The sequence below is a fragment of the Pseudophryne corroboree genome, chromosome 6 (genome assembly GCF_028390025.1).
Source record: "Pseudophryne corroboree isolate aPseCor3 chromosome 6, aPseCor3.hap2, whole genome shotgun sequence".
Lineage (NCBI taxonomy): Eukaryota > Metazoa > Chordata > Amphibia > Anura > Myobatrachidae > Pseudophryne > Pseudophryne corroboree.
The window spans coordinates 545644550-545716638 of record NC_086449.1 but is presented as its reverse complement, the minus strand read 5'-3'; the positions used below and the strand labels follow the sequence as shown (position 1 = coordinate 545716638).

General features: G+C 42.4%; 1 protein-coding gene across 1 annotated transcript; it reads right to left on the bottom strand.

The window, feature by feature from the left end:
• Nucleotides 1-25481: 25481 nt before the first annotated feature.
• RASSF9 (Ras association domain family member 9) lies at nt 25482-70333 on the bottom strand. The gene is made up of 4 exons (XM_063930012.1): nt 70268-70333; nt 70047-70180; nt 67595-67720; nt 25482-27573 (listed from the first exon to the last, which is right to left on the bottom strand). Exons 1-4 carry the CDS (start codon nt 70331-70333, stop codon nt 26358-26360), a joined length of 1542 nt encoding a protein of 513 aa, XP_063786082.1. The 3' UTR covers nt 25482-26357.
• Nucleotides 70334-72089: the final 1756 nt, after the last annotated feature.

Genomic DNA, 72089 nt, shown 5'->3' with positions numbered 1-72089 from the left:
TTTTATCTTTGCTGATTCTTGTGTATTGTGTATATCCCTAGGCACAAGAATACTATCACTACCAGGGTCAGATTGGGATGGAAAACCATCCCAGGAAATTTATGGAAGCAGCCCTAATGTGGGTGCTGTCTGATGAGGGGTGGGGTCTGTTGAGTGGGACGGGATCCTTCCTCATAGGACCTGATTGTAGACCTTCATTGCGTCTTTTGCTGCAATTGTGTTTTGAGACCAGGGGTAGATTGGGAACTAAAAGTGGCCTGACATGGGCTGCACAAGAGGTATAACATAACAAGTAGCCATGGCAGCATCACTGGATGGCAGAGGTGCTGTACTGCAGAAACAGAATAACAGAATGAATAAGGACAATGCAGTGTACTGAGTGCGGTGGGCTACCTGTCATGTGGGGGGGGGGGGGCACATGACAACACACAAAACAGGCCCCACAGACACATTGGCCAACCAGGAATCTACCTGGTGAGTCCTACGGCCAATCCACCCCTGATCACTACTCACTACCCCCATAATCTGTTTTCATGCATCAATTTGTTTCTTGTTGACCATTCCTAAACTCCTGCCCTCCATGCTTCAGATCTCTGCCCCATGTCATGGTTAGACCGCTAGTGTGCTTTTTATTGAGCTTGTCTTCTCTGCTATCCGTCTTCATATATCTTGATCATGTATTGACTTTTATCAAAGAAAAGAGAGGTTGAAGAATGTTCCAAGCAACTGTACATTTTTTGTGAGCATAATGACCCAGAACAGTATTTACCCTGCAGAGAAACAATATAACAAACCAAAATCTGACTCTCTCTGCACATGTTATATCTGCCCCACCTGCAGTGCACATGGTTTTGCCCATTAGCGGAAGATTTTGCTTTGGCACTCAACCTTGAATTAGGCATTTTATCTCTAAGTGTGCCCCTGTATAATTTGTGTTAAACAGCCTATTAGTCTGTCCATTGAGAAATGTATTTGATGACCTAATTGCTAAATTGTTCTAATTGCAACATTTGGTTGATTAAATACAATTTGTTTTTCTTTGACCACTTGGAAACATTGTATACCCTGTCAGAGGGAGAAGTGGTGAGTAACAAGCCTGTTTTGCACAACTGGTGCTTACTTGTTTGACAACTGTGATTTATCATTGTTCTTTGTCTCCAGTTACCACAGACTATTTAAACTTTAGGGAGGTCTTCTCAACAGAATAAGTATATTATATGTTCTGCTTAGCATTAAATGATTCAAATGAGTGCTTATTTCGGAGGATATTTAATGCTGTAATTATCTTCAGTTACGGAATCAGATCACAATATTCACATTATTTTTCTTTATAAAGTGAATAATCTCACCTATTATGTTTAATTATTGTTATAACTAATGAGAGACTACTTTTATATCTAATTATTTCTGCTTATGCGAGTCTGTTTATACTTTTAAATAATTTTGAATAAAAGTAATGTTTTATAGGTAAAAGCATGCCCCCAAAAAGGATTGTTCTCTCTTGTATCCTCCCTAGTCTATAAGGAAAGCTAAATCTTTACTTAATATTTTTATATAGCCAAGTGTAGAAGATTACTAATTACTAATGTACAATTTAAAAACAACTTAAAACTTACCGTAAAGCAACAACAAACCTACCCAAATAGTAGACCCGCCTGTGTCTGGCAAGTTTGAGTGAAGCACTCCACAGGTCATTATGATCTGTGCAGGCTTCGTTAGGGTTAAAACTGTTTAAATAATTACATGTTAAAAAGCCTTAAAAATAGGGGAAAGCCCACACTGTCGCGCTCCTCCCTATTTTTCAATACAAGCCAAAGCTCAAAAATCTAGAGTTGGTTATGGATTTAGGGGGGTGAGACTCCAGCTTTCAGTTGTGATGGGACAGGTCAAAACCAACGGACTTTAGAGCAGGCTTAAAACAACTACCATTGACAAGGTTTCAATAAAAGCTGATTTTTCAAAACCTGCCTAAAAAGCAACTTACATATGCTTTACTCACTGCCAAGTATCTTAACAAGTTTGTGGTCACACACCATTGTGACTTTTTCAAATGGTGTCCTTTGTATTGTATACAGTTTCATAATACCAGTTGACATTGTTCAGATTTTAGTGGCTCACAGACTTTTCTGTAAAGTTTATATCTTAATATTGACTGTTACTGTTATCTCATTTCAGAAACTGCATAGTTGACTAGTGTCTTGGCATTGACTTCAGTATTAATCTCCTTAAAGATTTGTTCTTTCACTGAAGGGGTCAGCTGCCTTGGGGTATTGTATAGCCTCTCCATGGCTTGTGTAACAAGGATGTCAAGCTCCATGACACTGAAATGTCTTTTTTGGCTAAGGACCTACATAGCTCAGGAGTGTACAGATATGGCTTGGTTCTGGAAACTCATTGTCATTTGACCCTCTTTACATCTTCAATGTTGTTTTTGTTGAGTCACACTTCTTCTAATAAAGACATCCCCTTAAGCAAAAGTCTAGCGCTGGATGGGTTTTCTCCTATGTACTACAAAACAATCCAGTCTACACTAAATCTTATTCTCTTTTGAGCATTTAATGCAGTTTCATAGGTAAATACCTTTCCTGATCAGTCCCATAATGTTCACTTATCAGTCATTCTGAATGAGGGCAAGGGCCCAACTGTTTCTTCTACTTACCACCCCATTTCCCTGCTAAATGTGGATGTAAAATGATTCACTAAAGTCGTAACTAACTGCCTCAAGTCCCTCCTACTGACATTGGTGCTTCATGAGAGGGGTTCTGAAGAAAATGGGCTTGGGTACTTGCTGTCTCCGTAGGTGGTATGGCTGCCCTGACATCATACACAAATACATTCCATTTCCCCTCCCTCAGCTGGAGATGTTCATGTTTAAAGGGCTCTTTATTTAATATTTCATGGTATTGTCCTCTTATTACCCCTTTGTGGACTACAATTCTAACATTGACTTCAGAGATTTTTGGCTATCTTGTGCAATACGATCCTGTTTTTTCTTCTCTTAAACTCTGCTATTCCATTAGCCAGGTATAAACGTCATTGCTCAAACACATTAATAATGCTGCTAGAGCAGTTTTAAAGGTTCACTGGTGCTCAGACAGATATTCAGAGATGGTGACTTTGTATACCTGCATAGATTTTAAATCTTCTCCATCCTATCTGTCCCTACTGACCAATCCCTGAGTTTTTGTTTACAGCTTTGGAATCTGGCTTTCTCCTTCAGCTGTTGTGCTGGAATGTGGCAATATCTTCAGATTCTGCTCCCTGGTGGTAGTCCTCTCCTGATTTACATAATTTGTCTGCCAGTCCAAGATCTCCATCCCTCCTTCCAACATTTTCTCTTTCTCTGGTTTACCTCTTCTCCATTTCTATTTCCTCTTTTTATATTTTAGATATATTTTTCTTTCTTTGTGCGTAGTTGCAGAATTATGTGCTGTTAAACTGAGGGCATTTGTACTTTGAATTGGTTATTTTTTGCGTAGATACAGAATTATGTGCTGTTAAATTGAGGGCATTTGGTTACTTTTCTGAAATCCCTCCTGTTTTTGTTTCTTTCGCTCTATCGTCTTTATCTTAATTTATTGTGTAAGTCATGAAAACTTTAAAAAAAAATGGAGATCAAACCTTACTGCTTTGTAAGTATATGCCACAGTATTATCAAATTAATTGAAATAGCCTTGTGAGAAACAATTTCTGTTTATTTGATTTATAAGTTATATTGGAGAATGATTAGAACCAGTGGTGGATTTAACCTATAGGCTGCAGGATTGCAGCTCCCCCAGTAAAATCCGCCACCTCAGCTCAGTGATCCAGATGCAGTCCGTGACTGCACTGGCTACACTGTGACTGCCAGTGATTTCCTAGTGGAAATCCTACCTGCAAGTAACCGTCAGGAGTCAGGACAGGTGTTCCTCCCTCCAGGCCTGTCAGACCCGGCTGCAATTAGCATAGATCTGGCTTCCTGTAGGACACCACTCCCTGCTTTTTAGCCCTAGCCATTTTCTATGGACTGCAGCCGATGCAGTCTATAGAAGCCGGGGCTTTGGACATGAGCATTACTGCTGCCGGTCCCTGCACCTGTCAGCTACATTGTGCAGGTGACGGGACATGGCTGGTGGTGGGAGCAGGCAGCAGGGACAAGGTGGCAGAGACCAAGCATCACAGTCAGCAGCATCCCCCCTCCTCTATCCAAGTAGGATTCGCCACTGATTAGAACTAATTTTATATCTATCAATTTAGATTATTTTTTATTGTAAGTGCAGAGTCTCATAACATTTGTAATACATTTTATATTTAGTTTGTTGTTTCCCAAACTTAATTCAGATTTCTAATTTTGGACCTCATTTAGAGTTGGATATATGTCCCTATAGATTGTAATCTTGCAAGCAGGGCCTTCCTACCTCTATATCTGTCTGTTATTACACAGTTTGTCTTGTCACTGTTGTTTCCAATTGTATAGTGCAATGGAATATGCTGTACTATATAAGAAACTGTAAATAAATAATAAATATGTCCATTTGTGGGGAATAAATGTAAGCATATGAATATATAATAATTTACAGAAATACCAAAATATTACCATATTTAGACATCAGTGTATTGAAGGTTTGCGTCCCCTGGAAAAGTGACCTTCGAGGAATCAGTGGGCAGATTCTGTGTTGCATACACCGCCGATATTGGATGCAGTTTAACAATGTTTTTCTATTGCACATTCTGATTGTTAGAACACAAGCTGCAATACTGGTTTCAGCGCACGGTGTCTGAACTGTATTGGGGATTTCTGGGATGCAGCATCTTATGGAAGTGTAATGGGAGTGTTGCAGAGATGTCTCTGACATTGGTTATGTACAAAGATGCTTCTATACTCACATTAGAGGCCTCACGCAAATGGAGAATCTGCACCTAGCATTGAGCTTGTGCAAGAACTCACGGTGTGACCGATAGTGGAAAGTAAAAATGCAGCAAGCAGCATTTGAGTATCTAAATACGTTGAAAGTGGGCATCTCAGTCCATGCACATTCAGATGCACAGATGTACCAGGAAAGGGCTGTGTAGAGGCATTAGCATAAAATCACAGTTGCGACTGTGGCAAAAGATGAGAACATAGATGCAGATGCAGGGGACTCGGAATCAGGCCCAGCAAATATACAGTGTACAATTCTAAATTAGGCATTATTGGGATGGTATCTATTTTACAGGTGTGCAAAACTGCCTTTGCCTACCAAAGATGGTAGACTTAAATGATGCAAGATGACTGTTATTGTGAATCTATGTACTGTGAAAATAAATAATGAGAGATAGTGTAAAGGTTGCAGTAAATTAAACAAAACAATTAAGAGATATATATTGCATTCTGACTTTATTCATTTACTTTTCTAGACAAGGGTTTTATAAATATGGTTTGCATCTAGCTTTGCATTTATTCATTTTTCAGTCTTATCCATGGTATGAATAATATATTCTGTTCCTGTCAAAGTCATCCAGTTTTCTTCTAGTGTTGCAGAATAAATTGTTACTATGGTTCATTATGTTCTCTGCGTCTGCTTTGCTATTCTGTAAAATCTGTTATCATTGATATTTTGGAATTAGACAATATAATGTAAGATGAGCTCTTGTGTTTTCTATGTGATCTAATAGATCTGTTATTTAACCAATAGTAATGTACTGACACTATTCTATCTATCTATCTATCTATCTATCTATCTATCTATCTATCTATCTATCTATCCTCTATAGATCCTCAAATGTACACAGATTTTATAGATGTATCTTCAACAGTAATATATGAGAAAATATTGAATAAGATGTATTTTTTAACGTACGAGATATTCAGTGTATGTCTCTCCTATGAGAATCATGTTTCATTTCCACCCTGCTGATCTATTGTGCCTCTTTATATCTTTTTCAGTGTCTGTTCTTGTTTCAGCTCTTTCATTCTTAGCTTCTCTTTAGTTTGTTGAGGCAATTTAGAACAAGAGTAAAGAAATTTGTGACCCTGCTGCTCTGTTAAGGAAAGGAAGAAGTCTTATCTCCAATAAAAGCATGTTACACAAAGTCATTTATCAAACATTCATTAGTTAAATGTTGAGCAGCGCTCCAGAAAACAGGAATAAAAGCAACAATGGAAGGAACTTATTAAAAGAAAGTTGAAAAAGATAAAATAGAAGCACAACATGAATGAGACATCTGATATAGCAAAAGACTGAATTTCATAGTAACATTTGAAATGTCAAATGTGACATTCATTTTTGAAAGATAATATTTTTGATTAACAACATTAAGAAGATTTTAAGTAAACAATGTCATGTATTTTGGTTTCTATTAATTTTGATTAGAGATGAGCGGGTTCGGTTCCTCGGAATCCGAACCCCCCCAAACTTCACCCATTTTACAAGGTTCCGAGGCAGACTCGAATCTTCCCGCCTTGCTCGGTTAACCCGAGCACGCCCGAACGTCATCATCCCGCTGTCGTATTCTCGCGAGATTCGTATTCTATATAAGGAGCCGCGCGTCGCTGCCATTTTCACTCGTGCATTGGAGATGATAGGGAGAGGACGTGCAGCGTTCTCTCAGTTGTGTTCAGTGTGCTGCAAATATCTGTGCTCAGTGTGCTGCAAATATCTGTGCTCAGTGTGCTTGCAAATATCTGTGCTCAGTGTGCTGAAAATATCTACGTTCTCTGCCTGAAAAACGCTCCATATCTGTGCTCAGTGTGCTGCAAATATCTGTGCTCAGTGTGCTTTATTGTGGGGACTGGGGACCACCAGTATTATATAGTAGGAGGACAGTGCAGAGTTTTGCTGACCAGTGACCACCAGTATTATACGTTCTATGCCTGAAAAAAGCTCCATATCTGTGCTGCATTGTAGTATATAGTAGGAGGACAGTGCAGAATTTTGCTGACCAGTGACCACCAGTATTATATCAGTACGGTACAGTAGTCCACTGCTCTACCTACCTCTGTGTCGTCAAGTATACTATCCATCCATACCTGTGGTGCACTTTAGTTGTTGTGCACAGTATATATAGTTGGGGGACAGAGAATCATTTTGCTGACCACCAGTATATAATATTTAGCAGTACGGTACAGTAGGCCACTGCTCTACCTACCTCTGTGTCGTCAAGTATACTATCCACCCATACCTGTGGTGCATTTTAGTTGTTGTGCGCAGTAGTAGGAGGACAGTGCATAATTTTGCTGACCACCAGTATATAATATATAGCAGTACGGTACAGTGGGCCACTGCTCTACCTACCTCTGTGTCGTCAAGTTTACTATCCATCCATACCTGTGGTGCATTTTAGTTGTGCGCAGCATATATAGTAGGAGTACAGTGCACAATTTTGCTGACCACCAGTATATAATATATGGCAGTACGGTATAGTAGGCCACTGCTCTACCTACCTCTGTGTCGTCAAGTATACTATCCATCCATACCTGTGGTGCATTTTAGTTGTTTTCCCAGTAGTAGGAGTACAGTGCATAATTTTGCTGACCACCAGTATATAATATATAGCAGTACGGAACAGTAGGCCACTGCTCTACCTACCTCTGTGTCATCAAGTATACTATCCATCCATACCTGTGGTGCATTTTAGTTGTGCGCAGTATATATAGTAGGAGTACAGTGCATAATTTTGCTGACCACCAGTATATAATATATAGCAGTACGGTACAGTAGGCCACTGTTCTACCTACCTCTGTGTCATCAAGAATACTATCCATCCATACCTGTGGTGCATTTTAGTTGTTGTGCGCAGTAGTAGGAGGACAGTGCATAATTTTGCTGACCACCAGTATATAATATATAGCAGTACGGTACAGTAGGCCACTTCTCTACCTACCTCTGTGTCGTCAAGTATACTATCCATCCATACCTGTGGTGCATTTTAGTTGTGCGCAGTATATATAGTAGGAGTACAGTGCATCATTTTGCTGACCACCAGTATATAATATATATCAGTATGGTACAGTAGGCCACTGCTCTACCTACCTCTGTGTCGTCAAGTATACTATCCATCCATACCTGTGGTGCATTTTAGTTGTGCGCAGTATATATAGTAGGAGTACAGTGTATAATTTTGCTGAATGCCAGTATATAATATATAGCAGTAAAGTACAGTAGGCCACTGCTCTACCTACCTCTGTGTCATCAAGTATACTATCCATCCATACCTGTGGTGCATTTTAGTTGTTGTGCGCAGTATATATAGTAGGAGTACAGTGCATATTTTGCTGACCACCAGTATATAATATATAGCAGTACGGTACAGTAGTCCACTTCTCTACCTACCTCTGTGTCGTCAAGTATACTATCCATCCATACCTGTGGTGCATTTTAGTTGTGCGCAGTATATATAGTAGGAGTACAGTGCATAATTTTGCTGACCACCAGTATATAATATATAGCAGTACGGTACAGTAGGACACTGCTCTACCTACCTCTGTATCGTCAAGTATACTATCCATCCATACCTGTGGTGCATTTTAGTTGTGCACAGTATATATAGTAGGAGTACAGTGCATAATTTTGCTGACCACCAGTATGTAATATATAGCAGTACGGTACAGTAGGCCACTGCTCTACCTACCTCTGTGTCATCAAGTTTACTATCCATCCATACCTGTGGTGCATTTTAGTTGTTGTGCGCAGTAGTAGGAGGACAGTGCATAATTTTGCTGACCACCAGCATATAATATATTGCAGTACGGTACAGTAGGCCATTGTTCTACCTACCTCTGTGTCATCAAGTATACTATCCATCCATACCTGTGGTGCATTTTAGTTGTGCACAGTATATATAGTAGGAGTACAGTGCATAATTTTGCTGACCACCAGTATATAATATATAGCAGTACGGTACAGTAGTCCACTGCTCTACCTACCTCTGTGTCATCAAGTATACTATCCATCCATACCTGTGGTGCATTTTAGTTGTGCGCAGTATATATAGTAGGAGTACAGTGCATAATTTTGCTGACCACCAGTATATAATATATAGCAGTACGGTACAGTAGTCCACTGCTGTACCTACCTTTGTGTCATCAAGTTTACTATCCATCCTTACCTGTGGTGCATTTTAGGTGTGCGCAGTATATAGTAGGAGGACAGTGCATAATTTTGCTGACCACCAGTATATAATATATAGCAGTAAAGTACAGTAGGCCACTGCTCTACCTACCTCTGTGTCATCAAGTATACTATCCATCCATACCTGTGGTGCATTTTAGTTGTGCGCAGTATATATAGTAGGAGTACAGTGCATAATTTTGCTGACCACCAGTGTATAATATATAGCAGTACGGTACAGTAGTCCACTGCTCTACCTACCTATGTGTCATCAAGTATACTATCCATCCATACATGTGGTGCATTTTAGTAGTGCGCAGTATATATAGTAGGAGTACAGTGCCTAATTTTTTTGACCACCAGTATATAATATATAGCAGTACGGTAAAGTAGGCCACTGCTCTACCTACCTCTGTATCGTCAAGTATACTATCCATCCATACCTGTGGTGCATTTTAGTTGTGCGCAGTATATATAGTAGGAGTACAGTGCATAATTTTGCTGACCACCAGTATATAATATATAGCAGTACGGTACAGTAGGCCACTGCTCTACCTACCTCTGTGTCATCAAGTATACTATCCATCCATACCTGTGGTGCATTTTAGTTGTTGTGCACAGTAGTAGGAGGACAGTGCATAATTTTGCTTACCACCAGTATATAATATATAGCAGTACGGTACAGTAGGCCACTGTTCTACCTACCTCTGTGTCGTCAAGTATACTATCCATCCATACCTGTGGTGCATTTTAGTTGTGCAAAGTATATATAGTAGGAGTACAGTGCATAATTTTGCTGACCACCAGTATATAATATATAGCAGTACGGTACAGTAGGCCACTGCTCTACCTACCTCTGTGTCATCAAGTATACTATCCATCCATACCTGTGGTGCATTTTAGTTGTTGTGCACAGTAGTAGGAGGACAGTGCATAATTTTGCTGACCACCAGTATATAATATATAGCAGTACGGTACAGTAGGCCACTGTTCTACCTACCTCTGTGTCGTCAAGTATACTATCCATCCATACCTGTGGTGCATTTTAGTTGTGCACAGTATATATAGTAGGAGTACAGTGCATAATTTTGATGACCACCAGTATATAATATATAGCAGTACGGTACAGTAGTCCACTGCTCTACCTGCCTCTGTGTCATCAAGTATACTATCCATCCATACCTGTGGTGCATTTTAGCTGTGCGCAGTATATATAGAAGGAGGACAGTGCATAATTTTGCTGACCACCAGTATATAATATATAGCAGTACGGTACAGTGGGCCACTGCTCTACCTACCTCTGTGTCGTCAAGTATACTATCCATCCATACCTGTGGTGCATTTTAGTTGTTGTGCGCAGTATATATAGTAGGAGTACAGTGCATAATTTTGCTGACCACCAGTATATAATATATAGCAGTACGGTACAGTAGTCCACTTCTCTACCTACCTCTGTGTCATCAAGTATACTATCCATCCATACCTGTGGTGCATTTTAGTTGTGCGCAGTATATATAGTAGGAGTACAGTGCATTATTTTGCTGACCACCAGTATATAATATATAGCAGTACAGTACAGTAGGCCACTGCTCTACCTACCTCTGTATCGTCAAGTATACTATCCATCCATACCTGTGGTGCATTTTAGTTGTGCACAGTATATATAGTAGGAGTACAGTGCATAATTTTGCTGACCACCAGTATGTAATATATAGCAGTACGGTACAGTAGGCCACTGCTCTACCTACCTCTGTGTCATCAAGTTTACTATCCATCCATACCTGTGGTGCATTTTAGTTGTTGTGCGCAGTAGTAGGAGGACAGTGCATAATTTTGCTGACCACCAGCATATAATATATTGCAGTACGGTACAGTAGGCCATTGTTCTACCTACCTCTGTGTCGTCAAGTATACTATCCATCCATACCTGTGGTGCATTTTAGTTGTGCACAGTATATATAGTAGGAGTACAGTGCATAATTTTGCTGACCACCAGTATATAATATATAGCAGTATGGTACAGTAGTCCACTGCTCTACCTACCTCTGTGTCATCAAGTATACTATCCATCCATACCTGTGGTGCATTTTAGTTGTGCGCAGTATATATAGTAGGAGTACAGTGCATAATTTTGCTGACCACCAGTGTATAATATATAGCAGTACGGTACAGTAGTCCACTGCTCTACCTACCTATGTGTCATCAAGTATACTATCCATCCATACATGTGGTGCATTTTAGTAGTGCGCAGTATATATAGTAGGAGTACAGTGCCTAATTTTTTTGACCACCAGTATATAATATATAGCAGTACGGTAAAGTAGGCCACTGCTCTACCTACCTCTGTATCGTCAAGTATACTATCCATCCATACCTGTGGTGCATTTTAGTTGTGCGCAGTATATATAGTAGGAGTACAGTGCATAATTTTGCTAACCACCAGTATATAATATATAGCAGTACGGTACAGTAGGCCACTGCTCTACCTACCTCTGTGTCATCAAGTATACTATCCATCCATACCTGTGGTGCATTTTAGTTGTTGTGCACAGTAGTAGGAGGACAGTGCATAATTTTGCTTACCACCAGTATATAATATATAGCAGTACGGTACAGTAGGCCACTGTTCTACCTACCTCTGTGTCGTCAAGTATACTATCCATCCATACCTGTGGTGCATTTTAGTTGTGCAAAGTATATATAGTAGGAGTACAGTGCATAATTTTGCTGACCACCAGTATATAATATATAGCAGTACGGTACAGTAGGCCACTGCTCTACCTACCTCTGTGTCATCAAGTATACTATCCATCCATACCTGTGGTGCATTTTAGTTGTTGTGCACAGTAGTAGGAGGACAGTGCATAATTTTGCTGACCACCAGTATATAATATATAGCAGTACGGTACAGTAGGCCACTGTTCTACCTACCTCTGTGTCGTCAAGTATACTATCCATCCATACCTGTGGTGCATTTTAGTTGTGCACAGTATATATAGTAGGAGTACAGTGCATAATTTTGATGACCACCAGTATATAATATATAGCAGTACGGTACAGTAGTCCACTGCTCTACCTGCCTCTGTGTCATCAAGTATACTATCCATCCATACCTGTGGTGCATTTTAGCTGTGCGCAGTATATATAGAAGGAGGACAGTGCATAATTTTGCTGACCACCAGTATATAATATATAGCAGTACGGTACAGTGGGCCACTGCTCTACCTACCTCTGTGTCGTCAAGTATACTATCCATCCATACCTGTGGTGCATTTTAGTTGTTGTGCGCAGTATATATAGTAGGAGTACAGTGCATAATTTTGCTGACCACCAGTATATAATATATAGCAGTACGGTACAGTAGTCCACTTCTCTACCTACCTCTGTGTCATCAAGTATACTATCCATCCATACCTGTGGTGCATTTTAGTTGTGCGCAGTATATATAGTAGGAGTACAGTGCATTATTTTGCTGACCACCAGTATATAATATATAGCAGTACAGTACAGTAGGCCACTGCTCTACCTACCTCTGTATCGTCAAGTATACTATCCATCCATACCTGTGGTGCATTTTAGTTGTGCACAGTATATATAGTAGGAGTACAGTGCATAATTTTGCTGACCACCAGTATGTAATATATAGCAGTACGGTACAGTAGGCCACTGCTCTACCTACCTCTGTGTCATCAAGTTTACTATCCATCCATACCTGTGGTGCATTTTAGTTGTTGTGCGCAGTAGTAGGAGGACAGTGCATAATTTTGCTGACCACCAGCATATAATATATTGCAGTACGGTACAGTAGGCCATTGTTCTACCTACCTCTGTGTCGTCAAGTATACTATCCATCCATACCTGTGGTGCATTTTAGTTGTGCACAGTATATATAGTAGGAGTACAGTGCATAATTTTGCTGACCACCAGTATATAATATATAGCAGTATGGTACAGTAGTCCACTGCTCTACCTACCTCTGTGTCATCAAGTATACTATCCATCCATACCTGTGGTGCATTTTAGTTGTGCGCAGTATATATAGTAGGAGTACAGTGCATAATTTTGCTGACCACCAGTATATAATATATAGCAGTATGGTACAGTAGTCCACTGCTGTACCTACCTTTGTGTCATCAAGTTTACTATCCATCCTTACCTGTGGTGCATTTTAGTTGTGCGCAGTATATATAGTAGGAGTACAGTGCATAATTTTGCTGACCACCAGTATATAATATATAGCAGTACGGTACAGTAGGCCACTGTTCTACCTACCTCTGTGTCATCAAGAGTACTATCCATCCATACCTGTGGTGCATTTTAGTTGTTGTGCGCAGTAGTAGGAGGACAGTGCATAATTTTGCTGACCACCAGTATATAATATATAGCAGTACGGTACAGTAGGCCACTGCTCTACCTACCTCTGTGTCGTCAAGTATACTATCCATCCATACCTGTGGTGCATTTTAGTTGTGCACAGTATATATAGTAGGAGTACAGTGCATCATTTTGCTGACCACCAGTATATAATATATATCAGTATGGTACAGTAGGCCACTGCTCTACCTACCTCTGTGTCGTCAAGTATACTATCCATCCATACCTGTGGTGCATTTTAGTTGTGCGCAGTATATATAGTAGGAGTACAGTGTATAATTTTGCTGACCGCCAGTATATAATATATAGCAGTAAAGTACAGTAGGCCACTGCTCTACCTACCTCTGTGTCATCAAGTATACTATCCATCCATACCTGTGGTGCATTTTAGTTGTTGTGCACAGTAGTAGGAGGACAGTGCATAATTTTGCTGACCACCAGTATATAATATATAGCAGTACGGTACAGTAGGCCACTGTTCTACCTACATCTGTGTCGTCAAGTATACTATCCATCCATACCTGTGGTGCATTTTAGTTGTGCACAGTATATATAGTAGGAGTACAGTGCATAATTTTGATGACCACCAGTATATAATATATAGCAGTACGGTACAGTAGTCCACTGCTCTACCTGCCTCTGTGTCATCAAGTATACTATCCATCCATACCTGTGGTGCATTTTAGCTGTGCGCAGTATATATAGAAGGAGGACAGTGCATAATTTTGCTGACCACCAGTATATAATATATAGCAGTACGGAACAGTAGGCCACTGCTCTACCTACCTCTGTGTCATCAAGTATACTATCCATCCATACCTGTGGTGCATTTTAGTTGTGCGCAGTATATATAGTAGGAGTACAGTGCATAATTTTGCTGACCACCAGTATATAATATATAGCAGTACGGTATAGTAGGCCACTGTTCTACCTACCTCTGTGTCATCAAGAATACTATCCATCCATACCTGTGGTGCATTTTAGTTGTTGTGCGCAGTAGTAGGAGGACAGTGCATAATTTTGCTGACCACCAGTATATAATATATAGCAGTACGGTACAGTAGGCCACTGCTCTACCTACCTCTGTGTCGTCAAGTATACTATCCATCCATACCTGTGGTGCATTTTAGTTGTGCGCAGTATATATAGTAGGAGTACAGTGCATCATTTTGCTGACCACCAGTATATAATATATATCAGTATGGTACAGTAGGCCCCTGCTCTACCTACCTCTGTGTCGTCAAGTATACTATCCATCCATACCTGTGGTGCATTTTAGTTGTGCGCAGTATATATAGTAGGAGTACAGTGTATAATTTTGCTGACCGCCAGTATATAATATATAGCAGTAAAGTACAGTAGGCCACTGCTCTACCTACCTCTGTGTCATAAAGTATACTATCCATCCATACCTGTGGTGCATTTTAGTTGTTGTGCGCAGTATATATAGTAGGAGTACAGTGCATAATTTTGCTGACCACCAGTATATAATATATAGCAGTACGGTACAGTAGTCCACTTCTCTACCTACCTCTGTGTCATCAAGTATACTATCCATCCATACCTGTGGTGCATTTTAGTTGTGCGCAGTATATATAGTAGGAGTACAGTGCATAATTTTGCTGACCACCAGTATATAATATATAGCAGTACGGTACAGTAGTCCACTTCTCTACCTACCTCTGTGTCATCAAGTATACTATCCATCCATACCTGTGGTGCATTTTAGTTGTGCGCAGTATATATAGTAGGAGTACAGTGCATTATTTTGCTGACAACCAGTATATAATATATAGCAGTACAGTACAGTAGTCCACTGCTCTACCTACCTCTGTGTCATCAAGTTTACTATCCATCCATACCTGTGGTGCATTTTAGTGTTTGTGCGCAGTAGTAGGAGGACAGTGCATAATTTTGCTGACCACCAGCATATAATTTATTGCAGTACGGTACAGTAGGCCATTGTTCTACCTACCTCTGTGTCGTCAAGTATACTATCCATCCATACCTGTGGTGCATTTTAGTTGTGCACAGTATATATAGTAGGAGTACAGTGCATAATTTTGCTGACCACCAGTATATAATATATAGCAGTACGGTACAGTAGTCCACTGCTCTACCTACCTCTGTGTCATCAAGTATACTATCCATCCATACCTGTGGTGCATTTTAGTTGTGCGCAGTATATATAGTAGGAGTACAGTGCATAATTTTGCTGACCACCAGTATATAATATATAGCAGTACGGTACAGTAGTCCACTGCTGTACCTACCTTTGTGTCATCAAGTTTACTATCCATCCTTACCTGTGGTGCATTTTAGGTGTGCGCTGTATATAGTAGGAGGACAGTGCATAATTTTGCTGACCACCAGTATATAATATATAGCAGTAAAGTACAGTAGGCCACTGCTCTACCTACCTCTGTGTCATCAAGTATACTATCCATCCATACCTGTGGTGCATTTTAGTTGTGCGCAGTATATATAGTAGGAGTACAGTGCATAATTTTGCTGACCACCAGTGTATAATATATAGCAGTACAGTACAGTAGTCCACTGCTCTACCTACCTCTGTGTCGTCAAGTATACTATCCATCCATACCTGTGGTGCATTTTAGTAGTGCGCAGTATATATAGTAGGAGTACAGTGCATAATTTTTCTGACCACCAGTATATAATATATAGCAGTACGGTACAGTAGGCCACTGCTCTACCTACCTCTGTATCGTCAAGTATACTATCCATCCATACCTGTGGTGCATTTTAGTTGTGCGCAGTATATATAGTAGGAGTACAGTGCATAATTTTGCTGACCACCAGTATATAATATATAGCAGTACGGTACAGTAGGCCACTGTTCTACCTACCTCTGTGTCATCAAGAATACTATCCATCCATACCTGTGGTGCATTTTAGTTGTTGTGCGCAGTAGTAGGAGGACAGTGCATAATTTTGCTGACCACCAGTATATAATATATAGCAGTACGGTACAGTAGGCCACTGCTCTACCTACCTCTGTGTCGTCAAGTATACTATCCATCCATACCTGTGGTGCATTTTAGTTGTGCGCAGTATATATAGTAGGAGTACAGTGCATCATTTTGCTGACCACCAGTATATAATATATATCAGTATGGTACAGTAGGCCACTGCTCTACCTACCTCTATGTCGTCAAGTATACTATCCATCCATACCTGTGGTGCATTTTAGTTGTGCGCAGTATATATAGTAGGAGTACAGTGTATAATTTTGCTGACCGCCAGTATATAATATATAGCAGTAAAGTACAGTAGGCCACTGCTCTACCTACCTCTGTGTCATCAAGTATACTATCCATCCATACCTGTGGTGCATTTTAGTTGTGCGCAGTATATATAGTAGGAGTACAGTGCATAATTTTGCTGACCACCAGTATATAATATATAGCAGTACGGTACAGTAGGCCACTGCTCTACCTACCTCTGTATCGTCAAGTATACTATCCATCCATACCTGTGGTGCATTTTAGTTGTGCACAGTATATATAGTAGGAGTACAGTGCATAATTTTGCTGACCACCAGTATGTAATATATAGCAGTACGGTACAGTAGGCCACTGCTCTACCTACCTCTGTGTCATCAAGTTTACTATCCATCCATACCTGTGGTGCATTTTAGTTGTTGTGCGCAGTAGTAGGAGGACAGTGCATAATTTTGCTGACCACCAGCATATAATATATTGCAGTACGGTACAGTAGACCATTGTTCTACCTACCTCTGTGTCGTCAAGTATACTATCCATCCATACCTGTGGTGCATTTTAGTTGTGCACAGTATATATAGTAGGAGTACAGTGCATAATTTTGCTGACCACCAGTATATAATATATAGCATTACGGTACAGTAGTCCACTGCTCTACCTACCTCTGTGTCATCAAGTATACTATCCATCCATACCTGTGGTGCATTTTAGTTGTGCGCAGTATATATAGTAGGAGTACAGTGCATAATTTTGCTGACCACCAGTATATAATATATAGCAGTACGGTACAGTAGTCCACTGCTCTACCTACCTTTGTGTCATCAAGTTTACTATCCATCCTTACCTGTGGTGCATTTTAGGTGTGCGCTGTATATAGTAGGAGGACAGTGCATAATTTTGCTGACCACCAGTATATAATATATAGCAGTAAAGTACAGGAGGCCACTGCTCTACCTACCTCTGTGTCATCAAGTATACTATCCATCCATACCTGTGGTGCATTTTAGTTGTGCGCAGTATATATAGTAGGAGTACAGTGCATAATTTTGCTGACCACCAGTGTATAATATATAGCAGTACGGTACAGTAGTCCACTGCTCTACCTACCTCTGTGTCGTCAAGTATACTATCCATCCATACCTGTGGTGCATTTTAGTAGTGCGCAGTATATATAGTAGGAGTACAGTGCATAATTTTTCTGACCACCAGTATATAATATATAGCAGTACGGTACAGTAGGCCACTGCTCTACCTACCTCTGTATCGTCAAGTATACTATCCATCCATACCTGTGGTGCATTTTAGTTGTGCGCAGTATATATAGTAGGAGTACAGTGCATAATTTTGCTGACCACCAGTATATAATATATAGCAGTACGGTACAGTAGGCAACTGCTCTACCTACCTCTGTGTCATCAAGTATACTATCCATCCATACCTGTGGTGCATTTTAGTTGTTGTGCACAGTAGTAGGAGGACAGTGCATAATTTTGCTGACCACCAGTATATAATATATAGCAGTACGGTACAGTAGGCCACTGTTCTACCTACCTCTGTGTCGTCAAGTATACTATCCATCCATACCTGTGGTGCATTTTAGTTGTGCACAGTATATATAGTAGGAGTACAGTGCATAATTTTGCTGACCACCAGTATATAATATATAGCAGTACGGTACAGTAGGCCACTGCTCTACCTACCTCTGTGTCATCAAGTATACTATCCATCCATACCTGTGGTGCATTTCAGTTGTTGTGCACAGTAGTAGGAGGACAGTGCATAATTTTGCTGACCACCAGTATATAATATATAGCAGTACGGTACAGTAGGCCACTGTTCTACCTACCTCTGTGTCGTCAAGTATACTATCCATCAATACCTGTGGTGCATTTTAGTTGTGCACAGTATATATTGTAGGAGTACAGTGCATAATTTTGCTGACCACCAGTATATAATATATAGCAGTACGGTACAGTAGTCCACTGCTCTACCTACCTCTGTGTCATCAAGTATACTATCCATCCATACCTGTGGTGCATTTTAGTTGTGCGCAGTATATATAGTAGGAGGACAGTGCATAATTTTGCTGACCACCAGTATATAATATATATAGCAGTACGGTACAGTAGGCCACTGTTCTACCTACCTCTGTGTCGTCAAGTATACTATCCATCCATACCTGTGGTGCATTTTAGTTGTTCACAGTATATATAGTAGGAGTACAGTGCATAATTTTACTGACCACCAGTATATAATATATAGCAGTACGGTACAGTAGGCCATTGCTATTGATATATTACTGGCATATAATTCCACACATTAAAAAATGGAGAACAAAAATGTGGATGGTAAAATAGGGAAAGATTAAGATCCACTTCCACCTCGTGCTGAATGTCATAGTAGAGAGCATGTAAAATCCAAAAAACAAAAGTTCAGTAAAATGACACAAAAATCAAAATTAAAAGCATCTGATGAGAAGCGTAAACTTGCCAATATGCCATTTATGACATGGAGTGGCAGGGAACGGCTGAGGCCCTGGCCTATGTTCATGGCTAGTGTTTCAGCTTCACACGAGGATGGAAGTACTCATCCTCCCGCTAGAAAAATGAAAAGACTTAAGCTGGCAAAAGCACAGCAAAGAACTGTGCGTTCTTCTAAATCACAAATCCCCAAGGAGAGTCCAATTGTGTCGGTTGCAATGCCTGACCTTCCCAACACTGGACGGGAAGAGGTTGCACCTTACACCATTTGCACGCCCCTGCAAGTGCTGGAAGGAGCACCCGCAGTCTAGTTCCTGATAGTCAAATTGAAGATGTCACTGTTGAAGTACACCAGGATGAGGATATGGGTGTGGCTGGCGCCGAGGAGGAAATTGACAAGGAGGATTCTGATGGTGAGGTGGTTTGTTTAAGTCAGGCACCCGGGGAGACACCTGTTGTCCGTGGGACGAATATGGCCATTGACATGCCTGGTCAAAATACAAAAAAAAATCACCTCTCCGGTGTGTAATTATTTTAACAGAAATGCGGACAACAGGTGTCAAGCCGTGTGTTGCCTTTGTCAAGCTGTAATATGTAGGGGTAAGTGCGTTAACCACCTAGGAACATCCTCCCTTATACGTCACCTGGAGCGCATTCATCAGAAGTCATTGACAAGTTAAAATAGGGTGACAGCGGAAGCAGTCCACTGACAACTAAATCCCTTCCTCTTGTAAACAAGCTCCTGCAAACCACACCACCAACTCCCTGTGTCAATTTCCTCTTTAGACAGGAAAGCCAATAGTCCTGCAGGCCATGTCACTGTCAAGTCTGACGAGTCCTCTCCTGCCTGGGATTCCTCCGATGCATCCTTGAGTGTAACGCCTATTGCTGCTGGCGCTGCTGTTGTTGCTGCTGGGAGTCGATCGTCATCCCAGAGGGGAAGTCGGAAGACCACTTGTACTACTTCCATTAAGCAATTGACTGTCCAACAGTCCTTTGCGAGGAAGATGAAATATCACAGCAGTCATCCTGCTGCAAAGCAGATAACTCAGGTCTTGGCAGCTCCGGTGGTGTTAAACGTGTGTCCGGTATCCAGTGTTAATTCACAGGGAACTAGAGAATTGCTTGATTTAATGTGTCCCCAGTACCAAATACCATCTAGGATCCATTTCTCTAGGCAGGCGATACAGAAAATGTACACAGATGTCAGAAAAAAAGTCACCAGTGTTCTAAAAAATACAGTTGTACCCAATGTCCACTTAACCACGGACATGTGGACAAGTGGAGCAGGGCAGACTCAGGACTATATGACTGTGACAGCCCACTGGTAGATGTATTACCTCCCGCAGCAAGAACAGCAGCGGCAGCACCAGTAGCAGCATCTCGCAAACGCCAACTCGTTCCTAGGCAGGCTACGCTTTGTATCACCGCTTTCCATAAGAGGCACACAGCTGACAACCTCTTACGGAAACTGAGGAACATCATCGCAGAATGGCTTACCCCAATTGGACTCTCCTGGGGATTTGTGACATCGGACAACGCCACCAATATTGTGCGTGCATTACATCTGGGCAAATTCCAGCACGTCCCATGTTTTGCACATACATTGAATTTGGTGGTGCAGAATTATTTAAAAAACGACAGGGGCGTGCAAGAGATGCTGTCGGTGGCCCGAAGAATTGCGGGCCACTTTCGGCATTCAGCCACCGCGTGCCGAAGACTGGAGCACCACCAAACATTCCTGAACCTGCCCTGCCATCATCTGAAGCAAGAGGTGGTAACGAGATGGAATTCAACCCTCTATATGCTTCAGAGGATGGAGGAGCAGCAAAAGGCCATTCAAGCCTATACAGCTACCTACGATATAGGCAAAGGAGGGGGAATGCACCTGACTCAGGCGCAGTGGAGAATGATTTCAATGTTGTGCAAGGTTCTGCAACCCGTTGAATTTGCAACACGTGAAGTCAGTTCAGACACTGCCAGCCTGAGTCAGGTCATTCCCCTCATCAGGCTTTTGCAGAAGAAGCTGGAGATATTGAAGGAGGAGCTAAAACGGAGCGATTCCGCTAGGCATGTGGGACTTGTGGATGGAGCCCTTAATTCGCTTAACCAGGATTCACGGGTGGTCAATCTGTCGAAATCAGAGCACTACATTTTGGCCACCATGCTCGATCCTAGATTTAAAACCTACGTTGTATCTCTCTTTCCGGCAGACACAAGTCTGCAGAGGTTCAAAGACCTGCTGGTGAGAAAATTGTCAAGTCTAGCGGAACGTGACCCATCAACAGCTCCTCCTTCACATTCTACTGCAACTGGGGCTGCGAGGAAAAGGCTAAGAATTCCTAGCCCATCTGCTGGCGGTGATGCAGGGCAGTCTGGAGCGAGTGCTGACATCTGGTCTGGACTGAAAGACCTGCCAACGATTACTGACATGTCGTCTACTGTCACTGCATATGATTCTGTTACCATTGAAAGAATGGTGGAGGATTATATGAGTGACCGCATCCAAGTAGGCACGTCAGACAGTCCATACGTATACTGGCAGGAAAAAGAGGCAATTTGGAGGCCCTTGCACAAACTGTCTTTATTTTACCTAAGTTGCCCCCCCCCCTCCAGTGTGTACTCCGAAAGAGTGTTTAGTGCAGCCGGTCACCTTGTCAGCAATCAGCGTATGAGGTTACTTCCACAAAATGTGGAGAAGATGATGTTCATCAATATGAATTATAATCAAATCCTCCGTGGAGACAATCACCAGCAGCAATTGCCTCCAGAAAGTACACAGGGTCCTGAGATGTTGGATTCCAGTGGGGACGAATTAATAATCTGTGAGGAGGAGGATGTACACAGTGAAAGGGGTGAGGAATCGGACGATGAGGAGGAGGTGGACATCTTGCCTCTGTAGAGCCAGTTTGTGCAAGGAGAGATTGATTGCTTCTTTTTTGGTGGGGGCCCAAACCAACCAGTCATTTCAGTCACAGTCATGTGGCAGACCCTGTCGCTGAAATGATGGGTTTGTTAAAGTGTGCATGTCCTGTTTATACAACATAAGGGTGGGTGGGAGGGTCCAAGGACAATTCCATCTTGCACCTCTTTTTTCTTTAATTTATCTTTGCACCATGTGCTGTTTGGGGACTATTTTTAAATCTGCCATCCTGTCTGACACTGCAGTGCCACTCCTAGATGGGCCAGGTGTTTGTGTCGGCCACTTGGGTCGCTTAGATTAGTCATCCAGCGACCTTGGTGCACCTCTTTTTTTCTTTACATCATGTGCTGTTTGGGGCCAATTTTTTTAATCTGCCATCCTGTTTGACACTGCAGTGCCACTCCTAGATGGGCCAGGTGTTTGTGTCGGCCACTTGGGTCGCTTAGCTTAGTCATCCAGTGACCTCGGTGCAAATTTTAGGACTAAAAATAATATTGTGAGGTGTGAAGTGTTCAGAATAGACTGGAAATTACTGGAAATTATGGTTATTGAGGTTAATAATATTATGGGATCAAAATGACCCCCAAATTCTATGATTTAAGCTGTTTTTTAGTGGTTTTTGTAAAAAAACACCCGTATCCAAAACACACCCGAATCCGACAAAAAATTTTCAGGGAGGTTTTGCCAAAACGCGTCCGAATCCAAAACATGGCCGCGGAACCAAATCCAAAACCCGAAAAATTTCCGGTGCACATCTCTAATTTTGATGTGTGTGGCAAGTTCTATATTTTATACAAAAATGAAGGATTAAGCTCAACACAAACTTGTGGCATCCAAACCTAGTGTAAAATATTGATAGCTTGAGACATCTCCACAATGTTGACCAGATCAATTGACCATAATACCCCAGAATGAACTACACTGCACCACTATGTATACTATGAAAAACCTTGAAGTTGCAGCTGTGTGCCTGGTTGATCCACCCAGCACACACTAAGGAGCATGCCTACTATATGTTCTTATAGGACCGTTCTGCAAACTACATATATGTCTCAGTTTCAATGGAGGCACAACATAATCATACAGAGGTACACTGTGCCATAGTACATACTACAAATCCAGGTCCAATATCTGTGTGGAATAACTGTAAGGGGCACCACTATTGTGTGGCATAATATTTAAGGGGCACTACTAGTGTGTGGCATAACATGCAAGGAGTACTACTCCTGTGTGGCATAACATATAATGGACACAACTACTGTGTGGCAGAATGTGCAAGCAGCACTACCACTGTGTTGGAATAATGTGCAATGGCCACTACTTCTGGGATTAATGTGTAAGAGTAATTACTACTGTGTGGAATAATGTGCAAGAGGTAATACTACTGTATGGTGCAAGGGACACTACTACTGTATCGCATAATGTGCAAGGGGCACTACTATTGTTGGCATAATGTGTAAGAGACACTACTACTGTGTAGAATAATGTGCAAGAGGCACTACTACAGTGTGTCATAATGTGCAAGGGGCACTACTACTATGTGGAATAACATGTAAGGGACACTAAGGCTGTGTGTTACAATGTGTTAGGGGCACTTCTACTGTGTGGTGAAACATGTAAGAGGCACAATTCCTGTGTGTCATAGTGTATAATGGGTACTACTACTGTGTGGCATAATGTGTATAAGAAACACTAATGTTAATAAGGGACATTACTGTTGTAAGCATAATGTTTAAGGGGCACTGCTACTGCATGGAATAACATGCAATGGGCACTACTACTGTGTGGCATAATGTTTAAGGGGCACTACTACTTTGTGGCAGAACATGCAAAGGGCACTACTATTGTGTGTCATAATGTATTAGGGTCACAGCTGGTGTGTGGCATAATGTACAAGGGCCTGTACAAGGGCCACTACTACTGTGTGGCATAATATACAATGGGCACAAATTCTGTGGTCATAATGTTTGAAAGGCATTACTACTGTGTGAAATAATGTGCAAGAGGCATTACTACTGTATGGCATAAGGTGCAAGGGGCACTACTACTGTGTGGCATAAGGTGCAAGGGGCACTACTTACTGTGTGGCATAAGGTGCAAGGGGCACTACTACTGTGGGAATAATGTGCAGTGGGCACAACTTCTGTGGGCATAATATGTAAGAAGCACCAGTACTGTGTGGCATAATGTGTAATGGGCACTACTATTGTGGCAAAATGTGTCATAGGCACTACTACTGTGTGGAATAATGTGCAAGAGGCACTATTACTATGTGTTATAATGTGCAAGGGGCACTACTACTATGTGGACTAACATGCAAGGGACACTATTGTTGTGTGGCATTATGTGTAAGGGGCACTACTATTGTGTGGTGTAACATGTAAGGTAACATGTACACTACTCCTGTGTAGCATAGTGTGTAATGGTCACTACTACTGTGTGGCATAATGTGTATAAGAAACACTAATGTTAATAAGGGACATTACTGTGTGGTGTAATTTGAATTGGGGGTCCATGCCCCTTCCCCATTAGGCCATTTCCCTTTTTTTTGGTATGCAAATCTTTGGTGCATGCTGTCCCTATTACAATTATGGGGGGCACAAATGTTCTGTCTTGCACAGGGCACTAATGTGGCTCTGGTTGGAGCAAGAGTCTATATTATTTGCACCATTCACAGTCTATTGTGGTTAATAACAGTATTTCATTGGTTTTACACTACATGGTACATTTCCAAATATAGAGAATTCAATCAAATGCCAAGTAAGAATGTAAAATGTTAAAGTGGTAAAAAAATAAAGATGTATTGCACAATCAGTTAAACTCTTTTAGAATTCATTATAAATCAGAATAGTAGTCAAATTTTTACTAAAAATATTTTATGGGAAACTCTGGAATTTATTAACTAGTGTTACATTTGAAACAAAAGAACATAATTTTAAAAAGTCACAATGTCAGATTTTACCATATTGTTGTTTAAATAACTTTTTGTCATGTGATAAAATTAAATGAGGACAATTAACAGACGCACAGCAGTAAGCATTTATTTATGCACATTTAATAGCCATTAACATTTACATGGAGAAGAGGTTCAAAAATAAATAACAAAATAACAAGCTGTGGTATACAGAGGGCAGCTAGTTTTTATAATTGATGCATAGCTAAAGCAGTTTGTCTTCAGTAACAAAGATGGCAAAAAACATAAATGTACAGTATAAACCTAATTAACATACAATGGATTATCATATGTAATCGATCTTGATCAAATGAACTCCAATGTAACATGTCAGATTTATTTACTTACATTTTTTTAAGTAAACATGTTAAACACTGCATAGAACATTTCATATGCATATTGTTTTTACACATTTTATATTTTTAAGATACAAGACGTACTGTATGTATAATAATGATAAATAAAATGGTTGAAACTGGTTCATAAAAAATGAGCCTCAGTCTGCATTTGGCTGCCGAATTTCATATACTTTTTGGCTGTGGAATTTTACCTTCTGTGCTCCCAGACTTACTGCAACCACATCCCACTGCAGGATGATTAGACTGTGTCATCCCAGCTCTTTTCATGGGCTAAGCCTGCAAAATGCTAATTTACAAATCCAGTGCAGAATGGCATTCTATGGAATGGAGAAGCAAATGCGGAATATGAGAAGTGAATGGCTCGTCTCTTGTGTACAGGCTCATTTGTGTGCAAAAAGGCACTTCAGAGTAAGGAGTTGTTTATAATCCTGAACAGTTTCTGGATGTATTATTCTAAAACTTGTTGTCCTATTTCTTTCTTTTCTATAAACCATGTGCACATGTAGTGTTATATAAATGTAAAAAAAAAATATATAATACTGCAGTGACTGTTGTTACAGAGCAACATGTGAAAATAACCATTAGACAAGTCAAAATGGCCTTTAATGCCTCCATGTCTGTTTAAATCAAAATAGTAAAGCATTCATCACATAATTATGAAGGAACCGTGTAACTAGCATCCCCATAATGTTTGGCCATTATATAAAGTGCCCTGGTACAAGAAGCACAGAATGTATTTCTAAAGTAAACACAATAAAGATGTGATATGTTTTTAACCTTTTCATTGCCGTGGGTATGTGCCTAATCTGTACCTCATTTGGGCACATTATGTTTCATTGTTATTGCACTGTCACATTAAGCATATTAGACATCCAGTACTTTACAATTGGTCTGTCATTCTTTACAGTAGGTAGACAAGTGTAACTCAGCAAATGTCACTAGTTCCCATGAAGCAGACTCAATCTTGACTATGAGTGGAGCTGATTCCGGTATCTGAATCTGTGTTATTTTGTAAATCCATATTAGACACTGCTTTAGTGATGTCACCTAATTCTTTACTACTACCAGCACCTAAAGGTATGTTATATTGTTGTTGTGGACTATGACACAAACAGTTCTTTGTATCACTTACACATAGTGAATTTAGTTCTTCCTGTAGGATTTTATATTCCTGTTGCTGCCTATGTAGCAGTAAATCACTGCACTGGACTTCTTTCTGAATGCTATTGAAGAGAGAATGTAATTGTAACCCCACCTGAATGCTCTCATCTATCTCTTTCTGAACCCTTTCAGAAGTATATGTTTCCATGTGCATCTTCTGTACTGCATCACAAATACACAAATCTCTATTTTGTTCTATGAATATGGAAGATATCTCCTCTCTAATTTCATCAGATAACATTTTAATAAGCAAATGATGATGAATTAACTCTTCTTCAATATGTAGCAGTTTTTCCAGGCTATCCGTATCTGGAAAATACTTTATTTGATGGAGTCTAAAGTCATCTGCTATCACTGAGCTTTCACAGGCAAAGTGCTCTCCGTTGTTCTCTGATTTTTTCAACTGTTGACATTTTCCACGTTCCTTTATCTTTTTATCCTGGTATAGAACTTTGTCTGTCTGCTTAATAATGTTATCTTGAGAAAGCAAAACTGGATTGTTTCTCTTTATACAATGTGTTTCTTGGTGCTCCATGCCTCTTTTCTGCTTTGCCAATTTTCTAAAAGTATTTCTTACAATCGTCTTCTGTTTTTCCAGTGGAAAAGCCTTAACATAAGCTTTTGCACTATATTTCCGATGAGCCCTGTGTTTATCAGGGACTATGGCATTTTCGGTAGTGTTCCACTTAGAACAAGGCTTCAACATACCTGCTTTCACTAGAACAAAGCTCAAGTTAATTTGTTCTGTACCCCAAGCCTGCCAGAGTTTCAGTATTTTTGTGGATGGCGGCAAAAGGCGTTCAAAATGTTTCCATTTTTCCACAATACAATACTCTTTGTAATGATCCAATAGACAACAGTTGCTTCTGGTTACAGCTTGATGTTCTTCAAGAAGAGCTTTTATTACTTCTGCACTGGTTGTGTGTTTTGTCAATTCACAGACTATTTTTTCTTCTTGGCAAACCCATACAGTAATTTGTCTGTCTTCATTCTCCATTTTTTTATTGGGTAAACTAAAGAAGTAAAGGACAAATGTTAAATTATGTCTCTACAGTATGATGTCAAGTACAGGATCACTGGTATTTATAAATTGGAGGTTATGTGTCTTTTGAAGAATCACAAATATAAATACCCATAAGTATGAGGTTTTGCTATGATAAAGAAAAAAAAAGCAACAAGTTATACAAAATAATGTCAACAATGAATAATTACATGAAACAAAATTAGAGATATAAAAACATATCATATTGTTCTTTGTTTGAATTGCATCTACTTCCATCATGATTGGCTAAAGAAAAGAGTACGTTTCCAGTATAGGGTAATTAACCTACCCCTCCACTGCCACCTACCCTAACTCTAACCCACCTCGAGTGGTGGCTAGGGCTAAGATAGTGGGGGTGGCAGCTATGGCTAATCACAGGGGGTGGCGGCTAGGGCTAAGACTTCCGGGGGTGGTGGCTACAGCTAACCCCACCTGTAGTGCCTAACCCTAACCCCCCCGGCCCTGACACTAACCAGCACCCCAGTACTTACCTTCAGATGTCAGCAGTCAGGGTTCTGACGCCGGGATTCAGAGTGATGTCAGGATTCCGGCATTGGTCACATGACCGTCATCATGCAGACCGCCGGGATGCTGACCACATTCCTTTGCTGACAGTATGTATTTATTCTCCCAGCATATAGTAGCTCCAGAATTTCAGGAAGACCTCCCAGACTCTATAAAGACCTTTATATTCTTAACCATTTAATAAGGGAAGTAGGCATACTGGGGCATTCAGAGCGCAGAGGGGGTGGGGCCTTGATCATGCAAGTTGAACTGATATGCACACCCATACTTATCTCTTAGATCCTTTCCATAAATATAGGCATGCCATGGAAAAACAAGGGTATTCTTATTTTATTACATTTTCTTTTCCCGGTGTAAAGTAATTAAAAAAAAAAAAAGAAAAAAACTTAGCCTGTAGTTAAAAATATATTAGAAATCTTTCTTTTTTTCTTTTAGTTTCTCCGCCTAACTCTAAATCTATCTGCACATTTAATTTGTCTATACTGGAGATATATTGTAATTGCAATTGTTTTAAAAAAAATTTCTCTGAGATATTTATCTTTTATTCATGCCCAGATAGCAGTAAAATACATTTGAAGCTGACAATTACAAACATGTTCTGGGTGTGAGAGCACTGACTCAACTTAAATAATGTACAAGTTACAGAATCTACAGTACAAGTCATTGTTTGTCTTGGTTTTAACTACTGTAACTAGTTATAATGGTGCATTTGAGTCATGTTTATTTTTTTTTACTAGGCCAAGTGTTAATGGTTCATGCAAGCCACTATCATGGGAAGCAAGAAATGTTTAAATGTATTTTCTGCTGTTAGAAATGCGTTAGAAAAAGATAGGTGTTCATTTTCGGTATTCAGTTTGTTGATTTATTTACAGACACTATGGTACATTCAGTAATTTACATACTTTAGGGAAATAATGTATCATTTTATATACTGACTACAGTTGTACAAATCTCTTGGAAAATGCATAACTGTGGCTGTGATAAAGCTTGCTTCCACTGTGGGCGAGGATATTGTTATTTCCAGTAGCAATATCCACAGTGACTCAATATGTTGCTAATTAAGTCTCTGGTCTTCTGTCCCTGGAGCCCGAGAAAGCTTTCCAAAATGTAGGACTATCCTGGAAGTTCTGGAAGACTAGGCAACAATGCTTTGTTTAAATACCCAGTAATTTTCACATACGTATGGTTTCAAACAAAAATCATTTTTCAGTGTAATTTAGCTTGCTTTAGCTTTTCCGAGATAAAATAAAATGATCATGTAAATTGTAATAGAGTTCTTACTGTAATTACCCATAATCCTGATGTATAGCCTTTTAGTGTCAGAAAAGTGGGTTCATGTGTTCTTTCCAGGAGTGCAATTAAGGGAGATGAGGTTTATCATTACCTGCACACTGGAATCACACGAACCCTCTGTCAGGTGCAAGCAGGGCCGGCAACAAAATTCTCGGGGCCCCATACAGTGATATATCTGGGGCCCCCTCAGATGATATACAGTATACATATATATATATATATATAAATAAATGTGTGTATTTATTTATTAAAGTTCAACAGAATTTGCGCTATATAAGAAACTGTTAAAATATATATATACTGTGTATATATATATATATATATATATAAATATTTATACAAATATAAAAATATATATTTCTCCTTCCTCACCCCTACACACCACAGTCTGCGTCTCCCTCTCTCCTTCCTCCCACACACCCCACAGTCTGTTTTTCCCCAATGACTCCATGTTGCATTCTCAGCTCCCCCAGCCCATGCCAAATCCCTGTATCCCCTCCCTGAGCCACTCTTAACCCGGGGAGAGACTCACCTGTGCTGCACTCCCCAGACAAGAACACCGCACAGCAGACCCTTCCAGAAGAGGACAATGCAGGGCACAGGAATCCTGGCCAGCGGAGCTGCTGCCATGTCCCATAACTGCCTGCAACAGAGCAGAACCTGGAAGAGTGGATGCACACTCGCTACCGCACAGTCACTTTGTGTGAGAGGCTCCTGTCACTCTAAGGCTGTGGCAACACCACCTACAGCTTGCTGCCCTATTTGGACAAGATGGCTCACATCCCTGCTGGGTACTTATCAGCATATACTTTGGGCCCCTCTGATCCTTGGGGCCCAGTACAGTTGTCCCCTTTGTACCCCCCTGTCACTGGCCCTGGGTGCAGGATTACTGTATGCCCAGCACTCATCTCGTTATCTCTAATACTGATACATTATTAGTATACAGTATGATGGCCCTCACATCCCAGTGCACCCCTCTTTGCACAGGCAAAAGCTCCTACAAAGGCATGCCACGGCACTATGCAGACCAATCAGAAGAGATGGTGTGGGCACATACTAACCATAAAATAAGAGGAGACACAGGGAACACATACATTACTTGGCAATATTTTTTTTTTCTTCAAAGAAAGTGTAGATCAAGGTGAGCGATGTGTCATCATGCAGTAGGACACAAGGGGACATATGTAATAGAGTCCGAGTTTGCCGGAGATGTGGGATGCTGAACAATCTCTAAGGTTTTTTAAAGCGCCAATCATTTACAAGGCATAGTTTTGCCTTAGAAATGATTCCAGCATTAAAAAATCCTCTGAGATTGTCCAGCATCCCGCACCTCCGGCAAACCCAGATCCTATTATATATGTCCCAATGAGTTTGTTCTCCTCAAATTTCAAGACAAACAAGTGCCTCTAGGGGCACATGGAAAAGCAGTCTGGTCTCAAATGAAGTGTGTGTTACATAGTAAGAAGGAGGCTGTGGAGATGCACAAAGAATTTGGCTGGGCAGCAGGGCCATATTAATCCATGGCCAGGCCCCTATGCTTTCAGATATTTCAGGCACCCACCGGTAATTCAATCTTTCACCCCACTACAGCTACATTTGGGAAGCATAGCTTACAGTATGTCATTTTTTACAGTATTCACACGAACACTGATACCCAGTTGGAATAAAGTCTGCTGAACTCTTTTCATAGTGCAAAGTGCCTTTAGCCCTTAAAGCCCTAGGGTGCAGGGAACAGTGACCCATGCAAAAAAATTAATTAACAGGTCCCAATCCCTGTGGTGCCCTTAGACTTCAGCCTAGTTAGCCTAATGGATAATACGGCCCTGCTGGACACTGGATGAGTGTATCTAGATTTTCCATAGGTGTAATACATTTACATGACTTAATTTATGAAACATTACACAGTTTTCTTTCGGAGTGCTGGGAGTTACATTTCATAGATGCCCTATGGTGGTTTAAATTTAAATAATCAATGTGACTCTGTGTGCATAGCTAAGTGCATATTGGGTATGTGTGCACACTGGAAAGTATTGTCATTGAATAAATCCACCAAACTTTTTCCTAACTAGAGATGAGCGGGTTCGGTTCATTGAGATCCGAACCACCCCGAACTTCACCTATTTTACACGGTTACGAGGCAGCCTCGGATCTTCCCGCCTTGCTCGGTTAACACGAACGTGCCCGAACGTCATCATCCCGCTGTCGTATTCTCGCAAGATTCATATTGCATATAAAGAGCCGCGCGTCACCGCCATTTTCACTCGTGCATTGGAGATGATAGCGAGAGGACGTGGCTGCATTCTCTCAGTTTCTGTGTTCAGTGTGCTGCAAATATCTGTGCTCAGTGTGCTGCAAATATCTGTGCTCAGTGTGCTGCAAATATCTACGTTCTCTGCCTGAAAACGCTCCATATCTGTGCTGCATTGTAGTATATCGTAGGAGGACAGTGCAGAATTTTGCTGACCACCAGTATATATATAGCAGTACGGTACAGTAGTCCATTGCTCTACCTCTGTGTCGTCAAGTATACTATCCATCCATACCTGTGCTGCATTGTAGTTGTGCGCAGTATATAGTAGGAGGACAGTGCAGAATTTTGCTGACCACCAGTATATATATAGCAGTACGGTACAGTAGGCCATTGCTCTACCTCTGTGTCGTCAAGTATACAATCCATATCTATGCTGCATTGTAGTTGTGTGCAGTATATAGTAGGAGGACAGTGCAGACTTTTGCTGACCACCAGTATATATATAGCAGTATGGTACAGTAGGCCATTGCTCTACCTCTGTGTCGTCAAGTATACAATCCATATCTATGCTGCATTGTAGTTGTGTGCAGTATATAGTAGGAGGACAGTGCAGACTTTTGCTGACCACCAGTATATATATAGCAGTACGGTACAGTAGGCCATTGCTCTACCTCTGTGTCATCAAGAATACAATCCATATCTGTGCTGCATTGTAGTTGTGCGCAGTATATAGTAGAAGGACAGTGCAGAATTTTGCTGACCACCAGTATATATATAGCAGTACGGTACAGAAGTCCATTGCTCTACCTCTGTGTCGTCAAGTATACAATCCATATCTGTGCTGCATTGTAGTTGTGCACAATATATAGTAGGTGGACAGTGCAGAATTTTGCTGACCACCAGTATATATATAGCGGTACGGTACAGTAGTTCATTGCTCTACCTCTGTGTCATCAAGTATACTATCCATCCATACCTGTGCTGCATTGTAGTTGTGCGCAGTATATAGTAGGAGGACAGTGCAGAATTTTGCTGACCACCAGTATATATATAGCCGTATGGTACAGTAGTCCATTGCTCTACCTCTGTGTCGTCAAGTATACTATCCATCCATACCTGTGCTGCATTGCAGTTGTGCGCAGTATATAGTAGGAGGACAGTGCAGAATTTTGCTGACCACCAGTATATAAATAGAGCAGTACGGTACAGTAGTCCGTTGCTCTACCTCTGTGTCATCAAGTATACTATCCTGCTGCAACTAGTCAAGGCCGAGATGATGAAATGCCATCAACGTCGTCTGCCAAGGCCGATGCCCAATGTCATATTAGAGAGCATGTAAAATCCAAAAAACAAAAGTTTAGTAAAATGACCCAAAAATCAAAAATTAAAAGCGTCTGATGAGAAGCGTAAACTTGCCAATATGCCATTTACGACACGGAGTGGCAATGAACGGCTGAGGCCCTGGCCTATGTTCATGGCTAGTAGTTCAGCTTCACATGAGGATGGAAGCACTCATCCTCCCGCTAGAAAAATTAAAAGACTTAAGCTGGCAAAAGCACAGCAAAGAACTGTACATTCTTCTAAATCACAAATCCCCAAGGAGAGTCCAATTGTGTCGGTTGCGATGCCTGACCTTCCCAACACTGGACGGGAAAATGTGGCTCCTTCCACCATTTGCATGCCCCCTGCAAGTGCTGGAAGGAGCACCCGCAGTCCAGTTCCTGATAGTCAAATTGAAGATGTCACTGTTGAAGTACACCAGGATGAGGATATGGGTGTTGCTGGCGCTGAGGAGGAAATTGACAAGGAGGATTCTGATGGTGAGGTGGTTTGTTTAAGTCAGGCACCCGGGAGACACCTGTTGTCCGTGGGACGAATATGGCCATTGACATGCCTGGTCAAAATACAAAAAAAAATCACCTCTCCGGTGTGTAATTATTTTAACAGAAATGCGGACAACAGGTGTCAAGCCGTGTGTTGCCTTTGTCAAGCTGTAATAAGTAGGGGTAAGGATGTTAACCACCTAGGAACATCCTCCCTTATAAGTCACCTGGAGCGCATTCATCAGAAGTCATTGACAAGTTCAAAAACTTTGGGTGACAGCGGAAGCAGCCCACTGACAACTAAATCCCTTCCTCTTGTAACCAAGCTCCTGCAAACCACACCAACTCCCTCAGTGTCAATTTCCTCCTTAGACAGGAATGCCAATAGTCCTGCAGGCCATGTCACTGTCAAGTCTGACGAGTCCTCTCCTGCCTGGGATTCCTCCGATGCATCCTTGAGTGTAACGCCTACTGCTGCTGGCGCTGCTGTTGTTGCTGCTGAGAATTGATCGTCATCCCAGAGGGGAAGTCGGAAGACCACTTGTACTACTTCCAGTAAGCAATTGACTGTCCAACAGTCCTTTGCGAGGAAGATGAAATATCACAGCAGTCATCCTGCTGCAAAGCGGATAACTCAGGTCTTGGCAGCTGCGGTGGTGTTAAACGTGTGTCCGGTATCCACCGTTAATACAGCAGCAGCGGCACCAGTAGCAACATCTCGCAAACGCCAACTCATTCCTAGGCAGGCTACGCTTTGTATCCCCGCTTTCCATAAGAGGCACACAGCTGACAACCTCTTACGGAAACTGAGGAACATCATCGCTGAATGGCTTACCCCAATTGGACTCTCCTGGGGATTTGTGACATCGGACAACGCCACCAATATTGTGCATTCATTACATCTGGGAAAATTCCAGCACGTTCCATGTTTTGCACATACCTTGAATTTCGTGGTGCAGAATTATTTTTAAAAACGACAGGGGTTTGCAAGAGATGCTGTTGGTGGCCCGAAGAATTGCGGGCCACTTTCGGCATTCAGCCACCGTGTGCAGAAGACTGGAGCACCAGCAAACACTCCTGAACCTGCCCCGCCATCATCTGAAGCAAGAGGTGGTAACGAGGTGGAATTCAACCCTCTATATGCTTCAGAGGATGGAGGAGCAGCAAAAGGGCCATTCAAGCCTATACATCTGCCTACGATATAGGCAAAGGAGGGGGAATGCATCTGACTCAAGCGCAGTGGAGAATTATTTCAACATTGTGCAAGGTTCTGCAACCCGTTGAACTTGCCACACGTGAAGTCAGTTCAGACACTGCCAGCCTGAGTCAGGTCATTCCCCTCATCAGGCTTTTGCAGAAGCAGCTGGAGAGATTGAAGGAGGAGCTAAAACGGAGCGATTCCGCTAGGCATGTGGGACTTGTGGATGGAGCCCTTAATTTGCTTAACCAGGATTCACGGGTGGTCAATCTGTTGAAATCAGAGCACTACATTTTAGCCACCGTGCTTGATCCTAGGTTTAAAGCCTACATTGTATCTCTCTTTCCGGCAGACACAAGTCTGCAGAGGTGCAAAGACCTGCTGGTGAGACACTTATCAAGTCAAGCAGAACGTGACCCATCAACAGCTCCTCCTTCACATTCTCCCGCAACTGGGGCTGCGAGGAAAAGGCTAAGAATTCCGAGCCCACCCGCTGGCAGTGATGCAGGGCAGTCTGGAGCGAGTGCTGACATCTGGTCCGGACTGAAGGACCTGCCAAAGATTACTGACATGTCGTCTACTGTCACTGCATATTATTCTGTCGCCATTGAAAGAATGGTGGAGGATTATATGAGTGACCGCATCCAAGCAGGCACATCAGACAGTCCGTACGTATACTGGCAGGAAAAAGAGGCAATTTGGAGGCCCTTGCACAAACTGGCTTTATTTTACCTAAGTTGCCCCCCCCTCCAGTGTGTACTTCGAAATAGTGTTTAGTGCAGCCGCTCACCTTGTCAGCAATCGGCGTACGAGGTTACTTCCAGAAAATGTGGAGAAGATGATGTTCATCAAAATTAATTATAATCAATTCCTCCGTGGAGACATTCACCAGCAATTGCCTCCAGAAAGTACACAGGGACTTGAGATGGTGGATTCCAGCGGGAATGAATTAATAATCTGTGAGGAGGGGGACGTACACAGTGAAAGGGGCGAGCAATTGGACGATGAGGAGGAGGTAGACATCTTGCCTCTGTAGAGCCAGTTTGTGCAAGGACAGATTGATTGCTTCTTTTTTGGTGGGGGCCCAAACCAACCAGTCATTTCAGTCACAGTCGTGTGGCAGACCCTGTCGCTGAAATGATGGGATTGTTAAAGTGTGCATGTCCTGTTTATACAACATAAGGGTGGGTGGGAGGGCCCAAGGACAATTCCATCTTGCACCTCTTTTTCTTTAATTTATCTTTGCATCATGTGCTGTTTGGGGACTATTTTTTTAAGTGCCATCCTGTCTGACACTGCAGTACCACTCCTAGTTGGGCCAGGTGTTTGTGCCGGCCACTTGGGTTGCTTAGCTTAGTCATCCAGCGACCTCAGTGCAAATTTTCAGACTAAAAATAATATTGTGAGGTGTGAGGTGTTAAGAATAGACTGTAAATGAGTGCAAATTATGGTTATTCAGGTTAATAATACTATAGGATCAAAATGACCCCCAAATTCTATGATTTAAGCTGTTTTTGAGGGTTTTTGTGAAAAAACCCCGCCCGAATCCGACAAAAAAATTTCAGGGAGGTTTTGCCAAAACGCGCCCGAATCCAAAACGCGGCGGCGGAACCGAATCCAAAACCCAAAATCCGAAAAATTTCCGGTGCACATCACTATTCCTAACACATATTCTTTCTTCTTATTTTATTACAAATAACTTGCAGAAAAAAATAAGTTATAAAAGATTAACTGAAGAGTTACTGTCTTTAAAAATAGATATTTCCTTAAATAAAAAGACATGCCATGTTTGACAATATGGCATGCAATATTGTTTGGTGTCATCTGCCACTTTCTTCAAAAGGTAACTAAAAATTATTGGCTTCAGTGTTGTTTAATGGGATTGCTGACAGGAAGCATACTTTGTGTAGCAAAATTACTCCCACCATAATCGCAACTTTGTCTCACATGTCTTCAATTCTGATGAGCCCCAGAGCTTTTTTACAGTGTATAGTATGTGTGAATGTAATTAAAAGCAAATGTATATAAGCCAAACAGTATTTCAAGTCTATTAATTCTTTAAACATCAATACTACAATATAGTATTTTTTTAATATTGACAATGCAACAATACTCCCATTACCAAAGACTATGGAAGCTTATCAGGCATTTTTGCATCACCTATAGAGCAGGGATCTATTCAATTTGCCGACTGTCGTGATCCTGGCGGTCAGGATACCGACGCCGGAATCCCAAGAGCCGGCAATGTCGCCAGCTGTAATTCTAGAAAAACAGGACTATTTCCACTCGTCTGTATCAATGACACCCATAGAGTGGGAATAGATCCTGTTGTGAGTGCAGCCAGCTGAGCCCGCAGCAAGTCGATTGCAGCGAGTGGACTCTTTGCACTCGCACCGCCTGCCAGTAAATCATACTGATTCCATAGAGCACAGTTTGCAAACAGATAAAGGAATATGCAGTTAGACTCCTGATTATATATTTTATAGATGCACACTATCCCCCATGTTTTGGTTTTAATTCATTATTGTGTTTTGGTTTTAGAAAAACCACCCTCAAGTATTTTGGTTTAGATTCGGTTTATGGTTCTTAAAAATCGGCAAAAAAACTGATGATCATTGATAAAAATCAGAAAAATCAATAAAAAAAGAGCTACAATCATATAATTTTTGCAATCCAAAATCTGAAATTTGGATTTAAAATCTGAATTCTGAACCACAGGAACACACACATGTGTCCAGAAGAAGAGTGTAACCCCAAAATGTTGAATGAATAAACACCAGTTTCTTAACCTGTCTGACAGTCTTGGAGTGCCTCCTGCTTTTCTTCTGTTGTATTGAGGTCGGCAATCCCTAGGAGGGCACCCAAGCAAGATATTTTGGACGCATCTAGGACTGCTGGATCCTGTGTTTTGTGTGTGTGTGTATATATATACATTTTGGAGCCCGAAGCTCCTTTGTCAAGGTGTGATATAAAAACACCTTTTTATTTCACGCCTTGACAAAGGAAGTTCAGGCTCTGAAACATTGGAAATCTTTGTGGTGAAAAACACTTTTTGATGCACTAAAAAGACCCAGGAATGCCGCCGTTTTTTGTAACAGTATCACCTTACCCTCACGGAGGGCACCTGGGCAATCTACCAGGTTTAAGTGAGTGCCGGACTATACAAGTACACGTGTGTACAGATAGAAACAGTAGATAGGTAGATAGATAGATAGATAGATAGATAGATAGATAGATAGATAGATAGATAGATAGATAGATAGATAGATAGATAGACTAGGTATGTGCGTGTAAGCAGTGTCGGATTGTGATATGAATGGCCCACCGGGTAAATGCAACAGTAGGGCCAAATGCTTAGAGGTGTCTACAGAGGGGCTAACTATTATGATGTGTATTGTCTGGGCCTCTTGTTAAATATATTTAGTAAAAACTGCTAGTGTATGCATAATAAAGTACCACATTAACAGACATGTACTGTAGAATATACACCATAATCCTTTGCAGTATATTATAATAAGGAGGTGGGACCTTGGGCAGTGGTGCCCACTGAGGGTTTCCCTGTACCCCTGGGGACCAGTCTGACCCTGCATGTGTTTGTGTGTGTGTGTTTATTCTGGTTAAAATCAAACCTTGGGACCATAAAATTACATTCACTTTAATACCATTAGACACATAAGCTATTCATTAAATCAATTTACTTGCTAGAAAAATATACCATTCAATCTGTGGAAGTAAATAAAGCTGAATAAATTTGCTTAAGGCTGAAACAAATTCTTTAAACTACATTGCTCTTTCCCATATAACAGAAACTATGAATATATCATTTTATTTTAAGTATTGTACCATTGGAAAAAAGTATGCAATGGAGTTCAAGTTTATTTACTTTCTTCATGTCTTATTGTACTTCCTCATATTTCTATGATGACTATCCTTTTGTTGCCATGGTCTCAAGGCACTGAGCTTGGTTCTGTATAAAAGGCATATCATTGTCAGATGAGTTATCATTTTAGTAGTGTTATAGTTTAAATATGCATTACAATCTGGTGCTGTTCTTTTCCTCTGACTCTATAATATGGAAAATCAGTCATTCAGATTTTTGTCGCAAAAGTCCTTTGTTCAGAATGTTTTCTTATTTACAGAATATGAAGTTCACAGACTAACTATAACATTTGAATTAAAATAGATTTCACAGGGCAGATACAGTACATTTGCCAATTCTCCCAAGCAATCACCATTTGTTTTGAAGTATTGAAGACTGTCCGGCCCATATCAGCTTATGGGCCTAATTCAGATCTGATCGCTCCTCTGCAAATTTGCAATCAGATAGTCGCCGCCCATAGAGAGTGAAAACCCACCTCGCGAATGCATGTGTACGCCGTGCAAAAACTTAGCCAGACAGCGGACAGCTGCAAATCCGTTCGCAACTCACTCACCATCTAATGATTTTTCCAGTCTGTGCGTAGCCCAGGACTTACTCCTACAGTGCGATAGAATCAGGCTGTTCGGCACCGAAGCTGACGTCACACACCCTCCCAGAAAACGATTGGGAACACCTTCCTTTTTTTTCCTGACACTCCCAGAAAACGTCCAGTTAACACCCACAAACGTTTGCTTTTTGTAAATCACCTTGCATATGCCTAGCGATCAAAATTTTATCTCCATTCTGTCACTGTTTGGCATCATGCCTGCGCATTGTGGTGCATATGCATGCGCAGTCATTTGATAATCGCCGCTGTACAATTTTGCACAACAGCGATCAGGTCTGAATTGGGCCGTATGTCATCACATTGTAGGTTTAAATAGTGTCTACAAATGAGATGAGCAGTGACTAGAACTCAGTGCCGTAACTAGCCATTTTAGCACTGTGTGCAAGGAATGGCATTGGCGCCCCCCCATGCAAGAAAGGGGCATTGTGCACCGTAGGCGCGCAAAAAATATATAGGGGCGTGGCTTCGTGGGGAAGGGGCGTGGCCACAAAATAATACCAATTCATACTACTGTGCACAGTAGTGTCCATTATTCAAATTACGCTGCACAGTAGCGCCACTACACCAGGTAGAGCCCCTTTTACACATTACGGCAGACAGCGTCCCCATTTTACACATTACAGCAGACAGAGTCCCCTTTTTACACATTGCAGCAGACAGCGTCCCCCTTTTACACATTACGGCAGACAGCGCCCCCCTTTTACACATTACAGCAGACAGAGTCCCCTTTTTACACATTGCAGCAGACAGCGTCCCCCTTTTACACATTACGGCAGACAGCGTCCCCCTTTTTACACATTGCGGCAGACAGTGTCCCCTTTTTATACATTACAGCAGACAGTGTAGAGCGCAGAGTAGGGAGCAATGTTGGTGGGTGAGTGAGGGTAACAGAGAGGGTGTAGGGATCAGTGAGGGTGAGAGTAGGTAGCAATGTTGGTGGGTGAGTGATGGTAACAGAGAGAGTGGGTGTAGGGATCAGTGAGGGTGAGAGTAGGTAGCAATGTTGGTGGGTGAGTGAGGGTAACAGAGAGAGTGGGTGTAGGGATCAGTGAGGGTGAGAGTAGGGAGTAGTGAGGGGAGCAGAGAGTGGGTTTAATGAACAGTGAGGGACATCAGTGTGGACTGTGAAGGCGCTGAGCAAAGTGTGTGTTCCCAACTTCCAGCTGTAACCACCCCACCCCCACCCCGCTCTGTGACTCACCCCATGCTGCCTCCGCTCCTGCGCTGGACTCTTCCTCTGGCAGGCCATGTGTGCGACACTGCCGAGTGCAAGGTTGCACAGCAGTTCTCTCAGGGGCACAGTCAGGAAGGGGCGGATGCAGCACCGCAGCATTTGTGGCCACTCTCAACGCCGAGATGTGCTGCTGTAGTGAGCTGCTGGCTGCTCCTCTTCTCCGTTCTCCCGCTGCCGCTCCCAGAATGCCATGCGCATTCCCGGCTTGAAACGCTGGGAGGGAGCACAGCGCAGCGCTGCTGTTTCCAAACTTGGCTGACAGCGACAGCGGACGGCGGCGCCTACAGGGTAAATACTAATACCCTGCTTGCCCACTTCCTGTGTGTGCTAGCGGGTGCGCCCCCAGTGCACATGCGCTGTGTGCAATGCACCACTAGCACACACCTAGTTACGGCACTGGTCGGGGGTGCTACGGATAGAGAAGGGGGGGTTAGAGCTGTGATGAGAGAGAGATCAGGAGAAGGAAATCTGGGTGGGGGACAGGGGGTCGGGGGTGTTACGGATGGAGAAGGGGGGGCGATTAGAGATGTGAAGACAGAGAGAGCAGGAGAGGGGAATCTGGGTGGGAGACAGAGGGTCAAGTGCTACGGATGGAGAAAGGGGGGTTAGGGGCTGTGAAGATATTTATTTGGGGGGTGCATACGATTACACACACATATATATATATATATATAGAGAGAGAGAGAGAGAGAGAGAGAGAGAGTGAGTACATGCACGCACACACACACACACACACACACACACACATATATCAATATACCATACACACATACATATATAACACACACACCTCCCCACTCACCAAGCAGGGGATCAGCTGCGTCCAGGTCAGGACAAGGCAACATTCGATTAGGCTCCGCCCACAAAATGCAGTGATTCGCGGGTCTTCCGAACTTTTGGATGATGGGACCGCAGTGGCTCTGCTGCCTGTCACTGATGTGGTGCTGGCAACTCTGAGTCGATGCTGGGTGGACTGGTGACTGGAGGAGCTCCACAAACTCCTGCAAACTGCAAGCCTCTGGAAGGTTCCGGCATACAGTATAGCATGGTGAATGACGTGCTACTGGGGGTGGGGCCACATATAGCATTCGGTCCCTCCGTCCTGCTGGCTTCTCCTCCTTTAATTCCGGTAAGGGAGAAGGGGGGACGGTGAGGGGAGCCGCGTGCAGTGGGAATCTGGGGGTTGCTCTTCAGTTTGCGTGGCACACTGGCAAAATACGGGAGCCTCCCGCAGGTAGGCAAGTCTGCTTGGTGGGTGGGTGGTCTGACACTCCGGAGTCCGGCAGCATTTTCCCCCCCCTGCAGCCCGCCCCCTCTCCTTTACAGTCTGCGCTGCCGCTGTTAGAAGCTCTGCCCATGCCGTTAAACAGCAGACACAGTCCAGCCAGAGTGCTCACTGCTCCGGAGCTGCTGCCGGCTGCCTCTCCCCCCAGCTAACCCCACAGACAGGTGTACCCACACCTGCAGCGGAACACACATCTGCACAGCGGGGGACTCACCAGTGCTGCCACCTTAATACACAACATGGCAGCCAATTGGGGGGTCAGCGCACATTGCGCCTCCATCGCAAGTGCGCTGTGTGCAATGCCCACTCTGCACACACGTGGTTACGGCACTGCTTGAACTAGTAGTATACATGTGTGCAGACTCCCATGCTTTGGTTTTGGTTCATTCATCATCATGTTTTTATTTTGCCAAAACCACCCTCAAGGGTTACGGTTTTAGATCTGGATTTAAAAACAACAACTGCTAAAATCATGGTATGTGGGCCTGTTTTTGTTATTGACCTCAATAGAATTAATTTCTAGTCATTTCTAGTTAATTTTGACCACCACACAGCTCACAATATTGTTCACCAATACTGGCCAAAGACTAGCTGACTACACTAAGCAATAGAGCAGGGGCACAAACATATGGCAGTTTAAAATAATATAGCACATCTATGAAGATTGCAACACAGCAGTGGCAGACAGAATGGCAGTTTAATAAAGTATACAACCTTACAGAAATAATGTTTTCATTAATTAAGAACTAGATCAGAACCCTGAGGGCAATACAAGTAAATTAAGGTGGGGTATGTACTGGTAGGCAGGTAAAGGATTGGTTGGTTGATTGATTGATTGATTGATTGAATGATTGATTGATTGATGAAATTAAATTACCCCCCTCCCCAAAGTATGAAGCATGAGCCAGTAAATAATTTGTGAGTGTCATAAGAAGTTCCCCAAAAATACATCCCATGATGAAAAGAAGTGGTGCAAGATGGAATTGTCCTTGAGTCCTCCCACAACTCTTATGTTGTATATTATAAAGGACATGCATAGTTTAACAGACCAAGCACTTCAGCAACAGGGATTGATACTTTTGTGGCTCAAGTGCTTGGTTTATATTTTCTTTAACACAGGGCATGAACACACAAACAACACATTGCTCCGAGTAATAATGGCACCATAATATGACATTATTTTTTAACACAGTGCTTGAACACACAAGCACAGTGTTTTGTTTTTTTATTTATTTATTAACACAACGCCTGAAGAACTGTCACGATCCTGACTGTAGTTTTCATATTTGGTGACTTACCTCTGCCATCTCTATCCTGGATCCTGCATCTTTCTGCTCACTGGGATAAACAGCTTGCCAATACCATGAGTTTCATGAGTCCTGAGTTCTCTGCCTGGAAGGTAATAGTTAACGAGCTCCACCTGTGGTGATCTTCTGTGTGAGTCTGAATGAAGCAATCTGAAGTTTAGGCCTAAAAGCCAGCATCCTCTGGTTGTTTGCAAGCCTAGTTTAGAGTACTCACAGGACAGTGACTGTTCACCTGACCCAGAGCTGTCCAATCCTGTGCCAGCCTGAGACTCTCTGAATCACTTGACACTGCTCACCAATCACCAAGGACCAGGAAGTATAAGTCTGAAGACTGGAGTTGGAAACTCTGCCAGTTCCTTGTGTCACACACAGCTCATCTTAAAGGCACAGTTGCAGTATTCCATAGTTTCATCTTAAAGTCACAGTCGCAGTTTTCCACAGTCTCAACTTAAAGGCACAGTTGCAGTGTTTCATCTTAAAGTCACAGTCGCAGTATTCCACAGCTTCATCTTAAAGTCGCAATATTCCACAGTCTCAACTCAAAACCACAGCTGCAGTATTCTACCGTCTCATCTTAAAGTCACAGCCGCAGTGTTCTTCAGCCTCGTCCTAAAGTTACAGCCACAGTCATCGTTCTACTTTCAGTTGCGTTTCCAGTTATATCTGGTACCAGCCCGCATTACAGTTGCATCCCAGTCTCACCGGTAACCAGCCCGGTTATCAGTCTCACCAGTAACCAGTCCGTCTTACTATCTTGCCAGTAACCTTGAGTACATAAGCACCTACTCCTGTGACACTATATCCAGTACAGTCTCACCTATACATTCATCATCCTGCTATCAAAGTCCCTGGTGATCCAGTGGTCAGGATACGGCTTCCTCTGCCAAGGCCCGGGTTCGATCCCCGGTCAGGGATTGCTCCTTCTCACTGATTCCTACAGACCAGCCCAATATTCACATAGTCCTCCAGTTGCCCGCCCAGACTTCACTAACACCGGGTTCACAAAAACCACAGTCATGACAGTAGGAACTGGCCCCATCGAACCGGCCGAAAGTGTTTGTCTGAGGCAGGACCTCCTAAGCAATATTGCAGGATGCTTGGAGGATTTGGAGTCGACTCAGCATCAATTGGCACAGTGTCTGCAGCGGAACTTCTCCAGAGATTCTCGGACCTTCTGCACGAAGACTCCTGACCAACTGCAGATTTTCTACCAGATGTTATTACAGTTACAAGAACTTTTGTCTAGTATTCTTTCTGTGATGCCTGATCTCTTCAGGAATACTACCAACGTTGTTGATCCTGTTTTGTCCCATCCAGTTACTAAAGTCTCTTCCTCTGTGCAAGGAAAAGTTGTTCATCAGAGCTATCCACGGCCCAAGCTCTCTGTAGCTGAACGTCAGCGGCGTATGGAGCTACACCTCTGTCTTTACTGTGGAAATTCCGGTCATTTTGTTAAAGATTGCATTCTTCGCAAGCCTGTAAATGGTGACAAATCTCAGTATCATGGTGCTCATGTCTACAAGTCATCCACAGTAGGCGATCCTGCTACTGCTGACGGGGGTGTCAAGAAGGCTACTCTGAAAGAGACTCACATTTATGACTGGGGTCTGGTGATTAAAAGACCTTATCCCAAGTTGGGTGTCCAGAGAAGAATGTTCAAGCCATTTAGAGTCACAGAGGAGTCGGTGTCTACAGCCCAAGGCGGGGCATCCGTGTCTACAGCCCAAGGAGGGGCGTCCGTGTCTACAGCCCAAGGAGGGGCATCCGTGTCTACAGCCCAAGGAGGGGCATCCATGTCTACAGCCCAAGGAGGGGCATCCATGTCTACAGCCCAAGGAGGGGAGTCCGTATCTAAAGCCCAAGGAGGGGCATCCATGTCTACAGCCCAAGGAGGGGTGTCTGTGTCTACAGCCCAAGGAGGGGCGTCCGTGTCTACAGCCCAAGGAGGGGCGTCCGTGTCTACAGCCCAATGAGGGGCGTCCATGTCTTCAGCCAAAGGAGGGACATCCATGTCTTCAGCCCCAGGAGGGGGTTCAGAGCGTCCAGCTCCAGGAGGGGTTTCCAAGTGTGCAGCCCAAGGAGGGTTATCCAATGTTCAAGCTCTAGTAGGGGCATATGAGTCTTCTACTCAAAAAGGAGTATCTGATCTGTCAACCCCAGGAGGGGTGCTGGAAATAACAACCCTGAGAGAGGTGTCTGATTCGTCAACCCCAGGAGTGGTCACCACAGTTTCAGCCCAAAGGGAAGTATCCAGAGTCAAGTTTCCAGATGGGAATCTTTGTGCTACAGATGCAGTTATGAACTCCTGTTTGCCGTCTCCTGAGAGCATCACCATGTTGGCATCCAGCATGGTTCAGGTCCAGGATGGACCATCTGAACACTTGGATTCTACTCACTCCAGTTACAGCCGGAATCTGTCTCCTCCGGTTTCAGCCAGTCCAGCAATACTCCAGGCTTTGCCTGGTCAGCCCGTCCCGGTTCCATCCAGTACAGCAATACTCCAGGACCAGCCTGGTCAGCCCGTCCCAGTTCCAGCTGGTCCAGCAATACTCCAGGACCAGCTTGGTCAGGCTCCTTTGGTTTCAGCCAATTCAAGTATCCTCGGATCCAATCCAGTCCTACTCATCCAGCCCAAGATTTCTCCAGTTTCAGTCAGTTCAAGTTTATCCGGACTCGATCTGGTCCCGTCCATATGTCCGGTTCAGTCTCCTCCAGTCCCAGCCAGTCCAGCAGTATTCCAGGTCCAGTCTGGTCAGTCCGTCCCGGTTCCAGCAGGTACAGCAGCAATTCTACAAGTCCAGCCTGGTCAGTCTGTCCCAGTTCCAGCCAGTCCAGCAATGCTCCAGGACCAGCCTGGTCAGTCTCCTTTGGTTCCAGCCAATTCAAGTATCCTTGGATCCAATCCGGTCCTACTCGTCCAGCCAAATATTTCTCCAGTTTCAGTCTGTTTAAGCTCATCTGGACTCAAACCGATTCCAAGCATTGGTCCGAGTAAAGAACTTTTATCAGTTAGTCCCAGTAAAGGACTTCCACCATCTAGTTCTAAAAATAGACTTCAGTCTGTCTCTGATCCTGTTTCCTCATCTTCCAGCATTGAGTCCACAGCTTCTGCAGGGAAATCTAATACCTCTTCTCAGCAATGTCAGAATAATTCTGCTGTAGCCGCTAAAGTCAAGAAAAATCCCAATAGCTACTCACTTAAAGTCTGAACGTGCTACAGAGCTGGATACCGATCTGTGTACAGTTTTCTCAGCTTTGTCCCTAAGCTTGTCTGAGCACCCTAATGTTCCATCTGCTGATTTGGATACAGGACTTCAGGCTAATTTCACTGAGAAGGATACCAAAGTTACTTCTTCAATCCAGTCACCAGAGTCGTTTACCTCAGTCGCAGACGCAAGTGGTGCAGCTTCGGGGAGAATTACAAGCATCTCCATCCAGAAGGAGATTTCAAGTGATTTCTCAGTCTTACTTGAGGATTTCAGCCAGACTACTTCAGAAGGGATAGTTTCTCATTAGCCTGACATTCCACAAACTAACTCCAATTTAGCTTCTGAGAGTGCATCATCGGTTTCAGCCTCTAAGCTTTCGTCTGATGCTTTACCACCTATTTACTTTGATGGAGATTTATTGCAATATGCCGCTATGGTTGATCGATTTCTCTCTCTGATGGAGTCAGATCTTTCGGGTGCAGTAACTCTTTCCAACGTTACTCGAAATCTGTTCCTGGCATTCAGAGGAAGCGCTTTGGAGTGGGCCAACACGCTTTTAAGGGTAATGATCCTGTGTTCCATGATTTACAGACTTTTAGTAATGCTGTGGTTAAAGAATTTAGTCCTAAACCTTTGGAATCTGACTCAGTAAAAGAATCATGCTCTAAAGGGAATGCAGAAGGAAGTTTGTACTGTCCTTCCAGGGATAATCTAAGTATCTCCTTCGGTAACAATCCGACCATTAAAATTGGTCATGTAGGAGTGTCTGCTAGCCCAGAGAATTTAAAACTCCAGTGCACTTCCTTTTCATCTGCAAACTGTGTATCTAAGGGAGATTCATATCTTCCATTAGACTTGGACTCAGACTCTGAATTTAATCCAGTTCATGATGCTACTCCTTTCAGGGGAGGTCCCATGTTTTCTAAGGAAGTTTTTTCTTTACAGGAGATTCCGCTCTCCCTGGTCAAAACCAAATGTTCCCGTAAGAAGAAGAGGCATCAATGAAGGTACTAGGTTCTTCTGTATGAATTTCTCAAGTTCCTCTAAGATTCAAGATGGGTGTCCAGAGTTCACCCTTGAAGAGGGGGGTACTGTCACGATCCTGACTGTAGTTTTCATATTTGGTGACTTACCTCTGCCATCTCTATCCTGAATCCTGCATCTTTCTGCTCACTGGGATAAACAGCTTGCCAATACATGAGTTTCCTGAGTCCTGAATTCTCTGCCTGAAAGGTAATATTTAATGAGCTCCACCTGTGGTGATCTTCCGTGTGAGTCTGAATTTAGCAATCTGAAGTTTAGGCCTAAAAGCCAGCATCCTCTGGTTGTTTGCAAGAAGTTCAGGCTTCAGTGTTCTCTCGGCCTGCTAGGCCTCACTCCACTTCACAGCCTAGTCTAGAGTACTCACAGGACAGTGACTGTTCACCTGACCCAGAGCTGTCCAATCCTGTGCCAGCCTGAGACTCTCTGAATCACCTGACACTGCTCACCAATCACCAAGGACCAGGAAGTATAAGTCTGAAGACTGGAGTTGGAAACTCTGCCAGTTCCTCGTGTCACACACAGCTCTGTGTGAGCTTTGAAGCTGAGCTCCCTTAAGTTTCATCTTAAAGGCACAGTTGCAGTATTCCATAGTTTTATCTTAGTCACAGTCGCAGTATTCCACAGTCTCAACTTAAAGGCACAGTTGCAGTGTTTCATCTTAAAGTCACAGTCGCAGTATGCCACAGTTTCATCTTAAAGTTGCAGTATTCCACAGTCTCAACTCAAAACCACAGCTGCAGTATTCTACCTTCTCATCTTAAAGTCACAGCCGCAGTGTTCTTCAGCCTCATCCTAAAGTTACAGCCACAGTCATCGTTCTACTTTCAGTTGCGTTTCCAGTTATATCCGGTACCAGCCCGCATTACAGTTGCATCCCAGTCTCACCGGTAACCAGCTCGGTTATCAGTCTCACCAGTAACCAGTCCATCTTACTATCTTGCCAGTAACCTTGAGTACATAAGCACCTACTCCTGTGACACTATATCCAGTACAGTCTCACCTATACATTCATCATCCTGCTATGAAAGTCCCTGGTGATATAGTGGTCAGGATACGGCTTCCTCTGCCAAGGCCCAGGTTCGATCCTCGGTCAGGGATTGCTCCTTCTCACTGATTCCTACAGACCAGCCTAATCTTCACATAGTCCTCCAGTTGCCCGCACAGACTTCACTAACACCGGGTTCACAAAAACCACAGTCATGACAAGAACATAGTGCATCACAGTGCTCTTTTGGCAGTTGCACCCTATGACATGTTTTTTTTAATAACACAGTGCCCCAGTGCTCTTTTTAATGCAGTGCCTGAAAGGCACACAAGACAGTGCTTTACAGTGCAGGTTCCCTCTCCCTCCAATCCTCAGTGTGAAATTGTGCCCGATCACGAGGAAGGGACTATTATGCAATCCAAAACACATGAGAACCAGTGCCAGGAAGATAACATTTTGCCTCATTTTTGGATTTGGACCTGGCAGGAAAACCTGAGCCAGGGCTTAGGTCAGCTCATGATCCATAAGTTAAGGAGTGTTGATTTCTAGGAAACTGAACCCTCTCATCTCTAATTATTAATGGCCCTGAACTGAATGAATTGAAGATTCTCTTGGATTAAGCCTTCCATATTATATGGAACATATCAAATTGAATAGGCTTGCTGATTATGTGGTTATACTGGCAAAGGTGACATACTTGCTACAGCATGTAACTATATTAGCAATGTGTACATATTGGTTTATGTGTATTTTCATTATGAACATAATCTTATGTTTCGGCATAGTATCTGATATGAAATTATGTTGGCTGTGTGGTGCATATTGGCTATTTGGTCACATGCCAGGCTATATGGAGGTATACTGGCACTGTGTTTGCATATTAGTTATATAGAAGTATGTAAGGCCATACATAGGCAAATGAAGAGATTTTTGTGTATGATATACTTGGCATTTTCTTTTTGCCTTAACTTGCCATGTAAAGTACATTAAATATTGAAAAAAAAATTCCATATAGAATTTTTACTGTTGTTAAGAATTCACTCTCATGAGACCATAAGTATGTCTTTTTGAACAATTCACATACATCAAGTATGTATTTCATTGGATAATATTCATTTTAGTGTAATAGCAAATAAAAAATTGGAAGCATGTACACCATACTCCTTTAGTCTCCTGTATAGTAGAGATGAGTGTGTTCGGTTTATAGAAAACCAAACCTACCCAAATTTAGTGAAAATGAGTAGATCCAAGCTGCAACTTGGATCTCCATGCCATTTTTCAGATTCCAAAATGAGGCAAAACATCATCCTCCTGGTGTTGAATTCTCACTGGTTTGGGATTTTATATCAGGGCACCATGGCAGGAAATCAGCACCATTATAGTCACTGATGTATAAAGTCACACTGCTGTATGCTGCACCATACTTTGCTGTAGACTGGCTGTGCCAAGAGTGAGACTCCAGACTCCAGTGCCCTTTATAGTAGTCATTGGTGTATAGGGGAATGCTGCTGTTTTCTGCGCTGTACTTTGCTGTATATTGGCTGTGCTAGACTCTAGACTCCAGTGCTCCATATAATCAGTGATGTACAGATGGAACCACACTCATTAGGCGTGGCTGCATTGCAGGCAGGGATGCACGGCATTCATAGGTGCGCCTGTGCCTCGGCATGCTGCCGAGGATACAGAGAAGCTCCCATTCACTTTGAGGCAAGCACGTCCCTTTTGTTCCCGGCGGTGTGCCTCACCGGACGCACCTAGTCACAGACGGAGACACGATTAGCATGGCTCCATCTGTGTAAAGGTATGATACTGTATGCTACACTGTACACTGCTGTAAATTAGCTGTGCTGAGACTCCAGACTCCAGTGCTCCGTATAGTCATTGATGTAACATTTGGTAAATCTATAGAGATGTAAATTTGACATCTTAATGTAAGTAAATATTAATTTATAGTTCTTGTCATTACCCGAGGAGCAAGCGTAGCAGATACAGGTAAAAAGTGACAGGACCATTGTTGTAGTTTATTAAATTCTCCACACAGAAGGTGCAATCCAAATTTTGATCTGATTGTCCATTTGGGCATTATCGTTCATGCAACACAAACCATGCATAGGTAATGACGTAATTATGTCAACCCCCTGTTCATCCCCTTAGGGGAGGTTTATTAAAATTCTAATTACATAGTTTTCCTATTTCCTAACTGAAGAATACCTGTGTTAAATTTCAGCTTCCTACCATATCGGGAAGTAAGAGAATTATTGATGAGTCAGTCAGCGAATGAGTGAGGGCTTTCTTATTTATAAATCTAGATTGATTTTACTGTTTCGCGTGTTTTATGCTAGTGCGCTTTGTTCACATGCATATAAAGCCCTGTGACTCCACGCAGTGGTCTGCAAATTAAAAAATGGAAAATGATCAGTTTAGTGAAGAGCAACCAAATACTGCTGCTGCATCTGCTGCCACGAGTCATGAAGATGATGCTAGTCCTTCAACATCATCTACATTAGCAAATGCTCAAAGGCTTAGAGGGTCAGGGCATCTAAAATAAGTAAAAAAAATACACAATGGTAAAGAAAAACAACTGTAATAAAGGGAAAGATTGGTGCAATAAACATAAAATTGCCAACATGCCAGTCACCACATGCAGTAGCATGAAAAGGCTAAGTGGTGGTTCTGCAACCATCAGTGAGGCATCTTCTTATGATGATGCAAGAAATTTTCACTCTAGAAGAGGTGTAAAAAAACTGAAAACCACTAAGGCTGTAGGACAAACTGCATTTAGTAACAGAAATGTCACAAATCCTTGAGGAGAGTCTGTGTCCATGTGTGCTATGTGTGAGCCTGACCTTTTTGATACTGTACCCGTAGAGAAACCTCCTTTTACCATTTATGTACCCTCAGCAAATGTGGGGATGAACAGCACAAGTCAACATGCTGACATAGAAATTGCTGGAAGTGCAAGAGGAGGAGGGGATTTCTGCATAGCTGACAACAGCGCTAATGAGGATAAATATGATGAATATATTGTTTCCGTAAGTCAGGCACCAGTGAAAGCAGTCATTGCCTATGATAAGAAGGACTTTGTCAAGCCTGGGCATATGACCAAAAAATCCTACTCTTATGCGTGGAATTATTTTCACCCAAATCCTTCTAGGAACCTCTTCCCTGTTACATCATTTACAGCGAGTTCATGGAAAGTTTATGGAAAAATCAGAAACTGGTGCTAAAAAACAACAGACAGTCCAGCATCAGTTAGCTCCCTTCCTTCAGCTAGATCCCAACACATGCAATCTCCATCATCAACACCATCATCAATACCCTCACTAATGAACGGAAGTAGTCCTGCATCCAGGATAAGGCTAAGTGACTCCACCCCTATCCAGGATTCCTCAGAAGAATCCTTTAGCACTAGGCCTACTGCTGCTGCTGCTGCTGTTGGGAATGTATCTTAATCCCAGAAGGGGACCAAGAAGACTTCTAGTAGTGTCAAACAACAAATGACTGTAAAACAATCCTTTGCGAGAGGATGCAATTATGACAGCTGTTACCCAGTCGCACCGGAGATCACTGATGCTATGACAGCTATGCTGGTATTAGATTTGCGTCCAATATTTGCCATTAGTGCAGTGGGTTTTAGGCAGTGAATTGAGGTCCAGTGTCCCCATTACCAAATTTCATTTCAGATCCATTTTAATAGGCAAATATTGTAGCCTCTCAGTGCGGTGACAGGAGAGGGAGATTTTACGCTTAGCATGTTTCAGACAGTGGTAGTCCTTCCTCACATGCTTCTGAGTGAGGACTACCACTGTCTGAAACGCGTTAAGCAATAAACCTCCCTATCCTGTCACTCCACTGAGAGGCTACAATCTTCTCTGGTGCTGAGTCGCTGTGCTGGATCCCAGTTTCCAAAGCCGTTCTTCCACAGTGCCCATATTCATCAGGGTGTTTCCAGGACTCTTCAACCAGTTGCTGCTTATGCCTATGGGGATATCTATATGTGTGCTTTTTTGTCATTTTGTTATTCTGAAAATGAATCACTAATCTTCCATTGATGCCTGAAAACTGTCAATTAATGTGGTATACCTGAATATGGTATTGCAAGCCTTTATTGTTCACCTTTTTGGGTGTTTTTTTGGTAGAACAGGGCTTTATTGGGACACTTGAAATCTATTTTTCCTCTTTCTCTATCAAAATGTATGTCTTGAGTGCAGTGGGTTATGCACTGAGAAACATGGATTTTACCTGCACCAGAAATTGATTTTCCGTAGAATCTCATTAAATTGTATTCTTCATTTTAATAGACAAGCAATTCCTCGGTTGTACCACGATGTTAAAATATCCTAATTATTGGCCTACAAAATGCCATTGTACCCACTGTGTCCACTTAACCACAGATATGTGGACAAGTGGTAGTAGGCAAACTAAAGATTACATGACTGTGACAGTCTCAGCGATCGATGTAGGAGGCTACTTCCTCAAAATGTGGAAAAGATGTTGTTCATCAAAATAAACTGAGAATTCCATGAGAAAGACCGTTACCAGTAATTACATCAAAATTCAGAAACTTATGTAATGGAGGATTCCAGCAGGGATGAATTAATATAGTGTGAGGAGGAAGTAAACATTGATAAGGATGAGGACGATGATGACATCTTGTAAGGAGAATCATTGACAGCACTTTTAGCTTACCTGCTTTAAGGGCCTAATTCTGAGTTGATCGCAGCAGGAACTTTGTTAGCAGTTGGGCAAAACCATGGGGGTAATTCCAAGTTGATCGCAGCAGGATTTTTGATAGCAATTGGGCAAAACCATGTGCACTGCAGGGGAGGCAGATAAAACATGTGCATAGAGAGTTAGATTTTGGTGTGGTGTGTTCAATCTGCAATCTAATTTGCAGTGTAAAAATAAAGCAGCCAGTATTTACCCTGCACAGAAACAAAATAACCCACCCAAATCTAACTCTCTCTGCACATGTTATATCTGCCTCCCCTGCAGTGCACATGGTTTTGCCCAACTGCTAAAAAAATTCCTGCTGCAATCAACTTGGAATTACCCCCCATGTGCACTGCAGAAGGGCAGATATAACATGTGCAGAGAGAGTTAGATTTGGGTGGGGTGTATTCAAATTGAAATCTAAATTGCAGTGTAAAAATAAAGCAGCCAGTATTTACCCTGCACAGAAACAAAATAACCCACCCATATCTAACTTTCTCTGCAAATGTTATATCTGCCCCTCCTGCACTACACATGGTTTTGCCAAATTGCTAACAAACTTCCTGCTGCGAGCAACTCAGAATTACCCCCTGAGTCCATTGGTAGCTTGTTTTGTAGGAGCCCAAGCAAACCAAGTACTTCAGCCTCAAATGTGGCAGTCCCTGTCACTGAAGTGCATATCCAACATAAGGGTGGTTGGGATGTACCTAGGGCAATTCCACCTTGCACCACTTTTATATATTTAGTCACTGCTGTGTGGCAATGTTTCATAGATGTGCTATAAGCTGCCGTATGTTTATGCTGCTGCTTTGTCATTTAGTAATTAGTCAGCCCGCTGCAGGCTTCGGCCAAAACTGGATTAAAACAATTTTGTGAGCTGTGAGGTAGTCAAAATGATTGTAAATGAATGTTATTGAGGGTAATAATACTGTAGGAACTTAAAAGGCCCAAATTATGTGATTTTAGCTGTTTCTATTATTTAAAAAAAAGACAGATCCAAAACCAAAACACATGAGGGTTGTTTTGGCAAAAGCATAACTGAATCCAAAACACAAATTTAATACTGATCCAAAAGACGGGGGTCGGCACAAATTTCTACTTTATTGAGGTGTTGTTTTTTTATTTGCAGTGTAATTGTAAATAATTTTTGTCTTGATGCCATTTTTATTTAATATATTAATTTTGCAGCATGCTTCCTCCATTCCTACTTAATCCTGATAATCAAAATACTTTGAATGCAATTAGTTGAACCTTGATAAATGCACTTTTATAAATGTCACTAAACTGTTGTGTTGGCCAGTCAAACAACACTGTGCAGAGGGACAAAATTTAGCCATGACAGGCACACTGTACACTATGACTGACAGAGAGAGAGAAGACATTTTTGTGAACACATCTATTGGAATAATCTTTTTTCCACAAGCTTTTATGATTGTGAGAACATAAGTCACTTTATTTTAGTGAATTCATTGCGTCAGAGAATTTAGAATCGAGAATGTCTTTGTAAAATGATCTGCCTTACTAACCGGTTGAGTTACTTTGAGCGCCACAAAGAGTTTTATTATGTTCTAGAGCAAATATCTCAATATTTTTGCATGTGTGTTTCAGTAGATTTGTGTTTAAGTAGATTTGCGTTTCAGTAGATGTTTAAGTTACAAATTAATTCTCTTTAATTACACCTCCACATGCTTTAAGAAAACTCTTTCAGACCAATTCCCCTTTGATTTTACAGTCATCTTCAGCATCACTGACTATTGCTTAAGATAAAGAGAATGGAGGACATTTAATATGTCCATAGTGTCATAAAATTCTGAGGGGTAAATTTACTAAGTTGGGAGTTCTATTTAAGATGGGATGTTGCCCATAGCAACCAATCAGATTCTACTTCTCATTTATCTAGCACCTTCTAGAAGATAATACCTGGAATCTGATTGGTTGCTATGGGCAACATTCCATCTTAAATAGAACTCCCATCTTAGTAAATTTACCCCTGAGTGTGATGACTGAATATCTGAAGAAACAGGGGGGTCATTCTGAGTTGATTGCTAGCAGCCGTTGTTCACGGCATAACGATCATTGTAAAAAATGGCTAATATGCGTATGCACCGCAATCCGCACGTGCGTCGTATGGGTACAAAGTCCTTTGTGGTTTTGCACTGGTTCTAGCAACGATTCCAATCGCACAGCCGAACGCAAGGAGATTGACAGAAAGAGGGCGTTTATGGGTGTTAACTGACCATTTTCTGGGAATGTTTGGAAAAATGCAGGCGTGGTCGGGCATTTGCTGGGTGGGTATCTGACGTAATTACCATGTCACTCATTGCAGCAATCATCACACAGGATAAGTAACTACAGGGCTGGTCTTGTTTTGCACAAAATGTGTTTGCAGGCGCTCTGCTGCACTGGCATTCACACACATTCAAAAATTAGAGATGAGTGGATTCGGTTTTACTCGGATTTACTCGGTTCTCAAAACGGCATCTGATTGGCTATCCAAAACACGAGACATCCGTGAGCCAATAAGATGCCATTTTGAGAACCAAGTAAATCCAAGTAAAACCAAATCCGCTCATCTCTAGCGAAAATACACTCCCCTGTGGGTGGCGACTATGCATTTGCACGGCTGCTTAAAACTGCTAGCGAGCGATCAACTCGGAATGACTCCCAGGGTGTAGGAGTTGTTACACCACCTCCATGGCAAAAAGTCATCCTATGAGGTCTGACGTAGATCAGGTGATGGGTGTGGTTAAGTTGGTGTACTGGGGAGGATGATTTGGATCTCTCTCTTTTCATATTTGGACGTTGACACACCCGCCCTATATGCTTGGTGTTGGTTTAGAAGGTCGGGACGGCTTGAGCTGTGACTGTCCGTAATAGTGGGTGGATTGGGACGGCTTGAACTGTGACTGTCCGTAATAGTGGGTGGGTTGAGATGGTCTGAGCTGTGGCTGTCCGTAATAGCGTTGATAGGTGTTCAGGGTAATGAAGGTGGAGGCGTTTTATACGTAAGAGATGAGGAGTATCATCAGACCAGATGGGCTCCAGTCTCCTGCAGAGTCTGGGGATACATGAGCACCTTGGAGAGTAGAGAGTTGGCCATGGTCTTCCAAAAATCTGTGTTACCACAAGAGGTGGCAGATGGCCTTATATTGCCCCTTGTGTAAGTGATGGAGGCAGGGCTGGAGTTGGGCCCTTGCCTTTGTTGTGGTTCATTTGTTGTTTGGAGTTTACAGCCACACACACATGCATCACATTAACTAGGGACATTGTTATAAATAAGCCATCCCTCCTTGCCACCATACCTACAAGATTTTCAATAAAAGCTGACAATTGTTTTTTGGCAAAATGTATCTGGTTGTCCGTGTCTTTTATTTAATCATTAGTATGCATTGGTATGCGAATGAATAAAGTCAGTCAGCGATAGACATTTTATATATAAAACAACTACAATAATGATTCATTTATTATTATTCAAAATCCATTCCACCCATAAGAGGGTAACACTCTGGGACCAACTGTTTTAAGATAAGATTGAAGAACTAACAACTGCATATTTATAGTACATTTAAATTGCATGGCAATAATTTACAACATGCATCTTAAATTGTTTAAGGCAATATAACAACTACATATATTATAGCAGTTTCACCAATCTTTCATCCATCTAATAAACTGTTTTTACCAGTTATACTATAACTAAGCACAAAATTATTCCTATACTGTACTTTAGTTAGGAGTGAAGTTGGGGAAAAATATCATGCAACTAGAAAGTGCCCATTCTGCTTGCTTCACATTTCTATAAAATATCACATAGTTTCTATTACTTCTGCTGTCTACGTTTTCTAGAAATATTCAGTTAATAAATAGAGCCAGTATGAAGGTGTCAATACATTGTGATCTGGGATGGGCTGGGTAAGACGGTGAGGCAGAAGAAAATGTCTAGGTAAAAATTAGGTACAGTACAGTAGGTCAAACATAGAACCTAATTCAGACCTGATCGCAGCAGCAACATTTTTCTCTAATGGGCAAAACCATGTGCACTGCAGGTGGGGAAGAGATAACATGTGCAGAGGGAGTTAGATTTGGGTGGGTTATATTGATACTGTGCAGGGTAAATACTGGCTGCTTTATTTTTACACTGCAATTTAGGTTTCAGTTTGAACACACCCCACCCAAATCTAACTCTCTCTGCACGTTATATCTGCCCCACCTGCAATGCACATGGCTTTGCCCATTAGAGAGTAATTTAGCTGCTGCAATCAGGTCTGAACTAGGCACATTAACCTATAGTATAGCTTAATTCTGGAGAGAAACATACAAAATGTCATGTCAGTATGTGAATGAGGCAAATATTTCACGGTGCACTTGCGGAAACATTCTGTACAAAATATAGGGTGATTATAAATTAATTTATTTCAAGGAAAAATGTATATTTTAGGTTTAAAGAATGTAAGTGTCTAAAATCCAATAATATATTTTATATATTATATCTGGTCTTTATAATTTCTGTATTGTGACATAATGTCTCTGCTCCAGAATTTATTACTGCATACTGTAGTAAGATATTGGGGCATATGTAATCAGGGCTGTTTCTAGACAATTTGGCTCCCAGTGCGAGCAGAAAAAAAATGTGATCCCCCCCAATAGACATTCATGAATGTGTCCCCTTAGACATTAAAAAACTATTCTGAGCACGCCTCAGGCGCATGCTCCCAATGAGGGCGCGTGACCTGGCTAAAATAAGTGTGGCCTTGCAGGAAAAGACTACCTTACACCCCAGTTTTTGACCCTGCAACAAGAGACCTACAGTAAAGCTTCTAGTTACTTTTAAATTACCTGCTCATTGCCAGGGGTTTCATATGCTGAGTGTCCCGCTTGTTGCTGGGGGTTTCATATGCTGGGTGTCATGTTCGTTGCCAGGGGTTTCATGCACTTGGTGCCATGATCATTGCCAGGGGTTTCATATGCTGGGTGCCAGGTTCGATGCCAGGGGTTTCATGCGCTGGGTGCCATGATCATTGCCAGGGCTTTCATATGCTGGGTGTCATGCTCGTTGCCAGGGTTTTCATGTGCTGGGTGTCATGCTCATTGCCAGGGGTGTGTACACACTGGAGCAGGGCTGGCCAAACCGGACCTCGAGATCTACCAACGATTCACATTTTCCAGACCACCTAGCTGGTGCACAGGTGTAGTAATTACTAATTAAGATGTGATGCATTCATTCCTGACTGACAATTCTACAGATCAAACAATTTGGCAGTTGCTCAATCATACCTGGAGATAATTATATATCAGGTGCTGGAAGGAGGAGGGGTCACAGACAAACAACAGACAGAGAGGAGGGGGGTGCAAATCCCCACCCCTAAATTCCCTTCCGCACACTGAAAATTACCTGTAACCATCCCTGAACCTATCTGGTAATAAAATTCAGAGAATTAGTCACAAATGTTTGCAAACACATGTTTAACTGCTGGCCACGTCACGGCTTCTCTGATACAGCAGTCCTAACTTACATAATAGCAGTGCCCACATAGGGCCATGTAATTTGTCACAGTAGGCCTCATGATAAAGGCTATTACTAAAACACTTTAGGGGTGGGGATTTGCACCCCCCTCCTCTCTGTCTGTTGTTTGTCTGTGACCCCTCCCCCTTCCAGCACCTGATATATAATTATCTCCAGGTATGATTGAGCAACTGCCAAATTGTTTGTCTGCTTGTGTGCAAGAGGCATTGAATGGGAGCAGCATTTGGAAGGCATGCTGTTCCTTGTAGTGCCAATAGGAGATCCTGGGGGTGGCACCTGGGTAAGTTAGCTCTCTGTCTGGAAGTGTTTTAGTAATAGCCTTTATCATGAGGCCTACTGTGACAAATTACATGGCCCTATGTGGGCACTGCTATTATGTAGGTTAGGACTGCTGTATCAGAGAAGCCGTGACGTGGCCAGCAGCTAAACAAGTGTTTGCAAACATTTGTGACTAATTCTCTGAATTTTATTACCAGATAGGTTCAGGGATGGTTACAGGTAATTTTCAGTGTGCGGAAGGGAATTTAGGGGTGGGGATTTGCACCCCCCTCCTCTCTGTCTGTTGTAATTCTACAGATCTCCAGGAGGCCTGGAAAACATGAACTGTTGGTAGATCTCGAGGACCGGTTTGGCCAGCCCTGCACTGGAGAGTGCCAGCCCACCAACACTTCTATCCTGCTCCCCACTACTCCCTTCCATAGTACTCCGCTCAGGGGGCAGAGTTTTGAGGAAAGATGTGGTTGCATCCTGACTCCACTACTTGAGATTTCACAACACTTTGCCCCCTGAGTGGAGTACTGTGGAAGGAAGGAGGGGGAGCAGGATAGGTGAGCCAGCAAGTGCCGCGGCTGGCGCCCTGAGCGATTGCACAGCTTGTCCACTGCTACAAACAAGTGACAATCATTTACAAGGCATGGTTTTGCCTTGTAAATGATTGCCCTTTTAAAAAAGCATCTGAGATCGGCTGGCATCCCGCACCTCCAGCAAACTCGAATCCTATTACATATGCCCCATCGTCTTTTGAAAAAGGCAAGGTTATGGGTTAGATCTGGTTAGATTGAGGTGTTACATTATACATAATGAGTTTCTCAGAATTATTTACTGGGCACAAAACAATTATGTTATAAGGTCTTAAAATATCTTGAGATGCTTTAATGAATTGAAGATAGGGCAAGTCAGCAAAGTAAACCAGATGTCCAGTTTGGTGCAAAATTTGATTCAGCATATTTTCAATTACAATCTCATTTAATGTTCCACATAGGGATGAATTTAATTAGCTGCAAAATCATGATAATTTACCGTGATTGCCATTTTTGCCATTTTTGTGTCTTTTTTGTAGTGATGTGCACCGGACATTTTTCGGGTTTTGTGTTTTGGTTTTGGATTCGGTTCCGCAGCCGTGTTTTAGATTCGGACGCGTTTTGGCAAAACCTCACCGAAATTTTTTTGTCGGATTCGGGTGTGTTTTGGATTCGGGTGTTTTTTACAAAAAACCCTAAAAAACAGCTTAAATCATAGAATTTGGGGGTCATTTTGATCCCATAGTTTTATTCACCTCAATAATCATAATTTCCACTCATTTCCAGTCTATTCTGAACATCTCACAATATTATTTTTAGTCCTAAAATTTGCACCGAGGTCGCTGGATGGCTAAGCTAAGCGACACAAGTGGCCGACACAAACACCTGGCCCATCTAGGAGTGACACTGCAGTGTCAGGCAGGATGGCACTTCAAAAAAAGAGTCCCCAAACAGCACATGATGCAAAGAAAAAAAGAGGCGCACCAAGGTCGCTGTGTGACTAAGCTAAGCGACACAAGTGGCCGACACAAACACCTGGCCCATCTAGGAGTGGCACTGAAGTGTCAGGCAGGATGGCACTTCAAAAAAATTGTCCCCAAACAGCACATGATGCAAAGAAAAAAAGAGGCGCACCAAGGTCGCTGTGTGACTAAGCTAAGCGACACAAGTGGCCGACACAAACACCTGGCCCATCTAGGAGTGGCACTGCAGTGTCAGGCAGGATGGCACTTCAAAGAAATTGTCCCCAAACAGCACATGATGCAAAGAAAAATTAAAGAAAAAAGAGGTGCAAGATGGAATTGTCCTTGGGCCCTCCCACCCACCCTTATGTTGTATAAACAGGACATGCACACTTTAACGAACCCATCATTTCAGCGACAGGGTCTGCCACACGACTGTCACTGAAATGACTGGTTGGTTTGGGCCCCCACCAAAAAAAGAAGCAATCAATCTCTCCTTGCACAAACTGGCTCTACAGAGGCAAGATGTCCACCTCATCATCATCCTCCTATTCCTCACCCCTTTCACTGTGTACATCCCCCTCCTCACAGATTATTAATTCATCCCCACTGGAATCCACCATCTCAGGTTCCTGTGTACTTTGTGGAGGCAATTGCTGCTGGTGAATGTCTCCACGGAGGAATTGATTATAATTCATTTTGATGAACATCATCTTCTCCACATTTTCTGGAAGTAACCTCGTACGCCGATTGCTGACAAGGTGAGCGGCTGCACTAAACACTCTTTCGGAGTACACACTGGAGGGAGGGCAACTTAGGTAGAATAAAGCCAGTTTTTGCAAGGGCCTCCAAATTGCCTCTTTTTCCTGCCAGTATACGTACGGACTGTCTGACGTGCCTACTTGGATGCGGTCACTCATATAATCCTCCACCATTCTTTCAATGGTGAGAGAATCATATGCAGTGACAGTAGACGACATGTCAGTAATCGTTGGCAGGTCCTTCTGTCCGGACCAGATGTCAGCACTCGCTCCAGACTGCCCTGCATCACCGCCAGCGGGTGGGCTCGGAATTCTTAGCCTTTTCCTCGCACCCCCAGTTGCAGGAGAATGTGAAGGAGGAGATGTTGAAGGGTTACGTGCCGCTTGACTTGACAATTTTCTCACCAGCAGGTCTTTGAACCTCTGCAGACTTGTGTCTGCCAGAAAGAGAGATACAACATAGGTTTTAAATCTAGGATCGAGCACGGTGGCCAAAATGTAGTGCTCTGATTTCAACAGATTGACCACCCGTGAATCCTGGTTAAGCGAATTAAGGGCTCCATCCACAAGTCCCACATGCCTAGCGGAATCGCTCTGTTTAAGCTCCTCCTTCAATGTCTCCAGCTTCTTCTGCAAAAGCCTGATGAGGGGAATGACCTGACTCAGGCTGGCAGTGTCTGAACTGACTTCACGTGTGGCAAGTTCAAAGGGTTGCAGAACCTTGCACAACGTTGAAATCATTCTCCAATGCGCTTGAGTCAGGTGCATTCCCCCTCCTTTGCCTATATCGTGGCCAGATGTTTAGGCTTGAATGGCCTTTTGCTGCTCCTCCATCCTCTGAAGCATATAGAGGGTTGAATTCCACCTCGTTACCACCTCTTGCTTCAGATGATGGCAGGGCAGGTTCAGGAATGTTTGGTGGTGCTCCAGTCTTCTGTACGCGGTGGCTGAATGCCGAAAGTGGCCCGCAATTCTTCGGGCCACCGACAGCATCTCTTGCACGCCCCTGTCGTTTTTTAAATAATTCTGCACCACCAAATTCAATGTATGTGCAAAACATGGGACGTGCTGGAATTTGCCCAGATGTAATGCACGCACAATATTGCTGGTGTTGTCCGATGTCACAAATCCCCAGGAGAGTCCAATTGTGGTAAGCCATTCTGCGATGATCTTCCTCAGTTTCCGTAAGAGGTTGTCAGCTGTGTGCCTCTTCTGGAAAGCGGTGATACAAAGCGTAGCCTGCCTAGGAACGAGTTGGCGTTTGCGAGATGCTGCTACTGGTGCCGCCGCTGCTGTTCTTGCTGCGGGAGGCAATACATCTACCCAGTGGGCTGTCACAGTCATATAGTCCTGAGTCTGCCCTGCTCCACTTGTCCACATGTCCGTGGTTAAGTGGACATTGGGTACAACTGCATTTTTTAGGACACTGGTGACTCTTTTTCTGAGGTCTGTGTACATTTTCGGTATCGCCTGCCTAGAGAAATGGAACCTAGATGGTATTTGGTACCGGGGACACAGTACCTCAATCAAGTCTCTAGTTGCCTCTGAATTAACGGTGGATACCGGAACCACGTTTCTCACCGCCCAGGCTGCCAAGGCCTGAGTTATCTGCTTTGCAGCAGGATGACTGCTGTGATATTTCATCTTCCTCGCAAAGGACTGTTGGACAGTCAATTGCTTACTGGAAGTAGTACAAGTGGTCTTCCGACTTCCCCTCTGGGATGACGATCGACTCCCAGCAGCTACAACAGCAGCGCCAGCAGCAGTAGGCGTTACACTCAAGGATGCATCGGAGGAATCCCAGGCAGGAGAGGACTCGTCAGACTTGCCAGTGACATGGCCTGCAGGACTATTGGCTTTCCTGGGTAAAGAGGAAATTGACACTGAGGGAGTTGGTGGTGTGGTTTGCAGGAGTTTGGTTACAAGAGGAAGGGATTTAGTGGTCAGTGGACTGCTTCCGCTGTCACCCAAAGTTTTTGAACTTGTCACTGACTTATGATTAATGCGCTGCAGGTGACGTATAAGGGAGGATGTTCCGAGGTGGTTAACATCCTTACCCCTACTTATTACAGCTTGACAAAGGCAACACACGGCTTGACACCTGTTGTCCGCATTTGTGTTGAAATAATTCCACACCGAAGAGCTGATTTTTTTTGTATTTTGACCAGGCATGTCAATGGCCATATTCGTCCCACGGACAATAGGTGTCTCCCCGGGTGCCTGACTTAAACAAACCACCTCACCATCAGAATCCTCCTTGTCAATTTCCTCCCCAGCGCCAGCAACACCCATATCCTCATCCTGGTGTACTTCAACAGTGACATCTTCAATTTGACTATCAGGAACTGGACTGCGGGTGCTCCTTCCAGCACTTGCAGGGGGCGTGCAAATGGTGGAAGGCGCAAGCTCTTCCCGTCCAGTGTTGGGAAGGTCAGGCATCGCAACCGACACAATTGGACTCTCCTTGGGGATTTGTGATTTAGAAGAACGCACAGTTCTTTGCTGTGCTTTTGCCAGCTTAAGTCTTTTCATTTTTCTAGCGAGAGGATGAGTGCTTCCATCCTCATGTGAATCTGAACCACTAGCCATGAACATAGGCCAGGGCCTCAGCCGTTCCTTGCCACTCCGTGTCGTAAATGGCATATTGACAAGTTTACGCTTCTCCTCAGACGCTTTTAATTTTGATTTTTGGGTCATTTCACTGAACTTTTGTTTTTTGGATTTTACATGCTCTCTACTATGACATTGGGCATCGGCCTTGGCAGACGACGTTGATGGCATTTCATCATCTCGGCCATGACTAGTGGCAGCAGATTCAGCACGAGGTGGAAGTGGATCTTGATCTTTCCCTATTTTAACCTCCACATTTTTGTTCTCCATTTTTTAATGTGTGGAATTATATGCCAGTATCAATAGCAATGGCCTACTACTATATATACTGCACACAACTGAAATGCACCACAGGTATGGATGGATAGTATACTTGACGACACAGAGGTAGGTAGAGCAGTGGCCTTCCATACTGTACTGCTATATATACTGGTGGTCACTGTGTCAGCAAACTGCAAAACTAAAATGCACCACAGGTATAGAATGTAGATGGATAGTATACTTAATGACGACACAGAGGTAGGTACAGCAGTGGCCTTCCGTACTGCTATATATAGTATACTGGTGATCACTGTGTCAGCAAACTGCAAAATTAAAATGCACCACAGGTATAGAATGTAGATGGATAGTATACTTAATGACGACACAGAGGCAGGTAGAGCAGTGGCCTTCCGTACCGTACTGCTATATATAGTATACTGGTGGTCACTGTGTCAGCAAACTGCAAAACTAAAATGCACCACCGGTATAGAATGTAGATGGATAGTATACTTAATGATGACACATAGGTAGGTACAGCAGTGGCCTTCTGTACTGCTATATATAGTATACTGGTGGTCACTGTGTCAGCAAACTGCAAAACTAAAATGCACCACAGGTATAGAATGTAGATGGATAGTATACTTAATGATGACACAGAGGTAGGTACAGCAGTGGCCTTCCGTACTGCTATATATAGTATACTGGTGGTCACTGTGTCAGCAAACTGCAAAACTAAAATGCACCACAGGTATAGAATGTAGATGGATAGTATACTTAATGACGACACAGAGGCAGGTAGAGCAGTGGCCTTCCGTACCGTACTGCTATATATAGTATACTGGTGGTCACTGTGTCAGCAAACTGCAAAACTAAAATGCACCACAGGTATAGAATGTAGATGATAGTATACTTAATGACGACACAGAGGTAGGTACAGCAGTGGCCTTCCGTACTGCTATATATAGTATACTGGTGGTCACTGTGTCAGCAAACTGCAAAACTAAAATGCACCACAGGTATAGAATGTAGATGGATAGTATACTTAATGACGACACAGAGGTAGGTACAGCAGTGGCCTTCCGTACTGCTATATATAGTATACTGGTGGTCACTGTGTCAGCAAACTGCAAAACTAAAATGCACCACAGGTATAGAATGTAGATGGATAGTATACTTAATGACGACACAGAGGTAGGTACAGCAGTGGCCTACTGTACCGTAATGTTATATATTATATACTGGTGGTTACTGGTCAGCAAAACTCTGCACTGTACTCCTCCTATATAATATTATACTGGAGGTCCCCAGTCCCCACAATAAAGCAGCACACTGAGCACAGATATGGAGTGTTTTTCAGGCAGACAACGTATACTGGTGGTCACTGTCAGCAAAACTCTGCACTGTACTCCTGCTATATAATACAGCTGCTCCCCAGTCCCCACAATTAAGCAGTGTGAGCACAGATATATGCAGCACACTGAGCACAGATATGGAGCGTTTTTTTCAGGCAGAGAACGGATAACTGGTGGTCATTGATCAGCAAAACTCTGCACTGTACTCCTCCTATATTATACAGCTGCTCCCCAGCCCTCCCCACAATTAAGCAATAGTGCACAGCACAATCAAGTTCAACAATAACGGAGAGGACGCCAGCCACGTCCTCTCCCTAACATTTCCAATGCACGAGTGAAAATGGCGGAGACGCGCGGCTGCTTATATAGAATCCGAATCTCGCGAGAATCCGACAGCGGGATGATGACGTTCGGGCGCGCTCGGGTTACCCGAGCCATACGGGAGAATCCGAGTATGGCTCGGACCCGTGTAAAAAGGGTGAAGTTCGGGGGGGTTCGGTTTCCGAGAAACCGAACCCGCTCATCACTACTTTTTTGCAGCAAAAATTTACTTTTTGCGAGTATGCGCACCCCTGTGATTCGCCCTATTCAATGGCAAATTCGCAAAAACACGGAATTACGGTGAAAATTGTTGCCGAAAGTGAAAAGTGCAAAATGGGTAAATCTGTCCGTACCCCCCAAAAGAGCTAAACTAACATCAGATAACAGTATAAAAGTTTATTATTGGTTATAATAACTGTATTTCTGGTACTTAAATAGGGTTAAATGGCTTTTATATGCTTATATATATTTGGGTCATTTTAGGGGATTTTATTTTAAAAGTGGAAACAGACCAATTATATTCCTAACTGCAAGTCTAAAAATACTAGTCCCGCTTACAAAGCACCCAAATATATCTGTCCCATATCTCGTACCCCAATTTCCATAATTTTGCATGTTTTCACCCAATAAATTACATGTCATTATTGGCCAATAAAAAATAATTAAAAACATCTAAGTGACTAATTAGTCATCAAGTGGGGTGTCCCAGGGGTCCAGAACCAAATCTCAGCATTTTTTTACTTAAAATAGGGATTTTACCCAAGTTTATCACCTGCTCAGAGTTGGTGAATTTTGCGGTAAAATGATGCATTTTATGCAAAGTGATGCATTTTCACGGCTAATTGAATTCGGCCCATAATGGTAGATTCCCTGCCTCTTTTTTAATGAAAAAAAGTATTTTAACCATGGTCAAATATTTCTTATTTAGTTTAGGTTTCTTCCAACCCATAAAGCAATCTTTTGCTTAGATGCATATTTATCATGCGTGTTTCTCATAAAAACTACAGTTTATGCATAATTGTATTTAGCCCTGCTACGTATCAATAACCAAACGCAAGGGATATTACAGAAATCTCATGCAAAAGGCAGTCTGACTTCTATGTACACCGAAGCACTCCTCAGATAGTGGTAGCTGCTTTATGCCTCCTGGAGGCATTTTTGAGGATAGGGATCTTACAATAGGGATCTAATTATCCCTCAACTGCAGCCCCCGACCTCTGGGGAGTACACTCGGAAACCTTAACTGTGTGTGTGCGTATTGTCTAAACCTTTGTAGAAGTCTTTATAAATCGCCTCCAATGAGGAAGAATGTCGTTTTCAGGGATGGCACATTATTTAAAGCACAATCCTTATAGAAATTATTGATACATAGGGAATAATCATGTTAAAAAAAATATTATTCCCATATCAATATGCATTATATTATAATTGCAGCACTGGTGTAATCATTAATTCATAGGCCCTATAATCTTACTTTTGTAACTTTTTCACTATTTGTACATGAAGGATGACTGGTGCAACACGCAAACCCAACAAAACAAAGGCAATGTTATTATACCTTAATGGTTGACTGCTCTGGAAACTATCACAGCACAGTAATTAAAAAATGAGACATGTTTCTTGACCTGTCGTCACTTATAAGTTACCCCTATAAGTTTTGTGGTTACAATATTTACAGTATTTTGTCATACTTGAAGTGATCTCGTGAATAATGAAAACACATGTTGCCAATAATGTGTTTACAATCGTACAATATTAACTACTGTAGTGTCAATCTCTTTCAAATGTGTTTGTCTAGGATTTATTGCACATGCATGAAAATTAAAAGGCAATGAAATTGCTTAACTTGAAAAAGCAGTTCTAACACAGCCTGTAAAATATGATAGTCATGTTTCCAAAAGTTCAGTGTAATAGACAGGAAAAGAAGTTGCTGTTCTCTTATGGAGACAAACAAAAAGGTCTATAGAACATAGGAAATAATTTAGTAATACAGGTAAAATAACGTCTACAGTATTAGTTCTTTTCAGTCATTAAAATAGAAGATTACCTAGTTTTGTGCCTTGTCTTCAAGTTTTTCTCAATAGGTTCCACAATGATGACTGCAAAAGTAGAAATCAGTGTAATGGCTTGCTTAGTGAAGATTAGCTGCTGACTGCCTGTACTATGCAGGTAACTAAGCAAGGAAGTTGAGCAACTTGAGCTGCCTTTGAACTAATGTTCCTGTTACACCTTTGGAGAGCTGCCCAACTTCAGAATGCAGGAATCATTAGCCTGTGAATCCAAAAGGTGTTCATACTTTCATTGTACTGTTCTCATGGAAAAAGTATAAGTTTAAAGAGTCATGTTAGGTTTTCTACTTTTCCGCTGCTAGTTGCTAGGAGTACAAATATCTTGCTAAGACCGAGTACAAAATAATAAAAAAATATATATAACACTGTATGTGCAAGGAAAAAGCCAGAAAGCTTTTGTATACTAATGAATTGACTTGTATGGGAGACAATGCAATGCAAGTACTGATATAGAATACAGTTTACATGATGGCAATACAAATGATCTACAGTATAGCTTTCTCATTATGTGTATACCTGTATCTGTATGTAAATAATTATATATTCATTATAGAACATCATTTGTGTCCACTGCAAATGATAATTCTGTTGAATGCTCCCAACTGCTTATACCATCTGCTTTATGATGGGACCTTGATTTTAATCGCATGTTATGGTAACAAATACAGCAAGCATCCATTATGGTAATTATGTGATTTCCATATTAGCTAAACTATTTTTCTCAATGTTTAGGGTATTTTTCATTTTTCCATTTATTCTGTATATTAGCATATGATTACAAAAATTGATTGTGTGACGGTCTACATTCATTGAAACACATCCAACAACTTACAGGCATAGACAAATTTGTTGGTACCCTTCCACAAAAAAACTTTTAATAACTTGAAATTAACAAAAGTAGTTGGCATCAATCATTGTTTATTCCATCTGTAATAGAAATCAGACTTTGCATTTGATTTTTGATTCAACTCAATATTTTAAAATAAATATAATGAAAAGGCATGAACACTAATGATGGGACCCTTATCCTAATATATTGTTGCACATCCTTTAGAGGCAATCACTGCAATTAAGTGATTTTGTAGCTCTCAGTAATAGGCCCTACACACTGGCCGACAATCCTCAAAGATATGGACGATCTCGTTCATTATTGAACGAGATAACGTTAATATCTTTGAGTGTGGAGTCACCTGCGATGAACGATGCATGGCCCCGCGCTCGTTCATCGCTATTGCCCCGTCGGCTGTGCATGCAGGCCAATATGGACAATCTCGTCAATATTTGCCTGCAGTTGTATGGAGCCGGGTGACGGGGGTGTGAAGAAACTTCACCCCCCCGTCACTGCCCCCTCTCCCCGCCGCCAGGTCGCCTGTCGGCCGTATCTGCCATCGGGCAGCATGGCGGCGGATCGGACAATGTATAGGGCCCTTTAGACTTTTGCATCTGTCAGCAGGTAGCTTGGCCCATTTTTCCTGGGCGTACTGTTCCAGCTGTCTTAGCTTTGATGAGTGCCTTCTCCAGACTGCACGTTCCAGCTCTTTCCATAAATGTGCGATAGGATTCAGATCAGGGCATACAGAAGTCCACTTCAGAATTTTTACTGATTTTAGCTGCATGTTTTGAATCATGAAGCTGTTGGAGGACCCATGACTTGTGACTGAAACAGAGCTTTCTGACGCTGGGCATTACAGTATGTTTCAGTCCTGAATGCATTTATAGTCTTGACTTTTCATTGTGTTCTGCACAGATTCAAGGCACACTATGCCAGATGCAGCAAAGCAACACCATAATATAACTGAGCACCCTCCATGTTTCTCAGTAGGTATGGTGTTCTTTTCTATGAAAGCTTAATTTTTTTCATGTGTGAACGTGCAGTTGATGTGACTAGCCTAAAAGCTCCAGCAGACATTCTCTTGAAAACATTGTGGCTTGTCAGTATGCATATTAGCAATCTCATTTCTGTTTTTTTTTTCAAAACTGGGAGTGCCCCTAGGTCAAATACATGGAGCTCACTGTTGCTCAAAAATCATTGGATGGTGTGAAGAGTCTGACATACTTTGACCCTGGAGTTAATCTTGTATCTCGCTAGAACAGGGGAGTAACTCCCAGAGGCAATGGAGATGCCTGCCTCCAGGCTCCATGCCCTGAAGGAACACCTGCATGTACAGCAGTCACCTGTGTGGTTCACAGAACCAAAGTGTGACAGCTGCTCTTCCAACGGAGCTCTGCGGCACACCCACTGCTGCTGCACAGTTAATCGTCACTGTCCCAGGAGCCCTGCTAACACCAGCTATAGGGGACAGAACTGTACCTGTCTGGTACTGCTCAGCTTGTGCTGCAGCAAGTGACAGTTCACCCGCTGTTGCTGCTGGACTGTGAGATGGGACCCGCCAGTGGACGTTGACTCAGGTGGGGGCACCTAACTCTAACGTGCCTCTTGGTAACTGGGATGAAGTTACGCCCCTGATCTGGAAGTTTTCATTGGCTTTTTTTCTACCATTTACACTATCTTTCTGTTTAGTCTGGGGTGATTCTTGTCTTGCGTTCACAGCCAAGAAGGTTGGCTACAGTCCCATAAACTTTAAACTTATTATTTGCAACTGAAGACACAGGAACATCAAGCTTCTTGGAGATGGTCATATAGTCTTTACTTGTTTGTTATCTTTTTTGTTTCTGAGTTCTTCAGACAACTCTTTCCCTTGCTTTTTCTGGTCCATGCTCGGTGTGGTGCACATGATGATAGCAAACAGCAGAGTGACTACTTTTCTCCATTTAAATTGGCCGATTGACTGATTAGAAGATTGAAGGCATACTGTATGTGATGGTGATTCAAACAGCAATTAGTTTGAACTATCACTATAATACAGTTATTTACTATCTTTACTAAGGGGCACCAACAAATTTGTACAGGTAATTTTAAAGTATCTTTGGAGAAGAATCAATCATTTATCTGTTTTCATAGTCTCTTTGGTTTATTTCATGACATAGTAAATGCATGCAGGTATACATGGTATAATACAGTAGCTATTCATTCCATCCCTTTCCAGGAGAAATGAAGCATTGTTTCAGTGAGTTGTAAGGGTATCAACAAATGTGAACAATCAGTATATGTTGTTTAACTCTCTCTTAAGGAATTGCAACTTTTTTGCAACTATATCACTCTTTAGAAGCTGCTCTTGAGAAATTGCAGCTTTTCTGAAGTAGGTATTTAAAAATGTAGATACATTACAACTTTCTTTTCCATTTCAACTTAGTATACCTGATTAGAGTCATAGAAATAGCCAGGCACATCCAAGCATTGGGAGGGGGATGTTCATCAATAAACTGTTCAGTGGATTCCTTACATAATTTCAAAAGGAAACAAACTAATATTAAGCTGCAGCTTTCAGAGCAGTGATTTACAATAAAAGCCAGCTACAATATTTTTATTACTGTAGTCATTAAATACCCCATACTGGTGTGAAATGCTTTACCAGCGGTCGGGATGCTGACAGTCAGAAGACTGACTGCGGCATCCCGATGGAGAGAATTCCAACAGGGGCTAGGTAAGTATACTTACCCTCCCCAAATACAGCCCTAATCCTATATACTGTATAAGAGAAACCATTCCCCACAATGGCGCTGTCCTTATTATAAAATCACCTTTAAATATGTGACCATTTAATTCCTTACACAATTCCTTACCAGAAGCTGCATCTGCCAGAAATTTAGCACCTTTAAAAATGATGATGTTCCTGTGAGAACTTACCAGTTGAAGGAGTTATAAGACAGTTACATTTAATCTCATGTGAGTGCAACTGTGTGTAAAATAAAGAATTAATCTGTTTAAGGCAATACTGCACTATGTTCTGTTTTATTTTTGGAGTTTTCAGCTGAGAATTGTCTACTCCATGAAAAAACCTTCAGGTGATTGAACTAATAGGAATCAAGTGTGGAAGGAATTTTTACCAGTTATCTGTGTAAGGAATTAAATGTTAAGACATTTAAAGGTGAGTTTGTAATCGCGGGCCGTGTCATTGTGGGGCAAGGTTTCTTTTATATATACTTTTATCATTGAAGTTTGCTGAAGGCTCTGTTTGTGTCACCACAGGCTTACGCCGCTAGTGTATGCGCAATATTTAGATCATATTTTCATATTTATACAGCCCTAACCCTCCCTTCTCACAGCCTAACCCTAACTGCTCCCCCCTCTCCCTTTGCAGTCTAACCCTAGCCCTCCCCGTTGGTGCCTAAACCTAACCCCCCCCCCCCACCCCGCCCTCTATAGCCTAAACCTAACCCTCAATCCCCGGCAGCCTAACTCTAACCTTCCCCTGGGGTGCCTAAACCTAACCCCCCCCCTCTCCATACAGCCTAACCCTCCCTTCTATGCAGCCTAACCCTAACTGTCCCAGGGGTGACTTAGTGCTAAACTCACACACTTTAACAACTCACACATGTAATAGACTATGGGGAAATGCAAACTTGCATGTA

Coding starts and splice junctions, on each gene's coding strand:
- RASSF9 (XM_063930012.1), bottom strand. CDS start 70,333: ATGGACCAGAAAAAGCAAGGGAAAGAGTTGTCTGAAGAACTCAGAAAC. Junction 67,721..70,046: donor TCCCAGTTACCAAGAGGCAC/GTTAGAGTTAGG, acceptor TTCCTTGCTTAG/TTACCTGCATAGTACAGGCA. Junction 27,574..67,594: donor AAGACAAGGCACAAAACTAG/GTAATCTTCTAT, acceptor TTACTTCTTTAG/TTTACCCAATAAAAAAATGG.